Genomic DNA, 59,867 nt, shown 5'->3' with positions numbered 1-59,867 from the left:
ATTTTTTGAAAATTTATCTTTTTTGGATAGTCATATTTTTAAAAGAGTAATGTTACTTTTCAAACCAACTGATATGACGTGTTTTAAGTGATTAACACTTTTATTTTTTTAAGTAATTAATATAAAAAATTACCTAAAACACGTTACATAAACTTATATAAAAATCTAGTGTAAAGAGTAATATCACTCTTTTAAAAAAATTGGCTTTTTCTAACGGTTATATTTTCAACATAAGGTTTATTGCAATTTTGGTTGTTTATATCAATCAAATATGTTAATTGCGCCATCTCAACATGTCTCTTCTCCTTCCTTCTTTTTGTTTCTGTGTTTTTTTATTATTATTATTTAATAATTGTCTTCCTTTTTTTCCCTAAGAAGCTCAACTTCCCATTTGGATCGGCACCATGATTTTTTTTTCCCTGGTTTTCCTAGTAAATGTCATAATGGCGATTCTATAAAGGTTCAATTTCGCAATATATTGAGCATTTCCCTGTTTTTCATTCATATGCCATTGAAGTAACTAGTAAAAGAAGGTAAATGGATCAAAATTGGTTTTGGTGATCCCCGAAGAAGGGAAGCTTTAGTAATAAGTTACTCACTTCAATTAGATGTCACAAAAATAATGTAGCTTTGGATTAAAGTTACACATCTCAATTTGATGACACATAAATAATGTACACATGAGAACCCATCCCACAAGTTCACATTATTATTTGATGAATCAAGCATAAGAATTTCGATCTATTCCCAGTCTTTTAAAGGCTAGAATCAACAAAGAGAGAAGTAGGAGAAAGAATGGATTGCAATAAATAATGCTTCTCTTTACACTTAATTACTTATTTTAAATTGATTGATGTGATGTGTTTTAAGTGATTTTTTTTTTTTTTTTTTTAAATAACTAACATAAAAAAATTACTTAAAACTTATCGCATTAACTAACATAAAATAAGTACAAAAAAATAGCATTACACGAGAGCAATAGGCAAAATTTCAAAGACAAATCACAAAACTACTTCAGTTTCACTGATTTGAGCCTGAATTTAACTAAGGGCCCAAATTTAGACATTATGAAGTGGGCTCAAATGTAGAGACCAATTCTGACAGATCCTTCTAGTTACAGTTGGCCTATTTTGGCCCAGCTTTGCCTGTGCATGTATGTATTTGTATATAGGTTATAATGTACGTACATCGTAACATCACATTCTTTTAAAAGCTTTGATATCAACCCATAAACTAAGGAGTAAAGAATGTTGTTAGGAGTTGCTAAAGACAGTTTTCGAACGATGACACGTCGGTCGTTGAATGAGTCTTCAGTTTGACAAAAAAAAAAAAAAAAAAAAAGATGATTTGCAAAATAGCAAAGGTTTGTCGAAGGTTGGCCGGCGACGTTTCCTCTAATGGTTAAGTCAGTAAGAAATTTTTTAGAAGAAAAGTAAATGCTATTAGAGAAGTTAGGTGTTACCAAATTTATGGCAGCTATTTATATCATCCCTCTTTCATGAATCTGCACATGTGGGCTTTCCTATTATTCATATTACTGTTCACTCAATGTGGGAAAACAATGACCAGATATGACATGATCGAAGGCAATTTATGGCATTTCTTTGTTGTTGTTTGCAAGGTGTACACTTTATGCGATTCTATGCCGAGGTGTCCTCGACATACTTACAAGGTTCCGAGCACCTAGCGGTTTTTAATATTTGGCGTTGGCTTTCTTCTGAAGAGTCGATCCTTTGTCTGAACAAGAACCTTGTAATTCAATGAAGCTCTAAACATGCTTATTATCCGACGAGGGTCTGATTAATTGATTGGGCCATCCTACTAGGCCAGGTGGAGATGGGTCACTATGAAGACCCATTTTCGGGTTGGGGAAGGATAATTTTTCAACAGGAGTATTATTATAAGTTTATTATAAATTGATGCACTTATTTATATGGTATTTATTATATTAACCATTAAATAATTAAATTTAATTATAGCTTATGTGGTAACCATCACGTAAAGTTTTACGTCAATTTGTAAATAAATTATAATAAAAACTGTAATACCAAAATATTTTGAGAAATACTAAGAGTACCAAATCATTTACCAAGAGATTAGTATTAAGATGATGTGCATCTTACTCATTAGAGAATATCAAAACAATTAATAAAAAGAAATACTATCATCTTCAATGAATAAGCTCCACATCATATTAGTAAAATATTTTAATATCTCTAACATTTCTCAAATATTTTTCCAAACAAAAATATACCTAACAACTTCTTTTTATTCCTTATTTGGACGGAGGAACGGGCCCATAAGAAATTTTATGAGCCCAAGGAAAGCCCAGCAGTAATGCTATCAGTCCAGCCCTATAAATTTAATGAAGAGGATTTCATGACGAGAAAAATGGAATATGGGCAGAAGAGAGAGTATAGAGAATAAGGAGAAACATAAAACAAATATTGGTACATTTAATTTGGTAGTCCATCCCGGTGCATGTACCTTTGCATGGGGTTTTAAATCAATAAATGAAGTCCCAAGTCATCGGAACACTATTTATATGCCCAAGATCATAGGGATGCTAAAATATCAGTCACTTTGTTTGATTTTGTTAGCACCGATCGCGCAAATCAATGGCCCTAAACGGTTCTACGTCACTGGTGACCTATTGCGTCACATTTTAAAAAGTTGTGTGGAAAATTAGTGCTGCAATCATGCTTCGTTTTGATCATATCCCTACAATTGTTTTTAAAATTAAGTGAATTTAGTATAAAAAAAATGTTATATTTTAATAATGAGAATTTTGAATATATTTTTATTAAATTCTTACACTTTATGTCGTATAAAAGTTTTGAACAAAAAACTATCTTTTAGTTTAGTAAAAAATAAATAGCTATTCAAAAGTAAAAAAAAATACCTTTTGAAATGATTTTTTATTTCTTCGATAATATGTCATATATTTAATATATAGCATCTCTCATGTTATTCGATGTAAAAAACAGCTTGAATTTACATAATTTGATAATCTAAAAATTATTTGAAATTGCAAAGGATCCTAATCCACTCCATTTAAACGAACACATCAATTCAGGCAACTTATGTTGAATAGTCCATTTATTTTGAGTATTCTTAACTAGAATAGGCGAGCCTTATAATTCCGTTTTCAGCGAATTGAGATCTCTAACAATTTGAACAAACGGGTTTGATGTGGGCTCTCTCACATGTTCTGTCTAAATTATTAGCAATCTAATTAACAAATTAGTGATAGTCTTTATATTAATTGGGCAGCCGAAGAAGAAGAAATATCTATTGGTCCATTCATATTGGCTCAATAAGTTTTCAATGATTGGTTATATATGTGTGGGTTATGAGCCAATGCTAGCTAATGTCAAACAAGAGGAGGCTTTGAGTTTTGAATACAAGAGCTTGGATGAATTGTCATCAACGAGTGAGTGGTGGGTATTGACTCCGCGTCACTTACTTTGTAGGTCAAAGGGCATATGGCATTAAACAAATTAGCATAGTGCTAAATGAGTCATCCCCATCGTTTTCAAAATAATCCCAAAGTGCACGTGAAATACTAACTAAAGTAGACGAATCCTCCTTCCTATTACCCAAAAGAAGAATAAAATAAATAATAGGTTGTGTTTGTTATTGTTTTTTAGTAGGTGTTTTTTTTTTTTAAAAAAAAAAAAAAAAAAAGGTTATTTCAAGAAAACACAAACAAATGTAGAGTTGTATTTTTTACCTAAAAAAATAAAAATTAAGAAGAGAATTCCCATATTATAGCTCATTATAACTTTTATGGGATGAGTGGAAATATATTTTAAATATGCAAGCAAATTAAATTGGCCATACATAGTTCGATTTGCAAAACATAAATGAAAAATAACATAAAATATGGAAAAAAAAATGAAAAAAAACCTTAACAGTGTTTTTAATGAAATGAGTTAAACATTTCAATTTCAATTCACTCGTAGAATTTAGGTTGAATTCGGGTCAAAATTTGTCAAAAATAAATAAAATTGTAAGCCCGACTTGAGGGAGAGTAAAGAATAATTCTATAAGTTTCTGACGAGTCATTCTTGTATTCCTCAAAAAATGAAGAGACTTTTAAAATCACAATTTGATCAAAATTCAATAGTGATCAATCACAATGAGTAATTATACATGTCATATAAATGTTCATCAGGTGTCAATCAAATAATGAGGTAATTTTTAAAATTATCATTTGATCAATCACATGCTCAAGAGTAATTCTATTAATACATTAAGTGTCTATCAACTGTTCATTAAAAAAATGAAGTGACTTTTAAAATCACCATTAAACATGTGATTGATCAAATAGTGATTTTAAAATCCACCTTATTATTTGATGGATATTTATATGACATATAGAATTACACAATTATAAATTTAATAATAATTTTAAAAGCTACCTCATATTTTAAGGGACATAAAAGTGATACAAAATTTGTAGCATTATTCGATTGTAAGCCGTAATTATCTCGTCTTCCGTTGCTCTGTTTACAGCCCTACCACTCAAACGCGCCTTTAAATGCTGGTGGGCTTGAATTCCACAATGTAGGGACACATGTTTTTTTTTGTGGTTGGGAAATGCGTTCTCACGAGCTAGTGTTACTCTTTTCAGTCTTTCTTTACAGTTTATGGTGCACAAAAAGCAATGAAGAAAAGCTGGACATGAGAAAGGTGGTGAAATTATTAATGCTTTCTTTCATAGAATATTGAGACTTCTAGGTCAACCTCTGTCCCTTCAAAAATATTAAAATGGGAGATGGTTGTCCTCTATAGGGTTCTGAATTATGATTGAAATTGGGGGTTTTGGAATGAATGTGGGAGTGGGGCACTTCCCTCCCCTCACTTGATTCCCCAAACCCCCCCCTTTTTCTACTTTACCTTGATTCTCGTAGACCCACATGGGCCACATCTCTTTGTTCAAATGCCTGCCTGCCTTGCCCAATGCCCATTTGATGATAGCTTATGCAGCAAAATGACCTCGTGGAGGAATCATACAACATCATACACATTTAAGATCAAAATAAAGACATCATTGATCAAACGGCTCCAAGCTGGCCACGAGACAAGCATCCAAGGGACTATTTTCATGGAGTCTCTCATTAAAAGAGAAACACATCACGCCCATTTACGTTTTTGCCAACCCTAAACTTTTTTCATTTAGTTTTTTCTCAAACACTATACTAATTTAAGCATCGGAATGTTTTCGGTCCTCTTTGAGATTGCCGGCCTCTCCCTTGTTTTGCAGGTGGTCCATTGTCGGTCCGGCCGTTAGAAAATTTGCTTCAGCACATTTCATGATTTATATTAGATTTCACAAATTTAATTGTGTATATGTTGGCATGCCATTTAAAATTTGTAAATTACGTGACAATATGTACACTTTTAAATGTAACAAAACAAAATTCGTGAAATTGTTCATCTCTGTTTCACTTTAAATGGAGAGGATCTTATTCCCTCAAAATGTATAGAATTTTCACATGTATTTTTAAAAAGCACGTAAAAATCACATGTTTTATTTAAAAACTTTCCCTTTTTTTTTTTTTCTTTCTTGTTTTTTTATGCCGTCCAACTTTAAGGGCATTACTTTGCTACCAAACAAGAAAAATAGTTTAAAATTTAAGATTATTGCAGACATGGAGAGATATGATAAGATTGCTCCACGTTTTCATGGTCGTATTCATCTCCTCAGCACTTAGCCGACTAATTAATTACATGTATTGAGTATCTATAAAAAAAAATAAAAAAAAATTACATGTATTGAGTACTATAAACTATGAAGATCGAAGGTGACCTTGTGTCCCTCCTTTTTATTTATTCACGCTTCCAATCTACGTTGACCGAAAAGACGGTGTTGCCCTTCTTTGTACGTTTTTTATTATTTATTTTTTTTCTTTGAGTAATCTTAAAAACTATATTTTTATTCTATTATTATCTCACTTGTGCTAATCAGTTATTAGATCAGCCATTATTAAAAAAAAAAAAATGCTACATACTAAATAAATATCTTACAAATATCATATAAGGCTTATTTAACAAGATGTAATAGTCATAGGATTTTTTTATTTTTTATTTTTTTACTAGACCTTGCAACGTTAGTTTTGTAGGATTTTTGTATGACATGTAGTATTACTCAAAATTTAAAGGCTGATTAGCGATGGAATAATTGTGGGATTAAATTGTGGTTTCTAACATTATTATTTTATTATTAGCTTTAAAGTAATCCTATACATTACACATTTATTTCATTTTGCTTACGTTACAGGGTCTAATTGCTATTGGATGTATATTTTTTTTTCCTGAAAAAATATAAAAAAGCTTCCTCAACCAACAACCGATTTTAGAATAGCCTTCTGAATTTTTAAGTGTACTAATGTGATCCATCAAACTATCAAAGTGTGCAAAATATGTCACTTTTGTCGAAATATTCATATAATACATATATCTCTTAAAAACTAATAAATAAATAAATAAATAAAACCTAAACTAAACTTTTTTTTAATTAAAAAAAAAGAGGATAAATGTAAAATCAATCAATATGGTTGGCTTAAATTACAAATCTCTCATTGCGGAATAAAAAAGAATTCAAAGGTCTTAAAGGTCGGCAAAAATAACAATTTAGTCATTGTAGTCAAATTCCGTCAAAATACTTGACGGATTCTGCTAGTCTCAACGTCAACACCAATAAAATGATAATATGTGTCACTCTTATTAAAAAAAAAAATATATATATATATATATATATATACATTTATAAAACTAAATCATTCATTGCAGTCAAATTTCGTCAAAACCCTTAACAGATTCCAATAGTGTTTTACGTTAGCATCAATAAATGATGACATGTGTCACTATTAATAATATATAAAAAGTTAAAATTTTCTAAATGAGGTGGCTTCCAAGCTAGCCACCCATTTTCTTCTTTCTTTTTTTCTTTGTTTTTTTAATTTTTAATTTTAAGTTTTAAATTTCTTTAATTTTTTAGTTTGATATTAATAGTTTTTTTAGATTTTTTTTTAAAAAATATTTTTTATTTTGATTTTTTTTAATTTTAGTTTTTAAGAGAATAAAGATATTATATGAATATTTTGACAAAAGTGGCATTTTTTGCATACTTTAATAGTTTAATAGGTTACATTAGTGCACTTAAAAATTCAGAGGCTATTCTAAAATTGATTGTTAGTTCATAGGGTTTTTTTTTTATATTTTTCTTTCTCTTTTTTTAATAATGACGAATCCAAGGGCTATTACATCTTACCACCTCAAAAATAATGGGATAAAAGAGTGATACATATATATATATATATAACATTTATCTTAGCCTTATGGTCCACAAAAATGGGGGGTTTTTTTTTCTTCTTGTCTTTGGAGGATTTTCTATTTTTAATTTTATTAAAATGTGGGTAGTCTAAGAAATGGGGTTATGGGTCCCACCTGCTCTTGACAACCTATAGTGTAGAGCCCACCATACTTGCGAATTTATGTGAAATTCAGACAACTTAATAATAGAAGATCCAATTCGCTTTAGCTTTAGGGGTAATCTTACTGGACAATTTTTAAGATAGTTTCAAGATTCAATCACCCTGATCCACACAAGTGACTGAAATAAAATATAATATAAAGAAAATTAAAGCAAAATAATAAAATAGATATAAGAATTTTTATGTGATTCGGTCTATGAACTACGTCCACATGATAAAGTTCAAAATGCTACATTATACTCTTATTTCTCTTAATATTTTTCACAATACAAGAAACTCCTATTTATGTGAGAATTTAGGTAGATAAATATGATAATCAAATCAATGTAATTTTATTATTATCAAATCTGATTTATATGAGATAACAATAATTATAATAAATCTAAGAAATTAAATTCTCTAATATACTCTAAGAGTGACAACTCCTGGTCAAAGCAAAACAAACGTGCTCTCTCTCTCTATATATCACTGTCACGTTTAGCTTTGGTAGTAATCAAATTAGGAGAATTTGGGTTGTCTTTGAACTCCATCCAAGCATGGTCACGACAGGGGACAAGAGATGAGACGGTGACAAGTGACAACCACGTGAACGGCCTGCCTGAGCTGCGCAAAAATATTGTAGGCTTAATTTGGAGCTTAGTTAATTTTGAAATGAAGTGGTTAATCATTGAGCTTTAACTTTTGTATGTGCTCTTGATTAAGACCTAATGAGGTCACCAAACCAACGTCACGGCATATGCTTTCATTGGCCTTATCAAGTTGCATATTCTTTGTTAAGCTAAAATAATTAATGTCTCGTTTGGTTTGCGAAGTGAGTATTTCATTGAGAAATATAATAATTATTACTAGAAATAAAAGAAAGTGAAATGTAATGGATATTCTTAATATTTAATTTGGTAACAACTTATATACTTTAATTGAATTCAATCAAAATTACTAAAAAATTTCCCCATTATATATATATATTAAAAAAACTTAAATTAAAAAAAAAACAAAAAAAAAAACAATTTTTTTTGAAAACTAGTGGGTGGTGGGTAGTCGGCCACCCCCAAATGGTCTGAGGGTGGTGCAACCACCCTCAGCCATTGTAAAGAGGGTTGAGGTTTCATTTTTATTTTTTATTTTTAAAAAAAAAAATTGAAAGAAAATAATAGTATTTTTTTTTCCTGAAAAATATTGTCTATTCCCATTGGAATAACTATTTTTCTCATTTTTTAGAGGAATAGATATTTCTTTCGTAAGTAAACAGTTATTCAAATGGGAATAACTATTCTAATGAATAGATCCCTACCAAATATAAGAATGACTATTCCATTAATTTCAATGGTCTATTTCAAGAACCAAATAAGGCATAAGTTTTAATCATGGTAGGAATTGTTGGGTATAGGGTAATTTCAAATTTGTCTTGAACATTAATAACTTAAACTTATCAACATGAAACGAAAAAAAAAGAAAAAAGAAGAAGCTTAATCTTAAAGTTTTATATGACGAGTTGAATCTTAAGCTCTAATTAAAGTCGGGTTAACAATGGGTTGATCATATCAATGGATTGACGTTGACAACACGAATTTATTTCCATCATTCTATCATGAATAGAGTTTATCTCCAAATTAGTAAGAAAAAATTTATTCAATTAAGTTTATCAAATTGACATATGCATTCAAGCATATGATGCTCTATTAAAAATGTAAGTGGGAATCAAGATTTTTTAGAATGGGACTTTTCACTTTTTGATATGATGTGACGTAAATGTGAAAAATATAATTTTCAATTATTTGTTAATATTTTTTTTGCTAAAAAGCCTAAAAAAAAAAAAAAAAAAACCTATAAAGCATTGCCAAACGAACTCTATGTTTTAAAGACATATGTTAATTTAATATACTGGAGTAGACAAAACTCTAATCTAGTTTTGAGGAAAATTTTGTCCTTTCTCTATTTTTTTTTTATATTTTTTTTCCTGTATTATGAGTAATAACTTTTCAAAGTCATTGCATGATTTTTATTTTAATTATATAGATTAAAAGGATTTGGCTAAAAAAAAAACTTCTACACATCTGTTGAGGTTTTAAAAGGATCAAATTTATTTCAGCTCTCAATATTTCTCATAAAAAAAAAAATTAAAATAAATTTGGAACCATTGAAAAATTTACATAAAATGTGCTCTAGTTTATTTATTTATTTTATAGCACTTAGCCAAATCCTAGGTTAAATGAGCATTGCTTTGGGGATTGTCTAACCATTCAAACTTCGTGGCACTAGTATCGCAGGTAAAATTGCAAACATAATATAATTTTGCTGCTCAAAAATGCATTTCGGGAAAGTTTTTTTGTTTATATAGTCCTGAATTCTAGGTATTCAAATTACAAAAACTCCTTTTAATTTTAACTTTTATTATTATTATTACTTGTAATATTGAAGTAATTACAATGAGAAACAAATTGCAATTATCGTTCCTTCCACTTCTCTAACTTTTCTGTTTATTGCATTGAAGTACAGTTTTAGTAGTTTTACATGATTTACTTCCTCTAAACAGTGCATAATAATGATAATAATTTTTTTTTAAAAAAAAATCCTCTATTGATAATTAATTTTGGACAATTTTTCTCTTCAAATTAGTTGCCATATTCAGTCTATTTAAAAACTAAGATGTATTTTTTGAACATGTATTTTTTAAAATGCATTTGATTTTTTTTTTTAAAATATTTGTGAGAATTAAAAATACGTGTGAAAATCATATATTTTAAAAATAAATATCAATTTAATAGACTATATTAGTGGGAGAAACTTTGTTCAATATTGTCATGGCTTTCCACTGTACCCAAAAAGAAAAAAGAAAAAAGAAAAAAGAAATAAAAGGCAGACATATGAGTTTGATTAATACTATAAACCATACTATTATTTTATTACTATGTGGATGTAGTAATATTAACCAGTTTTTAATTTTTAATAAAATGATAGTAAAACAAAAGTGTGATTCGGAGCCCTAGTCTATACATCTTAGGCGCGCAGGCAATATTAGGGCAAAGAGAATCCTAGAAGGGCATATCCTCTTTAGAGTTAACCATTCCACGTGCTGTAAAGACGGTCGGTCGCTCCTACATCATTCCTCCTTCGAATGTAAGCATCTTTGTTGACACCTCGAGTGTACGCGTGTACAATTGCTGAGCTGTCTAGTGCCTAAACGACATTGATATGTCACTGGCTTCTACTTGTATTATTACTAATGTATTTTGACCCAAAAGCCACATCATCATCTCACCCCCAGATGGGTATAGATTATCTTCCATGCCAGCGCCATTGCCATGGCTTTCTACAAGTGGCTTTGAGGCAGAAAAAAAACCATTGATCTTGCTGAATATTTGTGAAAAGATTCCTATAAAAACTATAAACTACACCTTAAAAAGCTTCATCCACGCGTCCTATTCTCCCTCAAGTTTTGTCACTTGCTTTCCACTTTCCAGTGCTCATGACAAAAAGTTCACGGGCTCTTCGTCGTATCAACATTCCATTCATCATACTATAACACTGGTAAACACATCGATCCCATGAAAAAAGATTAGACAAAAAAAAAGAAGAAAAAAACAAAAATACTACATGTGCACAATTCACGACCTTTACATGTATAAAAGCATTGGTTCCTCACTATATTGTAAGAAGTTTTAAATTTGACTTGTCATTTTGAAATAATAATGCAGATGTGACTAACATTTTTTATTTTTGTTAATTTATAAGTTGTTACACATGAAAGATAAAAGTTATTAGTTAAATTATTATATACTTTTAAAACACGTAAATATATAATTTTCAAATGAAATTTTTATGTCCTCCAACTCATTTGAGAGAGAAAACCTTTGTCGGATACATAAAATATAATACTAAACAGATACTGCTTTTTAGCTCAACGTGAGAGAAAAAAAAGAATAAGAAAGCAAGCAGAGGAAAGAATAATAATAATAATTATATCCACTTGATTTTTTTTATATATATTTGTTTGTAGAATGCGATTCTATCTGTAAATGTATCTGAGGGTACGTGTTTATTTTCCGCACATTGAAAAATAAAGAAAATTTTCTTTTAAATTAGGTAAAAAAAATTATTTAATTTAGTTTATTAAATTAACATTTATTATTAAAATATGTAATTTTTAATGGAGCATATAATTTTTACGTGTACTTTTAAGTTTAATAGACTGAAGTTGATGAATTTTCTCAAGCTTCAATTTAGTGGTGGAAAACTTTGTTCTTGAAAAATTATATTTAAGAAATAACAGAAAAACCAAAAGTGCAAATAGATGGCAGTGATTGTAATTAAGAAAAGGCTGCTTTCTTTCCGTGTAGTCCTTTCTAAATCTGGAAGTAATCTGAAAAAAAATAGGAAATAAATCCGAATAAAAAAAATATACAAGGTAGAGAGAAAAAGAAAATAAGCAAGACAAACACAATATGCACACCAAACGCAAGCGTATACGCACACGCACACGCACACGCACACGCAGAGTCTTATTCATTTCCTTCACAAAAGCCTAATTTTGAGAGATTTCGTTTTTTCGTTGTGCCGCCACTATTCTATGCGCCTCCATCATCCGCTTCCGGGCCTTGGGGTTCTAGGGTTTTCAGAGCTCCTTCTCTCGTTTTCTAGGGTTTTCCGAGCTGGATTCTCTCGCTTTCCTCAGGCGAATCTCTATGCGCCGCTGGTTCAGCGGCTTTGTTGATTAGGCTCGCTTCTCCCTCTCTCTATAGATATCTTTCTCTCTGTATCTCTCTCTCGGAAATCTTCCAGATCGTAATTATCTCCAGGGGAGGAGCTAGGGTTTGATTGGTTCATTTCTGAATAGTATGGTTGTTCGATTAGGGAAATCGGTTGTTTGGCTGATTTGAGGGGGTCTGGGGAATTTGAATGGCATTGGGGGACTTGATGGCGTCTCGGTACTCGCAATCTTCAGTGGTGCACCTGGACGAGGTCGCTTCGAGCCACGAGGACGGGGATTTGTTCTCGCAGAGGAGGGATTCGGATACTGCTAGTAGTAGCCACGGAAATGCCACGGCTTCCACCACGACCAGCTTGGCGTACTTGCCCCAGAATAAGGTGCTGTGCGAGCCTCGGCACGAGGCCTTCGAGGGTTGCGCGCCCACTGGCCCCTCGGAAAATGGTTTGGTCTCGAAATGGCGGCCTAAGGACCGCGTAAGCTCAGTCTCTCTTGCAGCTCCGGTTTTTTTTTTTTTTTTTTTTTTTTTTTTTTTTTTTTTTCTCGTAATCGTTGAAAGTGTGGCAGAAAATGATCTCATTATTCATTTCAATTACGAAAATATGATCAAAATTAAAACCTTTATCTGGGGAATCTTATGCTAGGGAATATGGGCTAGGTTAGGTTTTAGTTCTATTAACTGATAGAAGCGGCATTACTCAAATCCATTTCTAAAGTATTCGTTGATAGGCTGTGTAGCAATTAGGTAATTGGTTCTGTGGTCTGGAAGTTGAAGTTGGGCTGCTAATTTTACTTTTTTAGTTTTTACGTTCATTGTTGGTCAAAGCATCGGTGTGATCTGTCCAATTCCAACAGATTGGGATTGAATCAGGTCCTTATCATGGGATGTATGCGACCATTTCGAGCATGAAACTCAGGAAAGAGCTTGCTGGTTGCCTAGATGTCAAAGTGGCTGTCTTGTGCACACTTGACTTAAACTAATTTAGTAGTTATATGTATTACAATGTAATAAGCTACTAAAATTGATATCCGTAATGCATCTTTAAAATGTGTAAAGTATAGTTTTAGTCAGTTGGCTGTGTGGTCTATAAGCAATAGGCAATATATGACGTGCTCAACATTGACTTCCTAGATTTGTGAGGAACAGAGTTTCGAATTTACTCAGCTGAGTCCCGCAATGGCACCAAAAACTAATGTGTTCATAATTCAGTTCAAGTCATCCAGCTTCATAATTCACTTGATAGACTACATGCAATTAGAGTTTATTCCTAGATTATCGGACCCATGTTGATCCATGAGTTGTGCTTTAGAAGATAAAAATATTTGCATGAACTGCACCAACATGACGGGAGAACTGGTTTGATGGTTGATAGACTTAAATTCAACTTCAATCAAAAACTTTACATGGTTGGGAAGTTTGTGATCTATGGATTTTAAATTCGTTCTCGGTCTATAGTTCCCATCCATACAAATACTGACTTTTGACAGAATAGAGGATTTCCAAATTTGCTTTGCTAGGACAGTCATCTGCCTGATGCACTAGGGATGCATTAAATGATTTGGAGTTAGCAATAATTATAATTTTTTTGATAATCATTAGAAAGGGTTTGGTTAAATACAGAGCTTAGTCATATGAAGCATCTGCGCTTTCTAATGTCTGGGTGCCCAACCTTTTAAAGTAGACCCTAGCTTTGATGACATGTCTATGTTGGTTGATTTTGAATGTCTATGATGACGCTGTTATTGTTGAATGGGAATCTCTAAAAACCTTGGTGACTGCTTAAATGTGACAAAAAAATGAAATGTAAAGTATGCAATTGTCACTTAACTGCATGCTCCCAGTATCCGGATTGTTGGAGTAAGATATATATACATATATCTATATACATGCAAATAAAACTGGGAATTTGCTTTAGGAATTGTTTTGGGAATGACCAGCTTTTGTTAGTGTCATTTGCTGCACCATTAGGCGGCTAACCACTTTTTCACGTATACTTGTGTTCCTCTTTATTTACTTGAAGACTGAAATCTGCTTATCTTGGAGTTTATGTTGCATTTGATTTGCCATGAGGGAAAGAAACTTCTATTTTTCTTGCTCAAAGTGAAGATGGTATATTGGGAAGTAAGGAGCAGAAAAGAAAATGTCAAAAAATTCAAAGCGATGTTCAAAATTAGAATTGATTTGAGCTATTAAAAGCAGTTAGGGTTTTACTGTGGAAGATGGTAAGACATCAAGGCCTCTGTTGTCATCACATTACTGTTGGCATGGTGAGATTAAAAACTTTACGGAAGCGTTTGCTCAATATGTTATATCTTTGGGTAGCGTCCCATCATTGTTTGAATGGTTTTACTTATGTAGAATTTTTAAATTTATTCTCTTCTCGTCCTATTTAGAGGCTCTCTTGTATACTTCTCGTGTGTAAGGGTTGCGCCCCTCTGCGCTTTCATTGAATTGAATTGCAATATTTATCAAAAAGAAAAGAAATTAAAAACTTATCATTATGGCACTGCCTTTTTTTTTTTTTCAATGAACAATACGAGAAATTGAGGCAATATATTTTCTCTCATTCTTCTCTTGCTTAGAATATTTTGTGAAGATTTCGAGTTTCCTGCTCTCTCTCTCTTTTTATTTTTCAATTGCTTCCTTGTTTTAGTCTATTCTGGTAAATGGATTTTGAAACAATTTTGTCTTATATATGCATGTCTGTGTTGGATTAATTCCCAATTTTTTACGCAGATGAAGACAGGATGTGTCGCTCTAGTTTTATGTTTAAATATTAGTGTGGATCCACCTGATGTAATCAAGATATCTCCTTGTGCCAGAATGGAGTGCTGGATAGGTGCATTTTAAGCTGCTGATTTCCTCTTTTTTTTTTTGGGGTTATTATGTATTGGTTGTTAATGTATTGTCATTTTTATTTTCTTTTAGTTTGGTTCGTATTTTAAGGTATCTTTCCAGCTGAATAGACTTCCAAATACTTCCTGCTATTTGCTATTAATTAGTCATGTAATTAGTGAGTACTTCTTATCGTACTGGAAAATGTTTTCTTTCATTGTACTTTCTTCTTCTTCTTTTTTTATTTTTTTATTTTTTTATATTTTTTATTTTTTTATGGGATGTGCTGAAGAGGTTGTAAATAGTTTTTCCAAGATGGTTGAAACAGTCTTTGCAATTTTTTTAAAAAGAAATTTATAATAATTATTTATTTGTTAACTTAAATCTTGTTTTTGTTTCCTTAAAGCAACTAATTCCAAAGTTTGTTTAAACGGAATTAATTGTCAATGCGTTTGTCAAAGTAACTAATTGTAAAATATGTTGAAAAGGGTTTCAGTGTCCTTGTTCAGTTATGGCATTTTTCAATTCTAATTTTGTTCATGCTGGTTTGATTTCAAATTCTTTAATGATTCTTATATTCTTTTGAAGAATCCTGTGCTGCGGTTATCTATACTGTTCATACTATTTATGTATCTTTCCCATTTCTGGTACTTGTGGTTTAGCATGTTGCATTGTTTGATTGCCACAAAAGTGAAGAAAAATGCAATGATTTGGGACACCTTGTAGCTACCATTAGAATTACAAACCAAGCAAATTTGATTCAGACTTGCTTTTCATATCATTCATTTCCATGGCAATTAAACGAAACATGATGTAGAACAGGTGGAATTTCTGTTTCAAAAGTTCTCATGGCTAGAAGTCTTTTTGCTTTCTTCAATTTATATATTCTCCCATGTTTGCAGATCCTTTTTCCATGGCACCTCAAAAAGCACTTGAGACAATTGGGAAAAACTTGAGTATTCAGTATGAAAGGTGGCAGCCGAAGGTAAGAACATTTTTTGCATGTACCTGTGTGACATATTGCTTTATCTGTTCATTTTAACCTAATAATTTAACTTATTGAAACTTTAGCAGGCTCGCTATAAGTATCAACTTGATCCTACTGTGGAGGAAGTGAAGAAACTTTGTAATACGTGTCGCAGAGCAGCCAAGTCTGAGAGAGTTCTGTTCCATTATAATGGACATGGTGTGCCAAAACCAACCGCTAATGGCGAAATTTGGCTCTTTAATAGGGTTTGTTACTGCTTTCTAACATTCTTTATTTTAGATGCTCTATTGTCATTGTTAATTAGATTGTCATGTTGCTCTAACTCGTGTTTTTGTTGAAGAGTTATACGCAGTATATCCCCTTGCCAATCAGGGACCTTGATTCCTGGTTGAAGACGCCATCAATATATGTTTTTGACTGCTCTGCTGCTGGGATGATTATCAATGCCTTCAATGAGGTATTCAGCTGTCTTTACTACAAATCTTTTATTTGGTTATTTGTAGTAGCCATAATGTAGGTTATGATTATTCTTTCTGTTAAGATAACTTGTGGATTATTTCTTGATAGCTTAATGATTGGGGGGGTGCTTCTGGATCCTCAAGGGATTGCATTCTGCTTGCAGCCTGTGAAGCACATGAGACTCTTCCCCAGAGTGCTGATTTTCCTGCTGATGTGTTTACTTCTTGCCTCACAACTCCTATAAAGATGGCATTAAGATGGTGAAATTCTCGTATACTGCCTGTGTACTGGGGCGCCTTACACTTTTTTAATAAAATTGCTTTCTACTTATCAAAAAAAAGATGGTGAAATTATTTCCCTGTTGGTAGTTCAGTTTGACTATTTGTTGAAACCTTGATTTCCTTCTAGAAAATATATACTTTCTAACTTTTGGTATGGCTGCTACCTATCACTGTTGGGTTTCGTTGTAGATAATATTGTCTGTCGGTCCTGAGTTTTAAATATTATTTGTATTATTCATGGATTTTCAGTTGTGCTCATTCCCTGGCGAAACAAAATGATCCCTTTTGGGTTGATCTCTCTCGATATAATTTTTTTAATTTTTAATTCTTTTAATTTATTTTTATTTTTATTTTTTTTTCTTTTAAAACTAAGACAGAAGGACTAGTGTCATTGATGATGGGTAAGATCCATGTCATTGTGAATTATCTGTTGGTTTGCAATATTCTGGAACAGGTTGCATAAAATGAGCCATAGATGGCTATTATGATATTGTGCATGCTGACTATACTTGTGCTATGCCCTTGCTTCAACTAAGCCTTTCCGTTGGGATCTCTCTCTCTCTCTCCATTTTTTTTTTTGTGATGGATTTTTTTCTCATTGTATTTGTGTGCGTGGTTTGCTTATTTGTTTATTATTTTCCTTTTTGGTGGTAGTTATTGAGAGAACTTTCTCTTTTGTTTTTCAATAAATAAACTTGTTAGAACTGTTGACACATAATAGTTGCGCTCAATTCATGATCCTCCTGGGTATTAATCCTTAATGCTTTGGATGTGAGGAACCCACTACCACTTTTCTCTCCTCTTCTATTTGTACATGGACCATTACTTGTCTGTCGGCAAGGTAATCCTTATAAGATATACTCCTATTGAATTTATTGTTCCTTTGAGAGGGCATCATATTAAAGAAGAGTGCACTGAATCCTCTCTCTCTTTTTTTGCTTTTCCAATTTTGTCCTAGATTGTATTTTTTTTTGATAAGTGAGAAAAGTTTTATTAGAAGAAGTCCTAGATTGTATTTCACATTAATTTTTTTTTAATTTTTTTATTTTTTTATTTCTAACATCTAATCAGTACTTTCGTGAGGGTATTATGCAAAATAGAGCATAAGTTATCTTTTGTTTTTTGTTTTTTAGCATGGACACTAATTATGGCTGCCCCCTTGTGGATTATTATTTAGGGATGGGGGCATTAAGTATTAAAAAATTAGTGCATATTCTAAGAATTTTTCCACGATCACAGAAAGTTAAATTAAGAACTAAATGTTTGTTTGGTTTGGATGGTTGACTTGAGAGCATGTACACATTGAGGAATAATAGTGGGCTGCATGTCCTAAAACCTATTAGAGACTTTAATTGTGGGCTTACATATTTTCTTTTTGATTTAAAACTTAGCAAAACTTATCTACTTTGTTGTTCAGCATAAAATTTAGGTGAATAAGTGGGCAGTTATGTGTATGTTTGGTAAATTTTTTGAAAAGTGTTTTGGGTTTTTTGTTTTGAAAAAGGTGAAAATTGAGAAGTGTTCAGTGGGGGCCACATTTGAAAGGTGTTGTTTTTATAGTTCACAGGAAATTTGTTTGGCAACGTTTTTGAAAAGCAAAAGTTTGATAAGTATTTTTGAAAAGTGTGTTAGTGGTGGTGGTTACATTTGATAGAAAATCGTTTGGTAACTATTTTGAAAGGTGTATTTTATTGTTTGGAAAGAGAATTGAGATTTTTTTTTTTTACCAAAATTGGCCTATAATTTTAGTCGGCCATATAATGTAGTTATTTTTTTTGTAGAAAGGTTTCTGGTACTATATTTAGAACAAATGAAATTTAATAATTTGAAGGAAGCCTTTTTAGATTTATATGGTATTGATTATGCCAAGGATGCATCTGTAGCGGCCCACTTGGAGCTTTGTAGTGGCGCTAATCAGTGGAATGTTAGCTTTGCTAGAGTGGCTCATGATTGAGAGGTGGATATCTTTGCCTTGTTTTTCAGTTGCTTGTATTCAGCTAGCGGGAGACGGGTAGGTGAAGACAAGCTTTGGTGGACTCCTTCCAAAAAAGGTTGTTCAATGTTAGATCTTTTTACATTGTCCTGGTTCGTATTGATAACTCTCCTTTCCCTTGGAAGAGTATTTGGTGGACTAAAGCTCATTTGAGCGTGGTTTTCTTTGCTTGGTCGGCGGCCGTAGGAAGGATTCTTACCATGGACAATCTTAAGAAGCAACATGTCATTTGTAACTGACAGGAGTTGTATATGTAAGAGGAATGGAGAGTCTATAGTCAATCTTCTTCTTCATTGTGAGGTTGCTTGCCTTATGAAATGTTTTTTTTTCAGGCGCTTTTGGGTTGTCTTAGGTTATGCCTAGTCAAGTAGTTGACTTGCTTTTTGGTGGTGCTAATAGAACTTAGAGTGCTGACGTATAAAAGATGGTGCCTTTTTGACTCTTGTGGTTCCTTTGGAGGGAAATAAATAATAAAATTTTGAGAACTGCGAGAGAACGTTGGAGGAGCTTGAGTCATTTTTCTTTTGTACTCTTTCTCTTTGTACAACTGCATATATTTCTCCCTTGTTACTCAGTTATCATGATTTTCTTGTTCTTTTTTTCTCTTAGTTAGCTAGGTGTTTTCTCGTGTATTTCCTTTGTATCTGTGGGCGCATTACGACTTTAATGATATTTCGATTACTTATCAACAAAATATTTGGAGCAAATGTAGTTGTAACTTAGGGAGAAGGTGTGCACCAAATAGGTATAGTGGGATTTGCTTTCTACCTCAAAACTTTGCTGTTAAGTAGGTCTGATATTAGCTTATATAGACTATTCTTACCACATTTGATGAATTGAATTTTTTTTAACTGTTGATTATATCTTGTCAACTATCTTATTTATTATCTCTAGTTACCTGATTAATGGAGTGGTGTTGATCCTTCTATTCAATCAAGTGCTACCTTATAGCTCTTCCTGTTGTTTTCATCTACTTCTATGTCATGCGAGATTTAGGCTTGCTTTCCCTTACACCTAGGGATGTAAATAAATTAGTCTTTTCGACAACCCACTCGGTTTAGCCCGATTTGAACTCGAGCTTGATACTGTAGAAACTCACTTGATACTGTAGAAACTTGCTTGTTACTATAGAAACTCGCTCGATTAGTAAGTGATACATATCCGATTCGCTCGATAAAACTTGATAGGGGTTCGTGAGCTCAGCTCGTTTAAAGCTCGACTGGATCGCTCACCCGGCTCGTTAGTCCGACTTGTTAGCTTGTTCATATCTCTTACATATTACTAAAAATGAGTTATATAAATTTAAGCATGTATATTAGTAATTAAGTAATATATGTTATAAATTGTACTTAATACTTATATTTTTTGTGTATTAGTTAACATACTAACTAGTTAGTTCATAAACAAACATATTATCTAGTTTATTAACATATACTAAGTAAATGACTAAATGTAATTAACTATATGTTACTCGATATTTTTTTGTATTATATATATATATATATATATATATATATATATATATATATAGTAGTTAACTATAGTCTATAGGTCATTTTTTGATAAAATATATATACACACTAAATAAGCACATAGTATACTAGCTAAGTAAATATTGTATTACATATTAATTATAATACTTTGATAATAGTATTTAGTATGTTAAATAACATTTAAGTTATTAATAGTTAGCATGGAGGTTGTGCACAAACTCGGGCTTGAACTCCGCTTTGATCACACATTGAAAAATTTAATAGCTTACCTCGAGCTTTAGTTGAATCGAGCTTGTCGAATAACCTGGCTCGGTTCGGCTTGGCTTGAATGTCATTCTCAATGAGCTTGAGCTCGCCCGAGTTTTAAATGAGCTGAGCTTGAATATGCATTTTATAGCTCGGCTCGAATTCGAGCTCGACTCATAAACGAGTCAGTCTAGAAATCTTAAAACTCGACTCGGCTCGATTACATTCCTGCTTACACCATTATGAAGCTTGATGTTGATATCAGTCTAACAATGAGAAATTACTATGTGGTAGTAGAACCATGGAGGATGCTCGAAAAAAAAAAAATCCCATGGAGGTGTCTGTCGGGGCATCCGATAAAATTGGAACGATATAGAGAAGATTAGCATGGCCCCTGTGCAAGGGTGACACGCCTAAAAAAAATTGAGAAATGGTCCAATTTTTTTTCTCTTTGGGCTGGTTTGATTGTTCCTATGTATACTTTATGTGTACTTAGGGGTGCCTTACACTTTTTATTTTATTTATATATAAAATTTTATTACTATAAAAAAAAAAGAAACCATGGAGGACACTACCTTTTCCCCTTCTGTATTAGTTAGGTGGCCAATTTTCCCTTGCGCGATGAATGATGGAGGCACCCTCATTCGTGTCCATCATCAGTAGAACTTCTCCAATATAGATGAGAGGATATTATCCATCTCTCAGAGTTTGATTGGTTAAAATTTCTTACGGTTCATCTGTTGGTAACATAAAAGATACTCTATCATCTTCTAGGGTAGCAACTCTATCCTTGTATTGTTGGTGCCTATAAACAGATGCAACCATAGTTTCCCGGAGTTGCTGGGTTGGTTCTTATCAGATGATGTGATCATTTGAACTGTAAGCTTATGTGTACACATTTGCACCTTTGCATCTTGTGGTGTTAGCCTTGTCAGTTTGAATTTTGTTACCGGCTTGGTTTATGTGCGTCAATTCATAACATATATTTTGTTTGTTATGTTGTTTAGTAGTTTTTTAGTTGGATTGGGTGTGGAGCTGTCTGTGCTGCATTTATAATCCCTTTTTTAAGTGCTTGCTGGCCTTCATAATGGCATGTGAGGTATCTGTTTTGAATTTTTACTTTAGTGCTCCAAGTTTTCTGTGGTCTTTTAGCTGTTTCTGTTTTTTTTTATTTCGTGTGCAATATTCAAGCTTTAGTTATTGAGTTGTTCTGATGATTTTCAACTTTGCTTATCTGTTTACTATCTATTTGTTAATAATCCATGTGTTAATAGGCTTATCTATGTATTTATTGTTACTTTTTTTCTCCCAGGTTCTGCAAACGTTCCTTGCTTCGTGAGTCCCTTGATTATTCGCTTATAGATAAAATTCCTGGACGGCAGAATGACCGGAAAACACTTCTCGGTGAATTGAACTGGATTTTTACAGCTGTGACTGACACAATTGCCTGGAATGTTCTTCCTCATGGTAATTTTTCACTTTATAGATTTGACGCACCATAGCATGGTTTTTAGCTTTTCATTTATGGTTCTTGTTAGTGGTACATGTTGCCTATACTTGTGGTTTTGTGCTGCAGATCTTTTTCAGAAGCTTTTCAGGCAAGATTTGTTAGTTGCCAGTTTATTTCGAAATTTTTTACTTGCGGAGCGAATTATGCGTGCTGCTAATTGTTCCCCCATCTCTTACCCTATGTTGCCACCAACCCATCTGCATCATATGTGGTACGCAGAAGATACTTGTAACTTTTATTCAGCTTTGTGTTTATAAAATTCAATTGGCATACTCACTTATGCACAATGCAGGGATGCATGGGACATGGCTGCTGAGATCTGCCTTTCTCAGCTTCCATCACTGATTGAGGACCCTAATGCGGAGTTCCTGGTGTGTTCCTTGGGATTTGTTCTTGTTTGAATTTCTTACTCTGGGCTTGCAAGATATGATGAATATTGCTTAAATATTAATTGATTATGAAGAATGATGCTTTTGTTAACCATAATTATACTCTTTTCTTTTGGTTATCTTAGTAGCATATGTTTATTTTGTTTCAGCCTAGTCCATTTTTCACTGAACAATTGACGGCTTTTGAGGTATGGCTCGACCATGGATCTGAACATAAGAAACCGCCAGAGCAATTGCCCATTGTCCTTCAGGTGTGGCACTTGTCTTGCTCCTTTTGGGGCGATTCTTTGGTCATCCTTCCTATTTCATGGTGTTATAATTTTCTAGGATGTATGTGCACTTACATGATTTTTTTTAAATCCTCTGCTGAGTCCTAATTTCTTTAGTTCTTGGTGGGTATGTTTTGAGTCATTTACTGCTCTGATGGAAATTTGAATTAGTATGTCTATTTGTTAGGGGCGTAGTCTGTAATTACAGTGTAGTTATATTAGAAAATTGTTTTACCAGTGCTAATTCTGGAAGTAACTACTTAAAACGACCTGGAAAGCTTGGTTAGTTTTGGTTTACATTTTCTTACATTGGAGACGACAACAGATTTGAGCCTACTAATATGCCTATCATGTCATGGGCATGCAAATAGCTTTGATTGGCAACCTTTTAACGTGCTGCCTGCTCCCCTGGAATGATTACTATATTTTTAAGATCATTTTTTTTTTCTTAATGCATTTCCTTCCCCAGCTCAATTCTTGCTTCTTTTTTTTTTTTTTTTTTTTCCCCCTCTGTGCAGAATGGAGTTTTGTTATTCATCTTAAAAAAGAAAAAATAATGGAGTTTTTTTCTTCGTTGGGTCAGTGTTTTGGTGTTTATACTATTCTTTGCTTATAATAACGAGTCTGTAAACTTACTTTCTTGCAGGTTTTGCTTAGTCAAGGCCATCGATATCGGGCACTGGTTCTTCTTGGAAGATTCCTTGACATGGGACCCTGGGCTGTAGATCTGGTAGTTGTTGGTAACTTTGTTGTTACTTCTCTCTTTCCTAACTTGGTGTTTAATATCATGATTAACTTGATGACTTTCCTGCTTGTTGTAGGCTTTGTCTGTTGGAATATTTCCATATGTCCTGAAGCTGTTGCAAACAACGACACCAGAACTACGACAAATTCTTGTTTTCATATGGACGAAGATTCTTGCACTTGATAAGGTATACCTAAATCTGCTTCATATTATTTCAGCTAATTTAGTTTGTTTATCAAAAATTAAGTTGCTATTTTTTAAATAGAATTTTTTTTTTGATAAGTAATTTAAAATTCAATAAAAAAGCGCAGAGGGGCGCAACCCTAATACACGGGAAGTATACAAGAGAGCCCCTAAACAGGAGGAACAACTAATAAATTAAGAAAGTCTACAAAAGTAGAAACACCTAAGTGGCAAAGATGGGGAGCTATCCATAAATATAGCGTGTTAAGAAGACGCTTCCTTAAAACCACCATTACAGTCTCGACATCTTCAAAAAGCCTCGCATTCCGCTCCCTCCAAATGCTCCACAAAACACAGTGAGGAACTAAACGCCAAACATTTTTTGCTAGGCCATGCCCTCGAAAAGCACCCCAAGTAGTCAACAAACCCATCACCGATTGTGGCATGACCCATTCAACTCCAAATAAAGAAAACACAAAACTCCAAAGCTCACGGGCGGTGTCGCAATGAAGTAACAGATGATCAATAGACTCCCCCTTCTTTTTACACATACAACACCACTCAATAACCACAATATTCCTCTTTCGTAGATTGTCATGAGTCAAAATTTTTCCTAAAGCTGCAGTCCATACAAAGAACGCCCAATAAAATTATTTTCTCTGATATTTTATGAGCTTGGTAATGGCTGGAATTTTTTTTCGAGAATTATGTTTTCTCCACTGAAAGGACTTTTACCCTTTTCTACACACATTCCATATGTGAGAGAATCAACCACAATGACCTGAATCCCTTTTTTAAGTATGCTTCGCATATGAACGAACACCAGGGTCTAGTAATGTTCTTTTGGGTTTAAGAAACAGAATTTCAGTGTTAGTGACCAATGTTGGAACTTGTCTACTTTATTTAGTACAACTTGGATTTGAACTCGGTTATTTAAAATAACTTGAGTTTATAGTTTCATTCCAAGCCCAATAAAGCAAACATTATTTCCAAATATTATTAACGTTGTTTATGTTGCTACGGTTTTGGGTTGATGCTATGTTATTTTGTTTGGTTTTTATGAACCAACTAAAGCTCACTTTTTTTTAGAGATGTGGAAAACAACTTCTGATAAAAAATCCATGATGCCGAGAGAGAAGATTACTATGACCAGCCTTCATATCACATCATCCATATGATTTAGATATAAACACCTTTTCAATGTTTAGTAATCTTCATAGCAAATTATGTTTCCTTCACTTTGTCTGCTTGAGAGGATTATATTATTTATACCGTTTGGTTCAGTAAGATTACTTCTGCTTTGAATTAATGTGAAACTTTTGAACGTAATATGGCAAGAATTAAGTAGATTTCATGGTAGTAGTCTTCACAGTTTCAAGCTAGTCTTTGTGAGGAACGTGGTCTAACTTCTATCACTATTTTGCTATTAATTCTTTAACCAAACCCCACCCGCCCCCCCCCCCCCCCCCCCCCCCCCCCCCCCCGGGGGGGTGACCCCTTTTCTTGCAGCCACTTTTTGTTAAAGCTCTTTTTTTAATATACATCCACTTTATATTTACAAAATGTTTCCTCTGATCAAGGTGTTTCTCCTGTATACTCCTTGTGTACCTTATTATCGCTTTTCACTTTTAATGTTATTTCGATTACTTATAATATATATATACACACACACACGCAAAATGTTGATTATGTTCTGTCTTGTGGGATGATAGTCATGTCAGGTTGATCTAGTAAAGGATGGGGGACATATATATTTCATTAGATTTCTTGATAGCATGGAAGCATATCCAGAACAGCGTGCAATGGCTGCATTTGTTTTGGCTGTGATTGTGGATGGGCACAGAAGGGGCCAGGAAGCTTGTTTTGAAGCTGGTTTGATTCATGTCTGCTTGAAGCACCTTCAGGGTTCAGCACCAAATGATGGACAGGCTGACCCCTTATTTCTTCAGTGGCTTTGCCTCTGTATGGGAAAGCTGTGGGAGGATTTCACAGAGGCCCAATTAATGGGTTTGCAGGCAGATGCCCCTGCTATATATGCTCCTCTATTGTCTGAGCCCCAACCAGAGGTTTAACATCTTACTTTGAGAGCTATTTTTTCTTTTCTTTTAAGTGATCAGTGATTTTCATTTTGCAGTGAAATTGAAATGTTTAATTAATTGTATTATCCATCTTTATATATATATATATATATATATATATATATATATATATATATATATATTTTTTTTTTTTTCAGGTTCGGGCTTGTGCTGTTTTTGCGCTTGGCACCCTGCTTGACATTGGGGGTGACTCGTGTAGAGATGGTGCTGCAGTTGGAGGAGATGAAGAATGTGATGATGATGAAAAGATTAAGGCTATTGTTAGAAGCCTTTTAAGTGTTGTTTCAGATGGAAGTCCACTGGTTAGGGCAGAGGTTGCTGTGGGTATGTGAATGGTCATCCATTTTCTGTATTCATCCAGTTTGGTTGTCTTTGGCATCTTGATTTATTTATTTTTTGTTAATTACGAACTTATTGTTATGATTGGATGAAAAGTGTGGAGTCTGGATTCTTCGAAATGATTTTGAGGGGATTTCTTTTTATAAACTGAAGTAGGCCAAGTTGGATTTGGTGATAAATTGAGAAACTGGTCACTTGCTCAATTGTCTTTTTAGCTGTCTAAAAAAATTTTCAAACCATTATATGGTGATTTCTTGGGGTTTTTTTTGGGTTAGCTGAGTTGTTCCAGTGTATACTACCTGTGTACTTAGGGGCACCTTACACTTTTTTAATAAAATTTTCTTACTTATAAAAAAAAAATATATCTTAAAACTTTATACGTCCCCTCTTTTCACGAGCAAATACTTGGATCTGGCCAATGTTGTACCTCACTCTTCATTTGTGTATACTCTTAACCATTGTATATTTGAGTCTGGAGTATTAGTAGTTTGTTTTTGCTTCTTTTTCTTCTATTAAAATAGTTATTATTGTTGTTACTATTATGATAGCTTAGAATTATAACTTCTGTTGATATAAACTTTGAAAAGTAACTAAACCTGGTTTTCTTGTTTCTTGATAGCTTTGTCTCGCTTTGCCTTTGGCCACAACAAGCATCTCAAGTCAATTGCTGCTGCATATTGGAAACCTCAGTCTAATTCTTTGATTAATTCCTTACCTTCTTTGGCTCATATAAACAGCAGCAGTAGTGGATATAGTAACTCAAACCAGTACATGCCACACGCAAATATTGTTTCATCCCAGATTGGTTCTCTGTTGAGAGTCAGCAATGACAATCTATCAGTGGTTCGAGATGGAAGGGTCTCCACCAGCAGCCCTCTTGCTAACTCTGGCATTATGCATGGTTCTCCTGTGTCTGATGATTCATCTCAACATTCTGATTCCGGAATATTGAATGATGGTGTCAGTAATGGGGTTAACCATTCAAGGTCAAAACCACTAGACAATTCAATGTATTCACAATGCGTGTTGGCTATGTGTACATTAGCCAAGGATCCATCTCCACGCATAGCGAGTCTTGGTCGACGGGTACTGTCCATTATAGGGATTGAGCAAGTAGTGGCAAAACCTTTGAAGTTCAGTAGTGGTGTTCAGCATGGTGAAGCAACAACAGCATCTCCAACTCCTCTTGCTGGATTAGCTCGTTCATCTTCATGGTTTGAGATGAATGGAGGTAAATTTTTGTTGTGAACAATTTGAGATCTTTGACTAAAATTTGTCCTATTTTTTACTTCTTTGCCAATCATTTTTTTTTTGTTGTTGCCTTTTTATGCTTTAAATCATGATTTGCTTATGCTGTTGTTGCCAGGTCATTTGCCTTTAACCTTCCGAACTCCTCCTGTCAGCCCTCCTCGACCTAGTTATTTAGCTGGAATGCGAAGAGTTTATTCTTTGGAGTTCAGGCCTCATGTGTTAAATTCTCCAGAGACAGGATTAGCTGACCCGCTTCTTGGTGCTGGCGGATCATCTGGGGCTTCGGAACGCAGTCTGCTTCCGCAATCAACAATCTACAATTGGAGTTGTGGCTACTTCTCCAAGCCACTACTTACTGCACCAGATGATAGTGACGAAATACTGGCTAGAAGAGAGGAGAGGGACAAATTTGCATTTGAGCACATAGCAAAATGCCAGCACTCATGTGGGTCTTTTTTCTTTTAATTAAATTCTCCTATTCCTTTTATTATCTGTGTAGGCTTAGGAAAAAATTATGTTATAGTTTTTTGATTGTGGAACCAATGTGATTTTTATTTCTTGGTCAGCTGTTAGCAAGCTTAATAATCCAATTGCTAGCTGGGATACAAAGTTCGAAAGTGGTTCCAAAACAATACTGCTTCAACCTTTCTCTCCTATTGTTATTGCTGCAGATGAGAGTGAACGGATCAGGTATGCAGCTTCCATTTATAATTTTTACTTGAGGAAGGCTCTGAACATACTTAGTATGGCCCGATTACAAGAAATTGCATGCTCTGATGATTATAAAATTATAGGTGGTTCATATTGAGCATTTTTTTTTTTTTAATAAAATAATTCATTTCATTGAAAAGCGCAGAAGGGCGCAACCCTAGTACAAAGGATGTATACAAAGAAAGGCCCCACTAAAGGCGAAAAGAAGAACAAAACTCCACAAAATGAGAGAAATTAGAAAAAGAAGAAATATTAAAAGCCCATCCAATGAAAGAGGGATTTGGCCAAAATGTTTTTGAGCTCGTCCTTCGACTTTTCATGATCTTCAAAACATCTTGCATTCCGCTCTCTCCATAAGGTCCACATTAAGCACAGGTTCATATTTGAGCATGAATTAATATCTATTGGAACCTGGCATTCTCTCTCTGCCTCTCTCACTTGTCTCTGCTATGGATTTGATAATATATTTTTGATTGTCATTTTACACATCACATTACAAAACGTCAATTTCAATATTCTAAGAATAGGAAAAAGGAAAAATAGTCAAAAAAATCTTGGACAATTATGTAAATGGGTTGATTTTGTATCTTTCATAAATTCCATGCGATAGAAATCAGAATTTTTGTCTGCTTGATTGTTTGTTAGTCAAATGGCCCTAAAATTGTTTTTGTTTTTATTCTATTCATTTTTATTTTGCATCTTGTACAATATGATTAGATGGGTTCCAACCAATTTGGTCGCTATTACTTTGGTGATTGAAGCTTCATGAGTCCTTTGTTCCTTGCGTTGTGATATCCCAATCTGTCTTTCTGGGATATTAACATCTTTGTTTGTTTCTTAACAGGGTATGGAATTATGAGGCTGCTACCTTGCTCAACAGTTTTGATAATCATGATTTTCCTGAAAAAGGAATTAGTAAGCTCTGCCTTGTAAATGAGCTTGATGACAGCTTGCTTCTTGCTGCTTCATGTAATGTTATTTACTTCTGTTTTAATTAGTTTCATGATAATTACAGAGGATTCTTTGTTGTAATGTCTGAAATTTTGAGTCAATCTAACTTCTGATGTGTGCCTATAATGTAGCTGATGGAAATATCCGAGTTTGGAAAGATTATAATCTGAAGAATAAACAAAAGCGTGTAACTGCATTCTCTTCAATTCAAGGCCATAAACCTGGCGTGCGAAGTTTGAATGCTGTTGTGGATTGGCAACAGCAGTCCGGATATCTGGTGCATATTTTTCTTAAAAAATCTACTATTTCTTGACCTTATTCTTATGTTTTGGGCTTATATTTTAAGGCTCAGTGTTGATAAAAAAAATTTCAAAATTTTATCATTAGTATGCTTCTGGCGAGATATCATCCATTATGCTATGGGATCTGGATAAAGAGCAGCTTGTTAATTCCATTGCTTCAGCATCTGATTGCAGCATCTCAGCATTGGTGAGTTTTACCAGTTCCTCGTACTTGTTTAGTCATGTTATGCGGTAGCTAGATCGCTAAATTTATGTTGCCTTGTTTTATTAAGTTGAAATGGCTCAAACACTGCAGCATCTCAACGTTCTCTTGTATATTTTCTTATTACCCGGGGCACCTTACACTTTTAATGATATTTTGATTTCTTAAAAAAAAAAAGGACTCAAAACATTGTCTGTTTAACTTTAACTTGCGCTGGGTTCACTGAATAAGGTAAAGAATTAATTGAAAGTTACAAATTCGGGAAACATACTGCATTTTCAGAAATGAATGTAGATACATTTTTTGTTTTTTCTTTCTCATCAAGATCTGTTGTAATTATTTAATATTCTTATTTGTCTGGTTTGTGTTTTCTTGTTTGCTATAGCCATTGGAAACATTGGCACTTTTTTTGATAATTATTCTAATCCATGACATATCTAGGCTGCTTCTCAAGTTCACGGGGGTCAATTTGCTGCTGGTTTTGTGGATGGTTCTGTCAGACTCTACGATATTCGAACACCTGAAATGTAAGCTTTTACATGGAATATTTTTATGGCTTACTGGAAATGTTTTACCTGGTATAGTGCATCCTTTCCATAGTGTTATTAAGTAAAACTCATATGCAAGATGGTAATTTTCCTGGCTCATATGGGAAGAAAAGGTGGCATATGTACATGCACAAACACATCACAGTACACGTCCAAACATATTGATCTTTTCTTTGTTCAATCTTCTTTTGAAAGTATTCTTTTGGTATGTCAATTACTCCCACAACAGACGAAAGTTTGGAAATGCCATGCATTTAGTGAAATAAAATAAAAATAACAATCTTTTGAAATTACAATACAATAACGCATCAATTATTATGTTTATTTTGCTCCATTGAAATATGTGTCATTTGCAAACTTTCATACTGTAAGATAGAGTACATGTTATTTCCACACTGCTGTGGTGGTAATGAAGTCTATATTGAGTTTCTGATTATTTCTACAAAGTTTTAGTCATGGCAAGTGTGGTTGTGTAGGACCATGAATGGCTGTAGATTTTTTTCAGACCTGATAACTGCTAAAGTAGCTTTTTTGAGCATTTTGTATCCAAACTCTTAACACCTAGCCAGACATGAAATATCAGATTGTAAACTTCCTATATTGTCCTAAAACTTCGTTGTGACTTAACCACTGTAAAATCAGATGGGTCAAGATGTTTAGTTCTTTCCTTGTTCAAGATATTGTTGTAAGCCAATTTATTTTTTCCTTTTTTTTTTAAAAAAAATAAAAATAAAAATTTGGCCAGCATGATGGATATATAAATGCGTATTAATTGTTGTTGAGACTTTTTTCCCAATGTTTTCATGTGTGATGGATATTGACATGTATTTTAGTACCTCCAATTCAAAATGTTGCCATCTGTAGTTTGTTCTTAATGCAGATTTTATTGGTTTAGGCTAATGGATTTCTACATTGTTGGTGTACGTTATTTGCATGGTAATTTCATTTATCAGGCACATCTGAAAGATTAGATGCTATTTGGGAAATTTGACATGTTCAATACATGAATTGGGGGTTAGGGAGTCACTTATATGTCGCTGTGAGATTGCTTGATGTTAAAGTTAATAATTTGTTGTTACTGGTTCTCTTGTTCATCTATCTTTTGCCTTGTTATCTGTTCCTAATATTGTTTTTGAGTTTGACATTTGTATGTACAAATGTGTTGTAATTCCTAGGCTTGTCTGTACAACGCGGCCACACAAGCAAAAAATTGAGAGAGTCATGGGGATTGGCTTTCAACCTGGGCTTGATCCAGCAAAGGTAAACCGAGCACCTTTTCTGACATGCCTGTTTAAACAAACATATTAGGATTATAGTTGTTGAGGTCTTTTAAGTGAATTCAATATTGAAATCCTTGCTCCTCTTGATGATTTCAATTTGACATTTTTTTTCTGAGAAGGTAAATTGTACCTAACCTTCACTTCTGTCAGATTGTCAGTGCATCTCAGGCAGGTGACATTCAGTTCCTTGACATCAGAAGTCACAGGGATGCCTACCTCACAATTGATGCCCATAGGGGCTCCCTTGCAGCTTTAGCTGTTCATAGACATGCCCCGGTCATTGCCAGTGGTTCAGCCAACCGGCTTATCAAAGTATTTAGCCTGGAGGGTGTACAACTAGGCACCATTCGATACCAGCATACCTTCATGGCCCCAAAGATTGGTCCTGTAAGCTGCCTTACCTTCCATCCCTATCAAATATTGCTTGCTGCTGGTGCTGCAGACGCTTGTATCTCTATCTATGCTGATGACAACTCTCAAGCAAGATGACATGCGTATTGTCTCGTAATATCTGTATTTGATTTGAGGGACACGAGCGCTTGAGACTTCCATTGAAGTCTCGGATGCAGTGTTTCTGGTGCGTTTGGATCACATGCTACACATTACGTCTCGCTAATTCCTGTTCGCTGTCGATGTACCTTGAAATATTGGTAGGGCGCTTTCTACCAATAGTCTATGCGATACATTCATTCGCCCCCGGCATAGAAGGGTCAAGGCTGTTGGGAAGAAAATGCTGCGCTTTATTGGGGGCTTTGGCAAATAATATGTTACATAGGTAAATGCGTGTAAATATTTTCTCATATATATATATATGTATGTATTTTTCCATTTTGGTGTGTCCAATTGTTTCTTCAGTCCCGTTCATTCTGTAAATGCAGCATAACACTTTTTGCCCAGGAAAAAACTAAATGCATCACACTTCCGTTATCATAATTCATTTGTTGCGGATAGTGCTGTGGGTTGTTGGCCCTGAAATGCAGGGGCTTCAACTCACACACGTTCGTTAACATTTATGATATCACTTGGTTTTTCTTTCATTGACGGTCGTTTACCTTGTGCTTGTTGTATTGGGTTGTTAGAGCTTGTGTCCCATGTCTTTTCAGTTTGTAAAATGCTAGACTTGTAATTCTTATACTACTTTTTTACCTGTAAACACGTGTCAACATGTGATTGAATGGTGTTAAAATATTCTTCCTTGCACCCGCTTGCCGTTATTAATGGCCTGGGCCGTTTCCCTGCCGTGCAGGATATCTTGGAAAATTCAAATCCGTAGTCTAACTTGTCATTTTTCATATGTTTTAACTTTTAACATATAGCAACACTAGAATCCAGAAGAGCTAAATATTTAACACAGTTTTGTCTGAGCAAAGACTATTTTTCTCTTCATTCTAATTGTAAATTGAAGGCCGAGTACTTCTGGAATCAGTGGATTTCTCGAGACTAAAAAATACGTAAGATAGCAATAGAAAGCAGCAGCAAATACACCAATGATCTCTAGCTCAAATGATACCTTCTCCCTTTCCTGCAATAGAACAACACAGTAAATACTTGAAAGTCCGCTAGTCTATGACGCTGTATAGTGATAGAAAACAGCACTAAATACTCGAAAAGTCCGTTTAAAAATATGGTATTTCAGTGAGTTCGAGCCCACCCTCAAATTCCTCAACACAAATACTGTACTCTCCGAGCGTTGTGGTCCGGATGAGATATGAGCCATAGATAACGCCAGGGCCTTGCCCTTTGACGCCACACTCACCTATCTTCTCTGTTTGTCTCTGTATCTGCATCTCTTTCTCACACTTCCGTGTTGAGTTTGATCCACCATGTCCATGCTCTTGACTCCGAGCATTGCCGCTTATGCGAGTCTAAGTTCAAACTCAGATTTTCGCAACCCAAGATTTCGATCAGTTTCTACAGTGGAAGCAATTTCATCTAGCAAATTAGTTTCTGCTACTGTGCCTTTCCACTTCTCTTTGAAGCCTAAAGGTTCGCAAAATGTTAATGGAATAAGAATAACATGAAAAAAAAAATGTGTGAGAGAAATTTGGTTGAAATCTGATTCCATTTTAGTTAGAAAATTTGGTTATTCATGTGCTGTTATCAAACAAATGAATAAGAATGGTAATTCCATTTTAGCTTATTGTATTCTTAATAATACTCATTCTTATTCTTAGGTTATAATCGTTCTAGTGTACCAAACGTACTCCTGATTTTCTGCAAAAGCTCTCAGAAACTCGGGTTTCTTCGCTCTGAATGCAAGAAGTTTTTTTTTTTTTTTTTTTAAAGACTGTTGCCCTTAAAGAATCACTTGCCTGCATGAAGTAAATACACGACATAAACAATATTTGAAGATTAACAGTGGTAATAGCATCAGAATATGGGAAGACCCATGAATCCCTAATGTGGGTGGCTTGAAGCCCTCCCAAGGACATAATTGACCCTCAACTTTATAATCTGAGGGTGGCAGATTTACTTCTCCCCAACATCAGAACATGAGATGAGAGTAAGATAAATCATATGTTTGATAAAAGCACCGTGGACATTTGGGAAAAAAACCAACAATTGAGAAGTGGTCGCCTCCTCGAGGCAGTTTTCTCAAGATAAATTTTGATGCGGCGATCCATGAGACATTTTTTATGGGAGGTGCTATTTCTCAAAACCTTCTTCATGCTTGGATGAGGAAGCTCCCCCCATGAGACTCCTCAGTGGGAGAAGCTAGAGCAGCCATGCCATCGAGCAAGTAGCAGAGGACGGCTTCAACAATATTATCTTCGAGGGCAATTCATAAGTAGTGGTGTTTACCTTCCTTAACGAGGACTTCTGTCAAGTGGCAATCAGATCCTTTCATATGTGAAGCTCACTCAATTCTGTGCAACATCCCAGCCTGTTCTTTCCGTAAATATTAATCAACCGCCGTGCAAATTGGACTGCACATAACTAGCAACATGGCATGGCACCTCCACTAACATTAGTGGTCGGCTAGCATTCCCATTTCTTCTGTGCCTCTGCCTCCCGTCCCCGTGGTACATCAATCCCCCTTAGACTTACTTATCTCTTCCCTTTGCTTTGCTTTGTCTTTTGTTTTTAGTTTGTTTCTTCGTGTACCATTTGCTCGGAAAAAAATCAAAAATAAAATTTCTTCACACCACAATAACAAATAATAATGTCATAACTGGAGCAAATTGGCAAGTGTACCTTCATGTTTTCTCGCCTTTGCTCAAGTTCAAGACTAAATTTCTGCTTAGCAGAATCAATCTCCAACAAAGGCCTACCTGCAGTTCCTCTAAAATAGATTGGCACCGGCACATGATTGTTTTCTTGACCGCACCAGGTCATTTAACCTCTGTTCATTTAAGGGAGCAGATTTACGGAAAGACCGAGTTCAGTAAAAAGGTAATTAGTCCTAAACGAACACTTAGAGAGCTGATAATTCATTTCACTTCTTCAACAACATATAAAAGTCCAAGCAATCAAGCAACCATCTGCTACAGACTGAACCAAACTTGATCAATTTCATCAGAAAAATCAACAAATCGATCTTCAGAAGATAGGAGAGAGCTGCAAGTTCATGTGAATTTGGGGGGGCTCAAGCAGACGGGGGTCATCATTCATACTCTATTAACAAGGCAGTCAGTGCATAGAGATTTGACTCATGAATTTTTACTACTAGCAAAGTCATTTATAGCTTTTTCAGATGAAAATTTAGTTCAGCGTGAAGAGAACAAGATAGTAATCAAACTAATTTTGGAACTCATTCAATTCCTTAAGTAGTTATTTTCTAAAGAGTAAACCACATTATCATCAGTTACAGCTCATTTCGAAAAATGATGCTGCAGCTTTCCAGTTTCCAAACAAAAATTTGAAATTCATTACAAAGAAAGTGGCTTTCCAACCAAATTATGCTAATGAACCTCTTCCAATCCCTAACCTAGACAATTTAATCTATCTTTTGACATAGCAGAGTGACTAGAGTCTAGAGAGGAAAGTTGCAATGCGAATGGCCAATGGACAAATCATGATAATGATGTAAGAAGGAAAAAAGAAATAGAAAAAAAGATTAGTATTACCTCAATAATGATGAATAATGGAGAAGCTAATGGATAATATGTATGCATCTGCCTCCCATGAAAAACTTGCAGAGCTGCTGGAATTGGCAACAGAGGGGCCAGAGGGCAGATGAATGCAAGCACAGTTGAGTGATCGGATAATATATACAACATCCCTGAGCAACACACGTGCCAAACGAGTACGCTGTGACAGCTGGCATTCATGCAGATGATCAACACACGTGGCAAACGAGTACGCCGTGACAAGTGGCACCCACCGCCTTAGAAGAACTATATATGGTACCAGCTACGCTACGCTTGTTAGTTAGTTGTCACCGCTGCTCTTCTTCGTATTACACAAACAAAGCCATTAGCTATCCATCCTTTAGATCGTGAGAATGGAGGCGACGCGCTCGGAGTTTCCGAGTTTGGCGATCTCCGTCACGCCATCGGCGTCCAAGACGGATCCACACAAAACGGAGAAGGAGGAGGAACAGGATGGCTTCGTGACGCCCAAGGGCAGGGAGTTTCAGATTCCTCCTATCACAACTCCATGGGCGCCGAAGGCAAATCTGGCGACTGTAGAGGAGTGGAATCCGTCATATATCTGCTTCTTGAATCAATTGTGTATGGGAGAGAAAGGAATTTGGAAGGAAAATGAATGGCAAGCGGCATCTACGGAATGGAGATTCCAACCCTGAGCTCTTTCAGGTTTAAGATTATTATTATTATTAATTATGGGGAGCAACTCGTGGTGCATCAGTTCAGAATTTCTAGTATTTTGTATGTATATATATATTTGCAAATGATTGTATCACTTCAAAAATAAAAAATAAGAGAAGTGTTACGCAATCTCAATTATTTATTTTTTATTTTTTTCCAAATGATGTATCGTATGATTTTTTCAAAATTTGGTTCACAATGATCTGTGATCTATTATTTTGAAAAAGTGTCATTATCTTTTGAAAAATATGTTATATCTCATAGGATAGGATAATGACACATCATTTGAAAACCACTTTCTGAGGATAAAAATTTGAAAAGCAGTTCATTTTCCAAAAATGAATAAACAAAATTTCAAGCCCATTATAGCATTATCGCTCAATTATTTTGTTTAAGCAATTCTACTTCACTACTGATCATGATATACACGACGAAATCTACTTGGAGAAAAGGGTCCAGATTTTGTGTACATGATCGATCCGCTCTTAAAAGAAAAACAGCTAAAAAAATAAATATCCGCAATTTTCAATAGTGCAATATTTTCTAAATTACCACATTCAAATAAAATTGTTATTCAGGTAGCAGCTGATATGATTCTATAAATAGTTTATTTTCGACCGCAGTTTGTATGATTGTTTATTTATGCAAACTGTTCCTATTTAAGTAGACAATGCCTATCGATAGACGATGAGACTGAAATTAGTAATGTTCATGATGCGGCATAGTCAAGCAGCCATTATATATATAATTGACATTTTAAGATACTCGGTAGCTATTTGACAATCCTGTAAACTGCAATGGTATTTATCCAAAAAAAAAAAAAAAAAAAAAGTAAAAGAAATACGAGTACAGCCCTTACTATTTCCATGATCAATGCAAGTTTCCACGAGAAACCATCATTGCAGGGATGGGCCGAAGGCACAGGAAACCAAATACATTGCATGAACAGGAAAGAATTTTACATCTTTTGTTGGCAATCACTCACAAGCTACACACCAACATGGAAGATCAATGACAATCGTAAACTTTATGTGTGTATCTAAAGAACCTTAAAACACATTGTGGATTCGGAGAAGAGTCTGATACTGATATACACCGTATTCACATGGGGTATATCCTGTTCTGCAAACTATATACCATTAGCATTCACTTCCTCCCACCAACCATACTTTGGCCAGGAGTTCCTGACAAGCTGGATGATGTGCTGCTGCTTGTCGTTTTAAGTTTTCCATCCCCATTGCCAAAAACATTGAGATCTTCAAACAATCTGTATGTAGGAACAAAGGGCTTTGGTCCTGCTGCAGGGGCAGGATTCTTAGGTCCACCACTCACCCGCGGATCTCCATGCACAGCAGACCCATTTGTTCCTCTTAAGGGAAAAGAGTTATATTGCTGCATAGGTCTAGCCCCTTGACTGGGAGTGTATGATGCAGACACATGACTCTGGTTGTTGGAATAACCAGGGGTTGGAGCCCAGGGTGGAGGAGGGTAGCCAGACAAATATTGAGGATATTGGGGTGGCAATTGTGGCTGGGACTGTGGATTTGGTTGTGGCTGAGGTTGAGGTTGAGGTTGATATTGAACTTGTTGAAAGCTTTTAGGTTGTAATTGAGGTTCCAATTGTGGTTGGGACTGAGGTTTTAGTTGTGGCTCGGGTTGAGGTTGCAAATGTTGAGGTTGAGGTTGAGGTTGAGGTTGAACTTGGTGAAAGCTTTGAGGTTGCAATTGTGGCCGGGACTGAGGTTGCAATTGTGGCTGGGGTTGAGGTTGTGGTTGTAATTGAGGTTGCAATTGTTGCTGGGGTTGAGGTTGGGGTTGAGGGTGAACTTGTTGAAAGCTTTGAGGTTGAAATTGGTGAAAGCTTTGAGGTTGTAATTGAGGTTGCAATTTTGGGTGGGGTTGGGGTTGAGGTTGAAATTGGTGAAAGCTTTGAGGCTGTAATTGAGGCTGCAATTGTGGGTTGGGTTGAGGTTGAGGTTGAGGTTGAACTTGTTGAAAGCTTTGAGGTTGCAATTGTTGTGGTTGGGCCCATGGAACAACATAACTATTGTAGGGTACCTGCCCTTGGTTTCCAGGGTAAGTTTGGGGACCGTAGGGATATCCTTGTGCACTGGGGGAAACAGGTATCTGATGCATGTTTTGGTTGGAGACCGATGGAGTGTGAGGAGCATGGGGGGAGGCTGATGACGTTGACAAGGTGATGCTCAAAAGGTCAATCATGTTCTGTTCTTTTGTAGTCCTAACTGGTGCAGGCGGATCAGGCAGTGCTAATGCTAGTGGGGCAGTGCTTGAGACCACAGATGAAGTTGTTGATGTACTGCCGGTGTCCATTGATGATTGACCTTCAGTGGTTCCAGTGCTTTGAAAAGGCATGGGCTGCATCTTAGAATGCCTGCACTCACAGAACAAGTTGACCAATTATGAACCAAGCTAAACCAAATAATACAATTTAGTAAAGACTAGAAGAACAGGTCAACAATTGGTAGGTGATTACACAGAGATCGTAAGGAATTAAAGGCTTCAAACTTTGATAATATACAGCACCAAACGTGTGAGGCAACCAATACGTGCATACCAACTTCTAATCAAGTGCCTTTGTATACCAGTCAAAGATTGCAGTGATCTGATTGGGCAAATTTCCTGCCTGATCATTGACTTGGGCGGTTGGTGTAAGAATGGATTGAAATCTAATGTGCATAAGCTCTAAGCACCAGCATAAAGAGTGGCATTCCTATAATCCCTAAGAAATATTTGTTAGAGAAAATGTGGAGTTAAGAGCAACCTTCGAGCTAGCTGTGCAAACTCATCTTCCTCTTCCTCTTCTTCATCAATCTGGGCCCTCGAGATAGCAAGAGTCACATTAGGTCTTGAGCTAGAGTCACTCGAGCGAGAGTTTACTACTTCACTTGGTTTAGAGCTGGAGGCACATACTTCAGTAGGTTGGGGACTGGAATTTGTAAGTAGAGCTGGCAGGGGGGAACCGGAAGCTATAGCATCATGTTTTGCAAGCAAACTTTGAAGACTATCATTTAATTCAAGACCCTGACCAAGAAGTTCCTCGTCCCTGCCACATAACCAACAAGAAAATGTGAGAATTCCGGACACAAGTCAGCGGATGCGCACACATGCACATGCATACAGAGACTGCCCAGACATGATGACATACAATATAGTGACTCATGCTTTCAATCATATCAAGAAGAGATATACAAAACAACACGTTATGCCTTGATAAGGAAGGTATGGAGGAAACTAACCCAGTTGTAGTAAGCATCTGCATCAGTTTTTTCTGGTTGGAACGACAACGGTTGACAAGATCAACTATAACTTCATCTCTTACGGCCTATAAACACAAATAGAGACATTAGGTAATAATCCTACTTACAATTTGCACTAAGGACAGAAATAAACCACCATTTCACATACTGCACGGTCACTGGGGTTCACAGCTTGAAGCATGTCGCTTAAGAGCTCCATAACATTCCGCATAGAATCCATACTCGACAAACTGAGATAATTATAAAAAAATCAATCAGAAAATCAAAAGTGCCATAAATAATCTTATACCAAACCCCAGAATGGCACTAATAGAAGGAAGCAGAAAGCAACATCAATAAGGGGCAACAGGATGTGCACACCAAAATCAAACCCTCACCTTAAACTTTCTATATCTGTTGCCATTGTTTCATCAAGCCTCCTTGAAGAATTGCTAGGCATTCCATATCCTGCTTGAGGGTTTATGGTTGGATGGGTTACAGGTGGTGTAAATATTGGAGATGCATCTACAGAACGTCTGGGAAATTCTACTCCAGAGCGCTGCCATTCATACAACCCAAAACCATGAATTATACACAGAACTTTGCTTTTCATGAATAAGCAAGCAAACAATTTTTTTAATGTAAAAGAGAGAAACACGATGGAGGGAAATCAAGACTCATCAAAGAGCCAAAGCATTTTTGAGGTCAGTGTATCACAATAGGTGCAACACTATAGAGATCAATCTCCAAGCGTTTTGTTGATTAGTAAAGTACACACTACTGACGACATTACTCAAACTCAGCCCAACCCTTAATTCCACCATGTTATAAATAATAAAATGAAGTTTTTAGTTGACTAATGTGACAGCTCATTAGGCCCACCATGAAATCATTCCTAACTACTAGAAACAGTATTATGGTAAAACCCATAAGCCTATTATCAATTTTTGTAATAGAATGAAAAGGAGTCAAAAGCAAGAGATCCAATCCATGTAACATTCCACAGTCAATACTAAACCAGGCAGGAAAGGATCATCAAGCGAAAACAGTTGAATTAGGAAGCTACATGCTTACCCTTAGTTCCTCATACGCCATGTAGTACTGAGGATATTTTCCTCCAGGCCCCCCAAAAGCCTCTTGCCAAGAGTCTAGCAATACCAAGATTTTTTCCCTCACTTGCATATCTGTCTGCAAAATCCATCCGCATGTGCACTTCATTACAAAACAACAACAACAACAAGGATCCATGCCCATCTTCTAAGATAAGGCAGAATAAGTTAACAGAAAAAACTACCAAACGGAGCACAAAAAGGAAATACCACAATATCAAAAAAATAAAAAAATAAATTTGTTGATCAACCAAAATGAAAAAGTTCAACAAGTAAAATTGGTGAAAAAAAATAAAGGGTCATTGAATATCCCACATTCAAAGCCAATAGGAAGATAAACTAATTCATCTCATCAAACTTAAAATTCACACTTAAGTTTAGTTGACTTAAGTTTACCTCAAGCTCAATGAGGCCACAGAACAGACTACTATTCACGGGTGATTAAAACATTGTTCAAATGGACAGCTCTTCCTCATCAAGCCACATGATCATTGCACGGTGATTGCAGTATTTGTGCTCTTTTTCCATAAATGATCCCTGACCTCCTTGTTCAGGTGGCCCAACTTTAAGTTATCATCCTACTCTTACATATTTATCAGTGTGTCAGGCTTAGGCCACAGGTTCTAGATAACAAGGGTCACTTATTGAATATTTTTTTATAAGTAGAAAAAACCCAAAAGGTAGGACTTCCAAAATCAGATGGGTAGAACTAATCACTTTGATTACCTATAATTTAGCTCTAATAAAACTACCCTTCAAGCATGCAACTTAGAACTACCATGCATCTCATGTTGAAAGGACACAGATTTCCTCCAAACTGGGTTGGAGTAACTTCCTTTAACCTAATCTATAAAAATGACATGTGCCCATTTCTTTAATAGCATGTAAGAAACTCATGCTTTTTAAATAAAATTCATTCCAACTTTGTCTCTGTTATTAAAAAAAAAAAATGCATTTTCAAGGTTTCTTCCGACTGGACACACACTTGCGTTCTGCGTCGTACAATAGTAAATCAAATTTTGGTATCTTACATGCTATTAAAAAAATGGGAACATGTCGTTTTTATAGATTAGGTTGAAGGAAGTTCCTCTAATCCAGTTTGGTGGAAAACTCTACCGAACGAATATGAGACTTACCTTCTTCTTGACAATTTTGATCATCTCCTCCAATATTTTTTTCTCAGCAATTTGAAAATGAACATAATCACCACAGTTCTTCACCATAGTCTCCAAGAGCTGGAAAATTAAGATTTCACACACAATTAATCCATCAATAGATTTGCTGCATAAAAGAAGCCAAAGTCTCAAACTAAATAAACCAGAAACCCCAAAGAGTACATACATGAGTGGTAGAAATTTACGTTTTGATTTGGAAACACGTTCAAGTTAATCAAAGTAAAAGAAAAAGGTCCCAACAAAAAAGTACCGTCAAAGAGAGTAGTTGAACTTTAGGGTTCTTATGCTGCAACCTTTTCTTCACAGCTTTCACAACATCTTTCGCCTGCCTGAGCAATTAAACACAATACCCATCAATAAATCAGCATAACTTTTATCTTAATTTTCCAAATAAAAACATAGTGAAAATTTTCCAAAATGGAAAAAAAAACAAAAAAACAAAAAAACAAAAGGAGTTCGAACTAATACTAAAATTCAACAAAACCTCCACCTACTTTCTATGACCAGGCTTATCTGAAAGAAAAATAATTTAAGAATAATATTTTTCCAACAGAGAAGAAAAAAAAAATCTTTTCCTTTGCAGTCCTAATTTATCTGTTCAAGAATTTTGCGGTGAAGCTTTGGGAAACTTTAACCTGTCTCTTCAACAAACTTCATGTATTTATTTTTATTTTTTATTTTTAAAAAAAAATCTCTTTATACCACAAATTTATACTTTGATTCCCAAAAAAGTTAACCATTTGAAGTGAGGAAAGGTAACCCAAAAATAACACTAACGATACTATTTTTCACATGCCTGCAATTTCTATCAAAGACACAAAAGAATTCTAAAAATTCAAAAACAAGAGGAAAATAAAAAAGAATCACATATTGTAACTAGTAATCCAAATTAAAAGGTGAGCAAGAGACTGTTATCATACAACATATAAACAAAAAGGAAGTCAAATAGATACACAAACAGGAATACCTGGAAATTTACACATAAAAACACAAAGATACATCCAAATAACGAAATTTTCCGATTAAACAGAAACCCTAGACTGAATCAACGTCAAAGTCAACCTTCACAAAACCAGAAAACCAAAAAAAAGCTAAGAGCTTCACAAAAAAAAAAAAAAAAATTTCGCGGCTCGTCTCTGATATTACCAATGGTGTGAATTGACGGAATCGCAGATATCGATGTTCATAGTCCAATCAGGGCTCATCAGAAGATCGCTCGTCGCCTTGTCCACCGCCACCGTCGCCGAAGTCGAAGACGACGACATAGACAAAGCCATCTCTCTCTTTCTCTCTCTCCCCCTCCCTCTATCTCTCTCTCACACACGCGCAGACTTTGTAGAATAACAAAAAAAGAAGCGCTTTCCTTTTCTCCGTTTGTTTGCCAAGAAAATTCAAAAAGCGCGACTTCAACAGCAACACCAAACGCCCCTCATCTTCCTGGAAACCACACCGTCATGACTGGGAAATTCACAAACCCTAACTTTTTTCCCCTTCGTCCAACTTCTTCGCTTTTGGTTCTTTCTCGCTCTCACCGCTCAAAATTGATCAAAATTCCTGAAATTACGTTTTCTCCTAGCTTTCTTTGTTCTACGATAACCCTTCCTGGTTTTAGTATCGCCACTCTGTAGTTCCTCACGCCCACTCGCCGTTTCCGGATTTAGTTATTCATGCGCCACACGGTCACACCACGCGGGTTGTTTTAAAGCATAGTTCGTTGGAGGAGCGAGCGTGCTCTGTTTTGTATGTAAGCGCGAGTGGCTAAAATCGGGAAAGTGGATTGGGTTCTTTTCTTAGACTTTTTGGGTATTTTTTTATTGCGAAAAAGGATATATTATGTAGAGATTAGTGATGTGGGATTAGGGGGTGCTTAGGGGGTGGTGGTGATAAAAGTCATGGTGGGGAATAATGGACTGGGGTGGACAAAAAGATTGCTGATGTGTTGCGAGTCTCTATGGGGCCAGCTTTGTCTCTTTTATATCTGCCACTTCTGTACTTAGATGAAGCACAAAGGTTTGAGCTTATCTTGTCCAGGGTTGATCCCAATCATAATTCTGAATAAAATTTGGATAAGGTTTTCTCTGAATTTCGTTTGAGAAAATTCTATGAGTTGGTATTTGTTTTTAAAATGTGTAATTCTTAATTGCATCTAAAACAGGCGTATTTGGGTCTAATACAATGTTGTAGTTGTCCATTTTTGTTCAATAAGATACTTGAATGGTGGATGATCGACTCATTTCATACGACCTTTCTTTTTTGTCCAAGTGTAAATAGTTTGAATCTTTACGTACATATTTATTTCATCGAGTCTCTTTTCAAGATATTACTTAAACCGTTGTATTTTTCGTGCAAGTCAAAACCCACTTGACAATGAATTTTGCGACCTTAAAACCGTTATAATTACGACTGTTGTTTACTGTAGCGTCAGTCGATGGCTTCCCTATAATTTCATAAATTTGTAAGCTTCCCTGTTAATTCACGTGCACCTTATATTTTTGTTATCTCATTTATTGAAAATGTTATTAGGAAAATATTAAATCAATAAATAAACACTTTTGTGCATTGGCCGTTTTTAAAACTAAGACTTGATATATTTGTTTTTTTTAATTTTTTTTTTACCCCCATGTTTTTTAAAAGCTTTTCTGCAATCTATAGTGGTGACACCATAGACTGCCTAAGGTAATTTTATCATGACGTTGCTGTTTTAATTTGAGGCGGGGTAGTTGTTTACTTAATTATCTCTTTTGATTTTGTAGGTTTATTCGGGGGGTATGTTATAGGGCTTAAAAAGAGTTATAAAGGACAAAAAAAAAAGTAGATAATTATTAAGTTTAAAATCTAATAGAATTCAACCAGGTTTATTTTTCTCCAGAAAAGGAAGAAATTTATTTATTTATTTTTTCTGTTAAAACAAGACCTAATTATATGCCAACTCCTCCATATTTTTTAGGAGTTGTTTCCTAACTTATTTAAAAAAGGAAAGAGGTTTAGTTTTAAAACGAAACTTGAACTTAATCTGCTGCTAACCCTAAATTCACTATAACATTGGCTTCTCTCTCTCTCTCTCTCTCTCTCAAAGCTAAGACCTAAAAAAACTGCAAACAATCTCCCTCATGGCTGCAACCAAAACAGGTAGGATTCTCTAGGTTTTCTCAAATTTTTCTATTGAAAACTAAAACTTGTAACAGAGTACCATAGAATAAACCCTCTTTGTGCTGTTTTTCAATGGTCCAAACGGCGAGATCATTGGAGATATGTAGGATTTATAATCCGCTGACATGTTGATTATTGAATTGCAGGTAGCCTACACATACAAACGCATTAGTTGAAAATTGAGGCCTTAAAGTCTATTTTTTGGCCCAAGACCATACATGTTTTAGGGTATCTTAATAAGCTTGCCGTTAGTGAGGGTGGAACCAGGATCTGTGCTAGGAGGGGCAAAAAAATAGACTTTTTTTTTTTTTTTTTTTTTCAAGGGTAGGAGGCTCACAACTCACTATTCGCTAAGTAATTCTAAATGTCATATAAGCGTCCATTAAATGTCTATAAAAAAATAAAATAGCTTTTAAATGTCATGTGTGGGTCCCACTCCATTGTACCTTGGTGTTGTGTCATTGTTGTGTAGTGTGAGTGTTTTAATCATTTCACTTCAAAATTACTATTTGATCAACCACACACTTAATAGTGATTTTAAAAGTCACTTTATTTTTTTATGGCCACTTATATAACATTTATAACTACTTTGGGTTCACCCCTAGAGGGGAGGGGAGGTTAAGCGGCATGGCCCTCAACCCTCTTTCAATAAAAAAATAAAAAATAAAAAAATTCCTTCACGTCAATAAATATTTTTTCTTGAGTTCTGTTCCCTAAAGTAAAATTTATAGAATTATAGTTCTGTCTCTGTGTGTCGTGGGACTAATTAAGCTCCATGTCCATGGTCATGACAAATAAGTAACCATGATCATACATCTCCACCAGGGAGGGCTCTTTCCCTAGGTGATTTAGGCGGTTGCCTAAAGCCCCAGGAAAAGAAGGCCCCAATTAGCCATTCGTGATAATATAGAATACACAAAAAAAAAAAAAAAAAAAAAAAAAAATTAGGACAGGTTTGAACCCAAAAAAAAAAAAAAAAAAAAAAAAAAAAAAAAAAACTGTATTACCTCTCCTTTTTGGAGACTCTAGATCTGATAGAAAAATTAAATGTGAACCCAGAAAACAGTAACAAACGATTTTGGAAAAGAAAAAAAAATAAAGTGATTTATCTTTTCCACGAAAAAACCCACCGTTAGATTTTGAGAAACACAACGATTTTGTAAAAAAAAAAAGAAAAGAAAAAAAAATCCATAACAGCATCTTTCCAACAAATTACCAAAATCACTACCTATAAGAGCATTTTTAGTAGAGCTATTTAATGAAAATACTAAAAAATCACTCTCAACTGCCTTACCACTTTAATTAAAAAGTTTTAATGAGTGAAAATACTCATCAATTTAGATGAGTAGTATTCATTTACCAACCCTCTTACCAATTTTGTTTCTTTTTTTTTCTCTCACATAATTAACACACTTTTTTTTCTTCTTCTTTTTTCTCCTATCTCCCATCTCTCTCACATGATGTTGTCATTATTTCATGAACATGAAGGTTTCTTTGTCCCTGAAATGAAAACTTCTGTGAATTTTTTAACAATGATCTAATATCTCAAGATGAAAGTGTATGGTAACTTGTTGTATAAAAAGATTAAATAGAGAAAGAATAAAGAAATCTGAAATATATATATATATATATATATATATATATATATATATATATATATATATAAATGGAATAGTGAATAGTTAAAATTGTGAGGTTGCTGGAAGAATTTTAAAAAAGTGACTCACTAGAATAGAAAAAAAATAATTTTTAACTACTTTGACGAATAAAATTTGATGATGCTACTTGAAATGCTCTAATGCATCGTATTTTGACATTTTCCTCTAGCATGCAACAAGAAAGTAGGAGATGCAGGAACCTAGGTACAATCTGCTGCTCGGTACTCGTCCACTTTACCACCGGCCACCAGCCAGCTCTAGCTTCTAGCTTCTCTCCGCCCCTCTCTCGCCGTTCTCCGCTCGACACACAACACCAATGAGGTATCTAACACCCATTCGACTCCGCTATTTTTATTTAGATTTGTGGCTAGCCCTTATAGGCTTCTACTTTTTCACTTTTGCGGTGAGAGCTTGTGAGCTACGAATACGATGGCAGTTCTTTTTTCTGGATCCTTCTATAGTCATTTCAAAGCTGAAACCATTCTTGTGCTGTCAGAGATGAGGATAAAATGATGTGGCTGTGGACTTTTCTACAGTCATTTGAAGCTCTTTTTTCTTTGTCTTCATTAACTTTGGTCATTGCAACCTGAATTCATTAACTTTTTTTTTTTTTTTTTTCCTAAACAAGGAAAAGGAGAAGTTGACTTGATTCTTCAGACTTAACTTTTTTCTTTTCTTTTTTTTTTTTTTTTTTTTTTTTTAATTTTTTTTTTAATTTATTTATTTTTTAAAGTGTTAAATATAATTTAGCTACTCAAACTACCACAATTTTTTCAAATGGCTATCCAAACTATCAAGGATTGCATTCTGGTATTCCAAACTACCACTTACTTATTTTTTGGCCTCATCCATTAGTTTGTGCCGTCTAAGTGGACGGAAACTGAGTTACGAGCACGTCAAGTGACTCTTTCAGCCCAAAAGTCCGAGAAAAATACAATTTAGCCCTCCCAAACTACCACCATTTCTCCTGATGGCCCTTCAAACTACCAATGCTTGCACTCTGGCCCCCCAAACTACCAAAACTTTTAAAAAATACATCTTTTGACGAAATATTCCCATAATACCACTGTCAAGTGTCATTTTTTAATTAAAAAATTAAAAACAAAACAAAGTCTATCATCGTTGTGGAAGACCTCGGTCGGTTTTTTACGGAGAAATCAATGGCCGTGAGCTTGTTCGTCGATGTTCATATCTATTTTCCTCTCTTTGAATTTTTGGCATTCAAAATGTTGGCCAATAGCTACATAGGGCTTAAGGATCACGAGCTATTCTCTCAGGTAGAGAATATTTTTCAGAGCGGGGCGAGCTTGAGCCCGGCCGAGATTAGCAAGTTGATGATTGCGAATCGAAACTCGTTGAACCGGGCTATAAAATCGGTCATCATAGCTTTACAAACAGACGATGACCGGAGGGGTGTCAGGAAGATCAGGTCGCGGTTGGAAAATAACACCACCCTCAAACACTCAGGAAATAACGCTACCCCAAAAACCCATAATTTTTTTTTATAAAATAAAATAAAATAAGAAATTAAATTCTAGTTTATTTATTTTTTTTAATTTCTTTTAATTTTTTGATTTTTTTTTTTAATTGAAAAAATGAAACTTGGCAAGAATATTTTGTCAAAATGGACATTTTTCAAAAGTTTTGGTAATTTAGGGAGCCATAGTGCAAGCTTTAATAGTTTGGGGGGCCATCCAGAAAAAGGGTGGTAGTTTAGAGAGCTAAATTGTATTTTGGGATAAAAGGTGCAGTTTCCATCTACTTAAACGGCACAAACTAACGGATAAGTTCAAAAAATAAGCAAGTGGTAGTTTGAGGGGCCAAAGTGCAAGCCTTGGTAGTTTGAGGGGCAATCCGAAGAAATGGTGGTAGTTTGGGGGGTTAAATTGTATTTAACATTTTTTTTTTTAATAAAATAGTATTATATTTTTTTTCAACAAAAACGTAAATTAATAAATTAATATTAATTATATCAAACTTTGAAACATATTAGCTAGTCCATTAATTAGTCATTGATTATCAATTATAAAGAAAAATTGTCTTTATTTATGCAGGTTAAAAGTGTTAAATGATTTTATTTGAAAGTGGAGAGACTTTGAAAAATTAGGTTCAATTATTTTTTTAATTATATATGTGTGTTAGAAAGATGCAAAGGATATGAAAAATTTTAAAAATAGAAGAATACAAAAATTTAATTAAATCTACAAAAATATTGAGACAAATTTATTACTAGCATATAATGTTAAATCTTAAGAGCAAAAAAAATTAAACAAAATTATAATATATAAATTAAAAATTATTTAATATCTAAATACAAAAAAAGCCCTAATTAAGATTATCGCTTTAAGCCTCACAATATATTCAGCCGCCCTCATCTCCATCATTTCATTTTCATACCATGGAGACCCATGACTTGGGTCTAGGCTTTGACTAGGAACCTCCATCGTCGTGTATCCTTTGCCCCGGCCATTAATTGTCGTGATGACCCACGACATAGAGTTTTCATGTACTCTTGGAGAAGACCTCCATGGCTATGGAGACGCACAATCATGGGAACCATGGCCATGGAGCTTGAACCCCAAGCCATGGCTATGGGGTTTGGTTGTGTAGGTGTTGATTTTTTATTTTTTTTTAAGAAAAAACATCTTAAGGGTACAATTAATTATAACTTTATAATTTCATGTTATCAATTTAACTGAAAATAAGACGGGCTGTGAATTGCAAAAGAACTTTAACCCAAGATGGTAAAAAAAACAAAAAAAAAATTGAAAACTCATTTCTTAATTAGATATAAAGACGGTCAAAACACGAGGTAATATCTTGATATTTTCCCATATTATTAAAATTTCTTATCTTAATTTAAAGGAATGGGCGCATGCTTTAACTTGTAAGTATAATTTATATAAGCATATGACGTAATACGACCACAATTTGTTTAATGTTATTATGGTGCTTGATTTATCTAATCTATATGTCTTATCCAATGTCTCAAAGGGTAGCTAAATCAGTTGAAAACCATGCTTCATGAAGTTGAGGTTACTAGTTTGAATCACTCTTCTTCTTCTTGCGTGGAAATGTAAACAAAAAAAAAAAATGTCTTATCCAATAAAATGGTAATAATTGTAATAATAATAATTATTAAGGTATTAAAGTCATTATAAAAAAAAATAATGCTACAAAACTATACTCTAATTTTATCACTATTTCACTATACTGACATTACAACACTAATTAACTCTTAATTTTTTTTTTCTCAAAAAAAAAAAAAATCTGATTTTTTTTTTATTGTAAATAGAACTCTTAAATTAACTTTTTTAATAAATAATGATCAAATAACTTATGAGCAATATCACATTAAACAAATGGAGAGAGTTGGAACCGGCATCAGTGGTTGGAATTACAAACCTTTGACTAAAACATTAATATACTCAACACTAAATTAATAAATATGGTTTATCCGCCACGTACCCGTGTTATATATATATATATATATGTTGTTTGATGACTAATTTATTCCCACTACGTTTTTGGCCTTTGAAAATATTGTATGATTGCCTTCTACTTCTTTAACAATTATAGTCGATTATCGATCACTACAAATTGTTTGGCGTTGCATGGGCTTTGGAGTTTGAAAGGTGGGAGAGGGACAAGAGCAGGTAGAAGCTACTCCCCAGATTATTTGTTTATTTCAGAGCACAAACTTCACGAGTCATGAGGTAATTGCCATTTAACTGCTGCTTGACAAGGTTGATGTTGGGGGTGGATGGAAGATTGGAAATTGTAAGTGTGAACCAAAAAGTCATTACTCTGAACCAGCGAAGGCATAGGAAGATTGTAAGAGTTGCCAATACAAGCAAGGGAAAATGCGGTAAATGTCACGTGGACTTATAATTAAAATGACATTGCCATATTGGCACCATCAAATTTAATGGTTTAATGATTGACGTGATAAGTAACACGTGGACCCGAACATCAGTTTATAAGAGCCTGATTGAGATTGTGTTAGAACATAAAGCTTTTTATATGTAGAAAAATGCCTCATTTTTTAGTTTTTCCAAAACACAATTTTTGGATTTTTAAAGAGAGTTATATATATATATATATATATATATATATAAAACGGATATATTTTTGCTTGGCATAACTTTTTATGCATTAAAACTACTCCTTAACACTGGAAGGCAACGCTAAGGAAATAGGTCTTGCCCTGAAAACTGGAGGTGATTCTTCGAAGAGGTATGGAAGCATAATTATAGATACCCGAAAACTCCTAATAGCTTTTTAGTCACGGACAATCACTTTTGTAAAGAGAGATGGGAATGGTGCAGTGCATAAGCTTGCAAGAATGGTTGTATCTCAACATTTGCAACAGGCCTGGGTTGAGTCATACCCAAGCTGTCTTGAGGCAGTTGTACTTGTAGAACAAGAGTCTTTTTCTACTGCAATATAATATTCGAGTTTACCTTAAAAAAAAAAAATTGAAGTAAATATCGACTTTTTTGTTAAAGCTTTTTCTTTTTCTGTTTTCTCTTTTCAAAACAAAAATATTAACAAATATCGTAAAACATAAAACACTCAAAACTATTTTTACATTTATATCACATTATAACACCTTTTCAAATAAAAAATAAAAAATCATCCAAAAAAATATTAACAAACGGAGCTGTGTACGTAACAATACTCTATGGGTTCGACCAAATTGAAGGTGTTTTGGGGTTTTTTTTTTATTGGATAATGCTACATTTTATATCCCATTTTACTGAGCAAATGTGACAGTGTTCATGAGCCTTAGTATTCTTTTCTTAACAAGAGCTGAGTCGAGGGTTGTTAGGCAGTCCAATGTGATGGACTTGTAATGGAGATGTAGCATGTAACAATTTTTTTTTTTTTTTTTTTTAGTTTAAAAAATGTTTTGATGTATAGTAAAATCAAAATTATTTTTGTATTTTGACTTGTTTTATTAATATTTTTGTTTTGAAAATTAAAAAAAAAAAAAAAAAAAAAAAAAAACAGCAAACAACCCAATAGCCAAGAATTGAAATTTATACTGTTCTTCAAAATAAAACTTTTTTTTTTTTTTTTTTTTTTGCCATTTTCATCAGGGTCAGAAGTAAAAGGGAACAGAAAACGACTCTTCATTTGATAGGCATTATGATCGTTTTGCAATGATAATTAATTTACAATAATGTTTTTGACACTCAACGGTGCATAGGAACGTTGAAAAGTCATGAACGCATATAATATTAGTCAACAGTCGTTCCAATCAGTCATGATAGAAGCTGCACAATGATGGAATATGTTCCATGGAAACACCAATCACTGCAAAAGCAGAAGCCATTTCTAATTAGAATTGACTTGTCCTATTTTTTTTTTTTGATGTTGATGGCGGAGTTGTCGTCCCACCCCAATATCATCATCAGTCATGGGTTGATTGATTGTATACACCACAATCTACAGAACTACACAGGATCTGTGTATCTTCTTTTTACGACATGACAGTATTCTACCATTTTCAGGTCAGGTGTGTTATATTTTGAGAGACTTCAGAGTCGAAGAGTCATCACAGATAACAGAAGGTAGTTTTCTTTAAGCACAGAATCTGTGTATCTTCTTTTTACGACATGACAGTATTCTACCATTTTCAGATGTGTTATATTTTGAGAGACAGAGACGAAGAGTCATCACAGATATTAGAAGGTAGATTTCTCTTTGCTTAAAGAATCTTGATTTGGTTCGAAATACAAGAGTCCTTTGTTTCTGTTGCTTTTTCTGATTTGAAATGTCAGAAATAACACAGGAAAACCCTTATCTTTGCGAGAAAAAAAAAATTCACTCTGAATTATTTCCATTTTTTCCTGAAAGGTTATGGCTGATAGTTTTAAACAGTACGAAACAATTTGATAAACAAATGTTCATACCTTAAGAACTGGAGCATCCCAAAAGCAGATACCATGAATATTTGGAAATAAACCGTTTTTTCAGGCATAATTCTTTTGAAAGTTCTCATAAATGCATCTCAAAAGATTATTTTTCTTGACGATTTGGGATGATGAAACTATTATTCTATGCCATTACGATGCTGCGTCTTGAGTGCATTTGTAAAGTGCCCTACATGATTAAGATGTAAAAAGAAAAGGTAGTTTATATAACATTGTTGGGCCTTGTTGGAAAATATTTCTAATAGTTAATAAATGGGCTTAACAATTTATGTAAGCTCATCTACATATATCAATCCTAAAAAATGGGCCAGCTACTTAGCCTACTGGATCACAAGTCTAAGCCCAAGCCTATTCAAGAATAACGTGCTAGAAGCCAAGGAAATATCAAATCCTGAGATGTCCAAGAGTATCTCGAAGATATCAAGATCTCGAGAGTATCTCGAAGATGGCAATTTCAAGATATTAGAATTGTAGAGATCCCGAATATCACAAGATCACCTCTCAAAATCAAAGAATAAGTTCCCTCCATATTTAGAGTGGGACCAATTGGCACCCTCAACAAGCTCTTGTGCTAATATGAAGTTTTACGCATTAATCAAAGAAACTTTTTAAAAACTTGTGCCATCGTACTGTAAACTATCTTAATAGGTCTAAACCCATAGATTTAAACTCTTAGGTTGTGTAGTGTCTCAACATCCTATATAATGAGTTCACTAAGACTCCCTAATAAACCTATCACCCGACACCATGTTCTGAATGAATTAAGATCCATTACAAATTGTGAAGCCCATGAAAAAAAAGGGTTGCAGAGCCCACTTATGCTCAAAGTCTAAGTGGGGCGTCCACTAATTCCATAAGGAGGGTTCTTCAAATCAGATCCAGCTTTAATGCTGTAGTTTGAAACTACACCACATCTGTTGTAGAAAATAAAGAGCCCAAATTTATTTTTCCAAAACAAAATTGAAAAATAAAACAGGCGTCCCGTTTGAGGAGGTGGGGACGTCTGACAGCATCCATCTCTGTCTCTCTCGCTCTCTCTCTCTTCCCCATCCTTCTCTTTCGCCTCCTTGTACTCCCAAATATTAATCCTTGTCATTTCCTTTGCTTCAGCTTCCACGGCAAGTTGTGCCCCCTTCTGTGGAGCTGAAGCTTCTGATCTCTCTGAAATCCTTTGTGAAATACCTCACATACATATCTATTTGTTGCCATTAGAGTTCTTGGTGACAGTGCTACAACCTCTGCATCTGGGTCTGCATACACACAAGAATTTAGTAGATTTTCAGAACTCTGTGGTTCACCTGCTCAGTTGTTTCAGAATATGCTTAAAAGACCTTCCAAGTTCCATCAACCTTCCCTGGAAAAGTAGAGACTTCAGCTATCCTAATATGAATGGATTCCCTGGAAGATTTCTTTTCTTTTTGGATATATATGGTGGAGGGAGTGGAGGCATCACGGCCTTTTTTCGGTAGGAGGTGGACTCCCGGTAGAAGACTGAGAAACAATGGTGCTTTGGAACTGCTCATCGTCTTCAAATTCCTGAGCAAAGTTTCGGACTCGGAGAGAGAGATGACGATACTGTATGCGGTGGTGGCTCGGGGAACGGTGGTGCTGGCGGTGTTCAACGCGGTGACGGGGAACACGGGGGCGGTGGCTAGGCGGATCCTGGAGAAGCTGCCGGCGGAGGCCGACTCCAAGCTCTGCTTCTCTCAGGACTCCAATATCGGCTGTCTTATTACAGCGGGAGCGGGCTCTACCTTTTCGAACAATTATCCAGATACCTGTTTGAGCAGGAAGGGTACGTATAGGCTCTCAAATAGATTGCCCTATTGCACGGGATTTGAATATATATATATATATATATGGATCTGTCTAAAGGGTTGTGAAATTGTTAAGAGTATCAACGTTAATCTTACTTGGGCGAGTACTGTAGAAGAGTTTCCAGCATAAATGACACAAGATTGTTGCCAATTAACACTTCCCTTGACCTTGAAGTCACAAACATCATCTTTTGTGTTCTTTGCTAAGAACACGTCTAATGTGGTCTTGAATTGGAACATTGAAGATCGCTTAGCGCTGAAGTGCAGATCGCCAGAGTCTGTGTTATCACCCCTAAAAACTTTCCATCTGCTATTCATTGAGGTTAACTGTGCCAACGAGAAATTTAATTTACTGGAAAACAGTTTAGACCCAAAGAAGTTTGGAGGTGAATAGATGATACAGGTCATAAACAGTTTAATTTAATTTATTATAACAGACAAATTTTGTCAATTAAAACTAGAGGAAACACAAACCAGGCAATATCAATCAAACAAAAAGCCAAAAATAATTATAAATACAGATCACAACCCGAAAGGATATTTGTTGATGAAGTATAAATTTTTTAAAAAACTCTTCAAAAGAAAAAGTAGTCCGAGTTTGAGGGTAGTCGGTCACCAAATTTTGTGTATTGCATGGTGTAACCTTTATAAATTGCAAGTCAAAACCAAATTTGGAATTGAATTCACCCCATTCTAACTCAACTACAACTCAATTACAACCCAATCAACCCATATTTTAATACTAAGATTTATGAATTTGAATACAAAGCTTAAGAATAACCAAGTAAAAGGGTATTGCTAGATTTTTTTTTTATTTGGGTGTGTTCACATAAATGAGAAAGTGAATGGAAATATGATGTTATGAACTATGAAGTAGCTATCGAACCTTGTGTCTAAAAGTGAGAATGGGATTTCCTGCAGCATCAAGTAATTAGACACTCCGGTTATGGGGGAATCCCAGCTTTTGATGTCTGTGACAACAAAGTTTCCGCCGGTTATGGTCAAAACTTCCCTGACAATTGCAAGATCCACTGGGCAAGGGGATTAGCTAATGCTACATCACTTGATTTTGCTTTGCCTGTGAACTTGGTGCGAACGGAGGTGTTCTGGGTCTTGGCGACATCGCCATACAAGTAATCCCCATATTTTTTTTTTTTTTTAATTTATTTTTTTTTTTTTATCTTTTCCCTTTGAAACTATTAATATTCTTTGCCATAACAATATCATGTTGTAAACTAATTATAATCCCATACAATTAGGGTGCAATTTGAGACCCAAAAATTTGGGGTGTGTTGTCCATCTCTTTATGGACTACTCGAATTGCACTGCAATCCAATGCGATCACAACTCCAATTGTCTCCAATTGTAGGGATTTATATCGGTTTTAAACAATTATAACTCATATGGTTTCTTATTCTTTGGCCCAATATCTTTGTAACTGTCTGTCTCTATTGGCAATGTTAATCCAATTTCCATAGTGATGCAAATAGCCCGCTTAATTACAATTTACAAATCACATTATTTAAGTGAAAAGGGGATAAGTGCAACCGTGGTGAACATAGCAGAGTCTTTGATATGATTATCATTATTTGGTCTTGAATCGTGTTAGAGTTCAATAAGAGGAGTTAAATCTTCAAGTTTAAGATCGAGTCAGATTCTTAATAGAATCTTAATCCTAGTGGGTCAGTTAGATAGTTTAAGAGTTCTATTTTAATTAATAGTTATCTTTGTAACCGATCAGTATTGCTTCTTTATTTGAAATGGATTATTAATGAATAAGAAAGAAGTTGATTATTGTTATGTGAAATACAGTTTATTGTGTTTTTTGAGAGATCAGGCTTTCTCGAATTAGCCATTGAAGGTTACGGTTTCCTCGAATGAGCCAATCTATCATTTTCCTGTGTTTTGGTCAATTGGTTCACATCATTTGGTATTAGAGCTAGGTTGATTGTTTTCTACAACAATCTCCAATCCACACCATCACCATGTCTTTCCAATTTTTTTGGAATGAAGAGGAACGAGCAAAGATAGAAAAGATGCGATCAGAATTTTTCGTGTGGAATGAAGTAGTCAACAAAAAGATGGAGGAGCATATGAGAAAACTTGAAAGTTTTCCACCACCATGCCCCTCTCCAACAAGCCAATTCTTGCCCATAACACCTATATCACCGGCTGCCACCATCACAAAAAAGAAGAAGAAAAGAGTTGTTGAAGACCAAACCATCGTCGACCGGCCGCAGATTAGTCCACCCTAACTGCAAATCCAAAAGGCAATGGATCCAAACTTCGAAACGCGTCGTCCCTGTCAAAAGAGCATCGCGCCGAAAGTCCAAAAAATCCTACGGGGCTGCACCTCCTACTAATCCGTTCTTATGTTCTTGCTTTTTCTATTTTTCAAGCAAATTTATTTGAGTCAGAAAGAGAAGAAGAAGATGTACTGTCTACTTGCTTGGCTTCAGAAAGAAATAGAAAAAGAAAAAATAGTTTGTTGAAGACATTGGGTCACGTGACTTCAAACAAAGCAATCAAGATAAACATGAAGTGAAGTGGCACCAAAAAGATTTATTTATTTATTTTGTCATATATTTTATCCTTAGTTATTATATTTAGCATTTATCTTTAGAAGTTGTAGAATTTTTCCTTGGGGACAAGGAAATCCTTAGGGGAAGGATATGATATGATCATCATTATTTGGTCTTGACCTGTGTTAGAGTTCAATAAGGGGAGTTAAATCTTCCGGTTTAAGATTGGGTCAGATTCTTAATAAATTCTTAATCCTAGTGGGTCAGTTAGATAGTTTAAGACTTTAAGAGTCCTATTTTGATTAATAGTTATCTTTGTAACTGATCAATATTGCTTCTCTATTTAAAGAAGATTATTAATGGATAAAAAAGAAGTTGATTAGTGAAATATAGATTACTGCGTTTTTTGGGTGATAGGGTTTTCTCGAATTACGAATTAGTCATTGGAGGTTACGGTTCCTTCGAACGTGCCAATATATCATTTTTCCTCATCAGTCTTGAACAAATAAAGACAAAAAAAAAAAAAAAAAGATAAATCTAATGTGGATTAATAATGGAGGTTTTGGTAGAGTCTCATCACAAAAAAAAAAGAAAAAAGAAAATACACTACAAAAAGAGAAATAACTTCTCAATAGCTTAAAGCTTCAATAAAAACACTTTATTTTCATTCATTAAAATCATAACATTACATCACCTTATATAACGTACCAACTTACTCTAAACAGACTAGACGTAGATAACAACAACAAACCAATTACGAACATAACAAAGGTACATAAAAGATAAAGATACAACTGAATTACAAGAATCCCATTCACACAAACTTCTTGTCAGTTATTGAGCTAAAACACGAGTAATACTATGGATTATATTTTTATCTTTTTAACGTTATTTATTAGTGATTCATTTCAAATTTACTATTAGATTTATGAGACTCACATTGAATTCCACAAATTTAATAGTGAATTTAAAATTTTGTTATATATGGAACTGCATGTATATCATTTTTCAATCTTAAAAGTTATATCAACTTTAAAATGATAAATAAAATAGTCTACAACATTACTAGCTGAAACACTATTGGTGATGCACGTACGATACGACTCGGTCAATTTGTTCATGAGTTGATCAACTGCCAACTGCAATTTCAAATATACTTCTAGCAATTGCAAGTTGTGATGGTATCGCGTCAAGAATCACGACAAGAGCGACTATGAATGCATGATCAATGTTACGATTAATCTTCACGTTGAAGTGGTCTTTTCCGAACAAAACACTTCTGACAGTTTTGTTCTGTTCCATCTGCAATTTCCACATTAATAATCAACAGAATTAGTCTAAAATTCTCCCTATTCAAGACGGCTATAATTATCCACTTTAGTAAAAAATCTTCGGGTAAAATATTTAATTGAAACGATGGGTAATTAATTACAAAATACAATTTAAATGCAAAGGTATATATTAATGTTAGAATTTATATTTTTATTTCATAAGTACTATCTTGCAATACTGACGTGACAATCTCAATAAACCATGAGATAAATAAAAAAAATCAAGAGTTAAATTGGACTATCATCAACATTATGAGATAATTGTAAAATAAAAATGTAGTATAAAACATTACTCTACGTTCAATCATCTCTTATTTCAAAGAGTAATATTGCTATAAATTATATATTTATTTTACATTAACTCTCTCATAATACTGACGTAGCAATATAAACCAATCCTTGAGCAAAGGGTTGTTTGTTTCAAAAGAATAAGACTACATACCACACAAACATCGATCCTATAAATTTACAATTATTGGATCAGCCATTGTTAATAATTAAAAAAAAAAAAAAAAAAAGATTACTAGACCTTGTCACACCATTTTTATAGAATATTTGTGTGATATGTATCATTATTTATTTTAAAAGCTTAAACTAATAAAAAAATGTATAATTTAATTAATATTTTTAAAGAAGAAAGCTCAATCATTTCATTAATTAGAAGCAAAAACGTACGTGGACACGTCTTGATATTTCGTAATTACGTACATACTTTGATATTTCATTAATCTTATACTAAAAAATCAAGTACGTACTTCTATAATGTCAATCATTATTCACATGGTACGTACACTCATGTCCAATTAATTGAACCAAAAAAAAAAAAAAAAAAGGAAGAGAGAAAGTCCTACGAACCTTGGCAACTTCTGAGGAAGATTGTCCAGTATAAACGACACAAGAACTCTCAGAGAAATTTGCTTCAACCCTGAAGTCACCAACTTCTTCGTTTGTGTTATTTGCCAAGAACACATTTAACTTGACCCTTAGTTGGACCATTGAAGTTCGCTTAACGCTAAAAATTAGATCACTTTCCTCCACGCTCTCACCCCTGTAAACTCTCCATCTATCATGGACAGTCGTAATCTACACAAACCAAACAATGTTTCTGGTACGTCAGTATTCGCATGGACGTGGAAACTTATAACAACACTATCTTTTGCAATTAACTAATAACATCATTAAAGAGTATTTAGAAAGATAAAATATATATATCATTAAACATAAATGTTATATATCACATTTTTATCCAACTTATTTTGATATGATACCATCAATTTGTCTTAAATTGATAAGAAATAGTAAATTTAATCATTTAATTAATATAAAAAAATAGGAAGACTAGAAATCACATTTTTATTTTACAGTGATGATGTGACAATTTTAGCCAACTTTTGAATTTTTTTTTTAACAAAACTGATTTAAGAACGGTTAGTTGGAACTGCTCCATTAGTATTGTAGAATATGATAATAATTCCAACATGCGCAGTAGAAGACTAAAGTCAATGTTCTAAGAGAAGTCCATCTTCAAGAGCAAGTGTGTGTAGTAGTGAGATTCTACATATTTATCCTCTTCTTTAATCCTTAGTTTAGCTCTAGGAGTTTAATTGATGTTTAAGCTTGTCTTTCATTGTTTAAGGGTGCGTTTGACATGCGATTTTATAGACAAAAAATGTGATTTTAAACCAAATCGCAAAATAGGAATCGTTTGAGATTGTCTTTTTTTTAAAAAAAAATTGCGGTTTGAAAACACATAAAATATGCGTTTTCAAATCGCAGGCAACATGATACGTTTTAGAAAAATGCACAATTTTAAAAGTTAAACTACAATTTTAAAGGTTAAATTGCGATTTTCTCAAAC

General features: G+C 34.4%; 3 protein-coding genes, 1 long non-coding RNA gene and 1 pseudogene across 6 annotated transcripts in view; 2 read left to right on the top strand and 3 right to left on the bottom strand.

Moving 5' to 3' along the window:
* The first annotated feature begins 11,964 nt into the window (after positions 1 to 11,964).
* Positions 11,965 to 32,319, top strand: LOC133873677 (regulatory-associated protein of TOR 1). 2 transcript variants are annotated; one of them, XM_062311421.1, is made up of 23 exons: positions 11,965 to 12,683; positions 14,945 to 15,047; positions 15,946 to 16,028; positions 16,118 to 16,276; positions 16,372 to 16,488; positions 16,599 to 16,750; positions 21,816 to 21,970; positions 22,080 to 22,224; positions 22,306 to 22,384; positions 22,552 to 22,653; positions 23,318 to 23,401; positions 23,493 to 23,603; positions 25,312 to 25,665; positions 25,836 to 26,022; positions 26,657 to 27,268; positions 27,404 to 27,733; positions 27,855 to 27,978; positions 28,844 to 28,968; positions 29,082 to 29,227; positions 29,338 to 29,439; positions 29,896 to 29,981; positions 31,178 to 31,262; positions 31,433 to 32,319. In XM_062311421.1, the coding sequence occupies exons 1-23, from the start codon at positions 12,399 to 12,401 to the stop codon at positions 31,769 to 31,771; spliced, it is 4,065 nt and encodes a 1,354-aa protein (XP_062167405.1). In that variant the 5' UTR covers positions 11,965 to 12,398; the 3' UTR covers positions 31,772 to 32,319. The 2 variants fall into 2 exon arrangements, with proteins under 2 accessions (XP_062167405.1, XP_062167404.1); XM_062311420.1 differs by having other exon boundaries at positions 16,115 to 16,276.
* On the top strand, positions 20,841 to 20,948 carry LOC133874403 (U6 spliceosomal RNA; annotated as a pseudogene).
* A 1,285-nt stretch (positions 32,320 to 33,604) lies between the features above and the next one.
* Positions 33,605 to 36,089, bottom strand: LOC133873770 (uncharacterized). The gene is made up of 2 exons (XR_009901155.1): positions 35,350 to 36,089; positions 33,605 to 34,625 (listed from the first exon to the last, which is right to left on the bottom strand). It is a non-coding gene; the product is annotated as an uncharacterized LOC133873770 (long non-coding RNA).
* A 794-nt stretch (positions 36,090 to 36,883) lies between these two features.
* On the bottom strand, positions 36,884 to 43,289 carry LOC133872213 (TOM1-like protein 6). 2 transcript variants are annotated; one of them, XM_062309661.1, is made up of 10 exons: positions 42,739 to 43,289; positions 41,843 to 41,921; positions 41,554 to 41,652; positions 40,383 to 40,496; positions 39,707 to 39,867; positions 39,478 to 39,559; positions 39,309 to 39,394; positions 38,834 to 39,115; positions 37,728 to 38,443; positions 36,884 to 37,622 (listed from the first exon to the last, which is right to left on the bottom strand). In XM_062309661.1, the coding sequence occupies exons 1-10, from the start codon at positions 42,867 to 42,869 to the stop codon at positions 37,198 to 37,200; spliced, it is 2,175 nt and encodes a 724-aa protein (XP_062165645.1). In that variant the 5' UTR covers positions 42,870 to 43,289; the 3' UTR covers positions 36,884 to 37,197. The 2 variants fall into 2 exon arrangements, with proteins under 2 accessions (XP_062165645.1, XP_062165644.1); XM_062309660.1 differs by having other exon boundaries at positions 36,884 to 38,443; positions 42,739 to 43,286.
* A 14,385-nt stretch (positions 43,290 to 57,674) lies between these two features.
* The window catches only part of LOC133874151 (protein LURP-one-related 15-like), a 3,666-nt gene continuing 1,473 nt past the window's right edge, over positions 57,675 to 59,867 (bottom strand). The window contains exons 2-3 of the mRNA XM_062311996.1: positions 58,865 to 59,092; positions 57,675 to 57,980 (exon numbers count right to left, since the gene is read on the bottom strand). Coding sequence (XP_062167980.1) covers positions 57,807 to 57,980; positions 58,865 to 59,092 — 402 coding nt within the window. The 3' untranslated portion in view covers positions 57,675 to 57,806. The remainder of the gene's footprint in view (positions 57,981 to 58,864; positions 59,093 to 59,867) is intronic.

This window comes from Alnus glutinosa, chromosome 7 (genome assembly GCF_958979055.1).
Source record: "Alnus glutinosa chromosome 7, dhAlnGlut1.1, whole genome shotgun sequence".
NCBI lineage: Eukaryota > Viridiplantae > Streptophyta > Magnoliopsida > Fagales > Betulaceae > Alnus > Alnus glutinosa.
The sequence above is the reverse complement of the archived record's forward strand: the minus strand, read 5'-3'. Positions and strand labels throughout refer to the sequence as shown.

Coding starts and splice junctions, on each gene's coding strand:
- LOC133873677 (XM_062311420.1), top strand. CDS start 12,399: ATGGCATTGGGGGACTTGATGGCGTCTCGGTACTCGCAATCTTCAGTG. Junction 16,277..16,371: donor AAATTTGGCTCTTTAATAGG/GTTTGTTACTGC, acceptor TTTTTGTTGAAG/AGTTATACGCAGTATATCCC. Junction 27,269..27,403: donor ATGGTTTGAGATGAATGGAG/GTAAATTTTTGT, acceptor TGTTGTTGCCAG/GTCATTTGCCTTTAACCTTC.
- LOC133872213 (XM_062309660.1), bottom strand. CDS start 42,869: ATGGCTTTGTCTATGTCGTCGTCTTCGACTTCGGCGACGGTGGCGGTG. Junction 40,497..41,553: donor TCAAAATTGTCAAGAAGAAG/GTAAGTCTCATA, acceptor TGGATTTTGCAG/ACAGATATGCAAGTGAGGGA. Junction 39,868..40,382: donor TGGCGTATGAGGAACTAAGG/GTAAGCATGTAG, acceptor TATGAATGGCAG/CGCTCTGGAGTAGAATTTCC.